The 58,125-nt window shown below is 33.8% G+C and overlaps 1 protein-coding gene and 1 pseudogene across 8 annotated transcripts; both read left to right on the forward strand.

Annotated features, from left to right (window-relative positions):
* The first annotated feature begins 532 nt into the window (after positions 1–532).
* LOC120082433 (binding protein) lies at positions 533–28,555 on the forward strand. Of its 8 annotated transcripts, none has more exons than XR_005483174.2 (33): positions 533–1,028; positions 2,163–2,366; positions 2,462–2,643; positions 5,101–5,227; positions 5,315–5,533; positions 7,195–7,411; positions 7,994–8,139; positions 8,248–8,393; positions 10,174–10,323; positions 12,891–12,939; positions 13,019–13,210; positions 14,200–14,382; positions 15,856–16,010; positions 16,089–16,215; positions 16,325–16,474; positions 16,561–16,620; positions 16,791–16,927; positions 17,040–17,157; positions 17,339–17,473; positions 17,589–17,785; positions 18,378–18,534; positions 18,658–18,801; positions 20,662–20,757; positions 20,841–21,476; positions 21,634–21,741; positions 23,286–23,378; positions 25,085–25,136; positions 25,273–25,359; positions 25,460–25,497; positions 26,674–26,736; positions 26,815–26,969; positions 27,476–27,969; positions 28,055–28,555. XR_005483174.2 is itself a non-coding variant. In XM_039037597.2 (33 exons), the coding sequence occupies exons 1-33, from the start codon at positions 936–938 to the stop codon at positions 28,094–28,096; spliced, it is 5,139 nt and encodes a 1,712-aa protein (XP_038893525.1). In that variant the 5' UTR covers positions 533–935; the 3' UTR covers positions 28,097–28,555. The 8 variants fall into 8 exon arrangements, 4 of the variants coding, with proteins under 4 accessions (XP_038893525.1, XP_038893527.1, XP_038893526.1 ...); XR_016531263.1 differs by having other exon boundaries at positions 20,662–20,751; XM_039037597.2 differs by having other exon boundaries at positions 23,299–23,378.
* LOC120084310 (small nucleolar RNA U3) lies at positions 22,227–22,447 on the forward strand (annotated as a pseudogene).
* Positions 28,556–58,125: the final 29,570 nt, after the last annotated feature.

Below are 58,125 nucleotides of genomic sequence, written 5' to 3' on the forward strand. Positions count from 1 at the left end.
AAATGAAATAAACTTTAACATATGGACAAAAATAGTATAATTTTGGTTCAAATACTACCATAGTCTCTATATTTTGATGTCTGTCCAAATTTAGTTCTTATATTTTAAATAGTTAAATTTTAGTCGAAATACTTTTAATAAATCTTAAATTTATTATTGTTGATTCTTTAAAAATAATTTTTTTTTTGTTGTCTATTAACATTTTTATTATAAAATTAAAAAAATATTCACATATAAATTATTTTTTAATTCATTTTGATATTAATTAATTTTAAGGTACTAAATTTAAGATTTATTAAAAGTATATAGATTAAAATAAAAGAAAATTATTTTAAATAAAAAATGTTAAAAATATTTTCAAATATAATAAAGTGTCATAATTTATTCATGATAAAAGTGATATTGGGTTATATTTATAAATATTTTAGTCCATTTTATTATATTTGAAAACAACAACAAAATAATATTTTAACATTTTTAGAGAAAAAAAAATAGATATTGGGAAAATTTAGGGTGAAAACTAGAATTAAGTGAAGTAAAAGGAGCATGAAGTGAGAGATTGATCTTGCAATTTGAAAGTTTTAAGTTGAACTCAAAAAAGAGTTGAGAGTGTGAGGCGTTTTAGTTTGAGGATATTTGTAGTTGTAGTTTGTCAAAAATTTCTCAAAAAGCTTATTTCGCATCCCGTCTTTGCCATGCCCCGATAGCCACTGAGAAGAGACAGAGCCGAGGAGAGCGGAGCGAAGAAAGAGAGACAGAGAGAGAGAGAGAGAGAAAAAATTGAGTTTCATAGTTCCACTGTTCTTCTTCTTCTTCTTCTTCAAACTAACCCTCTTCCCTTCTTCTTCAATCTCTATTCCCCCTTTTGACTTTCCATGACATACTCTCTGTTCCCCTGAGATTCAGAAACGATTCCGTTTCTTTCACCCTCCGCCATGGCTCAAAAGCTTCAGCACCAGCTCAAGGAGGTGGGATCCAAGCTTGAGACTCCACCTACCACTAAAGATGTTCTCATTAAGCTCTTAAAGGTACCCATTTGCTCTAATTCTGTTTCTCTTTCACCTCCTCTTCTTACTGGGTTTTATGTTCTTTTTAGCTTTTGAGCGAAATTCAAGCTCGTCTTTACTCTCTTTCGACGAGGACAAAGAGATGGGTTGGAACTCGTCTGTTCAATTTGGGGTTTTGGTTTTTGTTTTGTGGAATTTGGATGTGTTGGTTGCTTCGAGTAATTGAAGCTTTGAATCTCGTTTCTCCTCGTCTGGGATGGTTAGCTGAGTCGTTTGTTTTGTTTTTTCTTTTTAAGAGCGAGCATTTTCGGCTTCTGGGTTTTCATTTTTGTACTTTCCCGGAATTGTAATGGGGAATTCTTGAGAAGTCTGTTCTGTAGTCAAAATTCTTCACTGTTGTGTCTTCAATTGCGGGTGTTGGGTTAGATTATGCTAGATAGTGCTATTGATTGATTTTCTTGAAGATTTTCTTTTTCTTCGCCGTCTCTGTCTACAATTAGCGAAGAGTAATTCTCTCGACCAAACAGTTTCGCATTCAGCTCTGGAAGTTTTGATTCAGTAGGATCTAGGTTTTTTCGAGTGAAAATTTGTCATTTTATTGGGATTTGATGCATGCATGTTGCCGGTGAGTCGCTTGTCTTCGAAATTCTCATGAATTGCTCAACTACTGTATACTCTTTAAGTGAAACTACTCAACTCAATAGACGCTCGAAGGAAATTTAATTCTACTTCCCTTGGCTTTGACTACTCTCTCCTCTCTTATCTCTAACTAAATGATCGCACTACTTCGTATTTTGAGGTAATAACAACCCATTCTTTTGATGAACCCACCATACTAAATCTTGTTGTTGAGGAAGATGGAGCTGTTAGGTCATATTCTGGAAGAATTATGCACGATGTTCGTAATTATGCCTCATTCAAGTGTGGCCCCTTGTTCGCTCCAGATTTTCAACTTTCCATATATTAATAATGTGCTAAAGAATATAGTTTACTTCTACTCTTTACCGTTAGTTGCTAAGAACAGCAATTTATTGAGTCCTTACTTGGCAATCTAGGATTTGAAGAATAGAAAACTTAGTCATTACTAAAATTGACTCTTTCTAAGGTTGCTATATGATTCACGTGTTTCATAATTTGCTGTCTTTCAATTTGCAGCAAGCTGTAGGATACCTTTCTGAATTGGATCAGTCACCGTCAGCTTCAATTTTGGAGTCAATGCAACCTTTTATCAATGCAATTATCAAGCCAGAATTGCTTCAACACCAAGATAGAGATGTGAAACTTCTAGTTGCAACGTGTATTTGCGAAATAACACGTATAACAGCCCCTGAAGCTCCTTATAGCGATGATGTTTTAAAGGTAATACTTCCCAATGGAACTGGATCGTGTACTTTTTAAGTCTGATTTATTAGGTAGACTATGTGGTGGTCTGACTTGAGTCCAACTTCTTACAGGATATCTTTCACTTGATAGTGGGCACTTTTAGTGGATTAAATGATACTACTGGTCCTTCATTCGGTAGGAGAGTTGTAATTTTGGAGACACTTGCTAAATATAGGTCGTGCGTTGTAATGTTGGACCTTGATTGTGATGATCTGGTCAATGAAATGTTCAGCACATTTCTTGCCGTTGCCAGGTTTGTTTAATTCTCATAGCGCATAAAAGTTCATTTATTGATTCGTTCTATATAGTTATCCACCGAATGGCTAAACTCTGTCTAATTGCTTTAGGTTTATTGATAAACCAAAACTCTTCACATACTTTAGAAGATACAAGTATTTGTAGAGGAGCATAGATGGGTAGTTGGGCATTAGAGGAGAAATAGTGTAGAATGTGTGTGGTCAACAATAAGTTATAGCAGAGAGAAGGTAAATAGCCTAAGAAAGAGGATGACAGCGATACTTGATAGTTTATAGGAATCAGATAATGAACATCTCTCTTTGAATCCTATCAAAATGATATAAGAGAAGTTGACTTCTGAAATGGTAAAAATGGAAACATGCTTGGACGCAGTGGAAGAGAAGTTGGTGGGCTTTAATGATTATTGTGTGGAAATTGAGATGGTCTCTCAGAGATATTACCAGAGACTTCAAAATGAGCATACTGACAATTCCGATCCTTATTTAGAGTATCTACATGCTTTCATATTGTATATGATCCAACTTTTGACGATAATGATATGCAATCTGTGATGTGTACATTGAGCATTAAAAGTTCCTCCAAAGGTGTTTGATATCGTTCCTTCTTCATATTCAAACTTCAAGTTTAAAACCCACAAGGGCATTATTGGGTCGAGGTGGACAAATTGTTTGTGAGTTATCTTTATCAAATACTACTTAGTATTCAATGTTCCTGGTGTGGAAAAGGTTATGAGACTCTATGGGATGCGTAGAAGCATTGTGACTGATAGGTGCAAGCTCTTCCTTGGCTTGTTTTTTAGAGAATGATTCAAAATCCATTCCATACACTTGAACTGTAGCACTATGGGGAAATGAGGCTGTCAATTGTGCAGTTGTAACTCCCTTTACAAGCTTTTATTCAAGTTTTCAATCTACAAGAAAAGCTTGGGTTAGTACAAGGGCGTCAATGCAACTCCCTTGGCTTGTTTTTTAGGGAATTATTCAAAATCCATTCCATACACTTGAACTGTACCACTATGGGGAAATGAGGCTATCAATTGTGCAGTTGTAACTCCCTTTACAAGCTTTTATTCAAGTTTTCAATCTACAAAAAAAGCTTGGGTTAGTACAAGGGCGTCAATGTAACTCCCTCAATAAAGCGATTTCTTATAAAAACAAACAAGCTTTTATAGTGGTTTCAATGAGTTCCTTGGAGTAGTACAGCACCAGCTATCATAGTGGCTCTAAGTTCATTCCTCCTTAATTAGTTTATAGCCACGACTCTCTCCCACAATTCCTTGTAAAGCCAGCACGACATCACCAGTTTCACTTGATTACTTGAGAAAGATGCAATTAGAAAGTGTACATTGGGAAATGTGACATTATACATCCTCTACATGGTATGATGTACAATTTTACGGAATTGAGTTAACCTCAAACTTCAACCATACAGTTTCGGGGGCTAAAAGACGTAATCAATTTACTCCCATGTTCATTGGTCTGTTTGAGATAGAGGCATTGGTGGGCAGGTGGCCTGTGAGTCAAATCTTGTCCCAGTTAAGCAAGACTTTGGGGGCTAACCAACACCCTTCTGCTTTGGGACTGATGACTTACTTCTACCATGGGGACCGCCATTTTTTTAGGATCCACAAAACAGATAATGCTAATATATGTTGATGTATTATTAAGACAGTGGAAAGATCTCCGTCCATCTATTTCAACTTCAGAACATTTCACCTCTATTAACGGGAAATCTATTTCTTCCAACGCTTTCTAATCTTCTTCCAATCCTTCATATCTCATTGATCTACGGGTTTCTTTCTACCTCCTTTCTTAACGGGAAATTTCATAATTCCTGCCTTCAGGACAAGATATATTCTAAGGGGTAGGGTGTTCAGAGTCTTATACGTGTCACGTATCCCGGAAGATCCAAGATCCAAGAACGCCGGCATATTCGGCAAGCTTGAGGAGGGTAATTGTAGAAGAGCACGAGGATGTAGTGGTATTGGAAGAGTCTGAGTGTAGTTAATGAGTTAGTAGTAAGAGCGAGATAGAAGATTAATGTTGTAAGTTGATATTCATTCTATTACATGAGGATTGTATAGGAGGTTGGGAGCCTTTTGAAAGCTTCCTTTGCTAGCATGTCCTTTCTCCGACCCTGAGTTAATAAATTTAATGAGAGTTCTTCTTTGAATCCTATCATTTTGTTTTGGTGGTCAAAGAATTGCAAAAAATGGGAATAATTTTTATCTGTTGGTTGTCTGGTTGGTTCCAAATGGCATTTGCTGTATATTGGTGTCTGTTTATCAGTTTTCACAAGTAGATAATTAGCCTCAATGAAATGTCAATATTATTTGCGGTTATAGTTTGTTAGTTTTTTTAACGTATGTGCTACAATTTTTTTGTCCCCCCCCCCTCTGTTTTCTTCATTTGAAGACATCTTTTATACACCTAATTATAATTGACCAATGCAGAGAGGATCATCCTGAGAGTGTTCTCTCATCAATGCAAACTATAATGGTTGTTCTCTTGGAGGAGAGTGAGGACATTAGAGAGGAGCTCTTATTTACTCTATTATCCACTTTAGGTCGCAATAAAAGTGTAAGTAGCCTTCTTATCAGGACATGCAAATTTTTTGATATGTAGTTACACTATTACAGAAATGATGCTTTATGATCTGAATTCCAGAACGTTTCTTCGGCTGCAAGGAAGCTTGCTATGAATGTCATACAGAATTCTGCTGGAAAACTTGAAGCTGCTGTAAAACAGTTTCTTGTAACTTCAATGTCAGGAGAAAACAAACCGCCATATAATCAGATTGACTACCATGAAGTTATTTATGACATATATCGCTGTGCCCCTCAGATCCTATCAGGAATTGCTGCATACCTTATAGGAGAGTTACTGGTAAGCGACTCATATTTTTATTTCAGTGGTTGTGGGTGGGGGGGTGTTGGATGAACATGATGATTTTCTTTGAACCTTACGGTGGACTATCTACTGATGACTCTTAGTTCTGTGCTTCCCATCCCTGTACTGCTAGTGACAATTCAAACATGATCACCATTAATTTTGTAGCAAGTGTGCAGGTGATCTCATATGTCGAATGGTCTACTAATTATTGTAATTTCATGCCTTAAAAGGCTTTATTGAGTATGTTTGCTTGCTTGAACATAACTGAAAATGAAAGGTTCTAAAACACTTTTGGTTCCTGAAGTAACAATTTAGTCCTCAAACTTTGATCTGCAATGATTTAATCCCTGTCATTTCACTGTCATTTCAAATTTGTTTTCTTAGATTAAGCCTTACATCATTGTACAAGTAAAGATAAAGCTAGAATCGTTTAGAGTAAAAATGGGTGGGTTTCTGTGAAAGTTTTTATCATACATTTGGATAGTAGGACGTGGCCAGAAAATTTTATCTCACCTTTTCTTACTAGGGGTAGATCAAAGTTGGGAATAATCCATTGGATCGGTGAATTGATGAGACTTTTGTTTTCATATGGAATACTTGTGAATGTTGTTTTGTGTGCCTTGGAAACTCTTTTAGGGAGGTACACATTATGGAGGCTTGTATTGCAGTGAAAGTCTATTCTTCTTTAGATATGATTGGTTCTGCTCTTGAAATGAGTTTTTTTGTATCTATTCTTGAGGTTGTGGCAGGTTTAGTCTTTCTTGCTAAAGGGGTACCTCTTTTAGGTACAGTTGCTATCTTGTTAAAGGTGCCTCTTTAGGATCATGGTGCTCATTCTGGGGTCATAGTTGGGGACTTCAGCATCAAGCACTAATCCCCTGTAAAATCTGGGGGCTATTAATCATACAAGATGTCCGAGAGGCCCTGTTCAAGAGGCCCTAATAGATTAATCGAATACTTTCCTCTATTGATATTCATTTGGTAATGGTAGGCTTGCCTTGTCCAAAATGTGAGAGGGGACCACTCACTTGAAGATCACTGGACTCTTACTTACTAACGAGTGGATGACCAAATCTCTAACCCTAAAGCAAGGAGGGACACTGAACTGCAACAAGTTTTGGATAAAAAAGTTGTCGGGACAAAGTGGAAGGACTTTTATCATAAGAGGCAGAATTCTTACCCTTTCCCAAGCCATGCATAAGCATACAACCCCACCAATTTTCTTTCAGTTTTCCAGATCCCTTATCAATTAGCATTAGCTGAAGGGAGTGAAATTATCCCTTGTCAATGTGCTTACAGTACTATAATCACTTTTGCGGTTAGGAGATCTGCAAAAGCAAGAAAAATAGTAACACGCCTATGTGAAATGTGGAATAAGGACTTTCCATATTTGCAAATAACTTTTGTGTTTAGTTCTTCAACAAGGAAGTTAGTGTTAATAATAGTTTGTGTTTCTTGTCAAGAAGGGGAAAAAAGATAAAAAAGAAAAAAGAAGAAAGAAAGAGAGAGAGGAAGGTATTGTTAATGCCTTATGTTCCTGTACATACACACTAAAATATATGTACTTGTTTTAATAGGAAACTGAGAATGTTCAATATGTATTCTAGATTATTAATTACTTTCTATTTCTTATCCATATTCAAAAATATCTGCAGACTGATCAGCTGGATACTCGTCTAAAGGCTGTTGGATTGGTTGGAGATCTATTTTCTCTTCCTGGCTCTTCTATGTCTGAAGTTTTTCAGCCAGTTTTCTCTGAGTTTCTAAAAAGACTGACAGATAGAATCGTTGAGGTTCGTATGTCTGTCTTAGTGCATGTGAAGAGCTGTCTAGTATCGAATCCTCTTAGAGATGAAGCATCTGAAATCATTTGTAAGTTTTAAATTTTCTTCCTTTCTGCTCTATTTTTATCCATATTAGTATTATTTTTTTTTTTTTGGGGGGGGGGGTTGTTGAATAGAAAGTTGTAACCTAGACAAATGTCATAAGGGAGCTTTCTGTTGGTCACGATGGATAGAAAAAATGGATGATTACAAAATTTGCTAGTGTTTGAAGACCAAAAGGAAAATATAAACATTATACTGTTTTGTTCAACATGAGTATAGCTCAACTGACATAAAATATATACTCTCGACCAAGAGATCGGAGCCTCAGATCCCCCACCTCGCAAATTGGTTTAAAAAAGGTTATACTATTTTGCAAATATAATGTTGGTGAGTATTGATATAATTAATTTTAATACTTCTCCAAGTTTCTTATAAAAAAGATAAAAAAACGAAAACCTTTGATCTCATTCCTTTCCCATTAATCTTGATTTCCACTTGTCGAGCCTTCTTCAAATTTTCAGAGGAAGTGTTAAAGTATTTACCATAATCCATATGCTTAAGCTTGTGGGTTGATGGGTGATTTATCAGTTTATGTTGGCTGATTTCTTTTTGGTTTGCCCTTCTGTAGCTGCCCTTGCTGACAGGCTATTGGACTTTGATGAAAATGTCCGGAAACAAGTTGTTGCTGTAATTTGCGATGTGGCATGCCTTTCCTTGAATGCAATTCCACTCGATACTATAAAGCTTGTTGCTGAACGTCTTCGAGATAAATCTGTAAACATCCATCTTCTATGATTTATTATTGTGATTTGAACTTTATGCAGTGGCTATCATGATAATTCATGACGAATTCCTGTTTCTTCCTGTTCTCTAAATATGCAGCTACTTGTTAAAAAATATACAATGGAGAGGCTAGCTGAGATATACAAGGTCTATTCTGTGAAATCTTCTGCTGAATCAACCAATCCTGACGATTTCACCTGGATTCCTGGGAGGATTTTGAGATGCTTTTATGACAAGGATTTCAGGTCAGTGAAGTGTAATCATCTAACAACATAAGATGAAAATAGTTTAATCTGTTTTTTCATTTTCCTGGAATGTGTGGTAGTTTAATCTAGCACCATTATTCATATTCCAATTTGTTAAAATTGGGATGCCTTCATATTACCAATTTAGTTTGTTGCTGTTTTGTTTTCTTTTTATTTTCTTCCCTTGGGAGTTTGCATTGAAAAACATAAATATTATTTTGGACTGCTACTTTGAATTTCTTTCTTGGGAATCTCACGATGACATGTTTTTACAAGTGCCAATAGCTACACAAAGTGGAGCCATTCTTGTAATGCTAAGGAAACTAAAAGTTTGTGAACTACAGGTTTGAAATAAATTGAGAAACAGACGTTTCAAGCTGTACAATTATTGTTAACTTCTTATTGGGTTTTCTTTGGCTCCAAAATCAAATCTATTATGGGTGAATGTGGTCAAAGCTTTGCTTTCAGAATTGTGGATGGAGTGGGATCAAAGATTCTTACAGAATTTCATGTAACCATTAACCACTCAAATTTTCCGGCATCAAGTCCAGAAGTTGTAAGCAAAGGAGCTGGTTATACAAAGACGGAATTTTTCTGTCGGAGAACTTATTGTTCTGTCAGAAAACTTGTAGTTTTTATCCTTTTAATCCTCTCACGAATGCTACTGCTCAGCCTAGAGATGTAATGGCAAAGACTTTTTAGTGAGCTTTCATAAGAAGGGAACGTCCAAATATGCTCAAGGGATAAAGATTAGTATTTGGCATGCACCACTTGCACCAATTCCAAAGAGTTGATATTTGATGGATAAATCTCTAAAACAATTTCGCAACAAGAGCTTTGTTCCTCTGATTTATGTTGCTATTACCTAGACCCCCCAAGGAGCGTGGCTTCTGGGTGTTTCTCCAATTAACATTGTGTAGGGGATTTTATTCCCCTTCCTCAGGGTAGGAAACAGTAAGCATTCATTGATAATATGAATTGGCATACAAAAGAAGGTCCTATCAAATAATAATCCAAAAAGCACTTCCATTGATTAGCTAGGGTAGTAAGACTATAATTACAGAAAGAGGGAGACAACTTGCTCCAAGTAATAGCTAAAAGAGCTGTAGTTTCTATCGATATCGTGATTCTCTTCCATGAAGATGCGGGCATTAGGCTCCAACCAAAGTTTCCGAAAGAAGGCATAAACATGACAAAGCCAAAGGATCTTTTATTCTATTTAAAATGATGGCCTGTAAGCAACAGAGAGATAAATGATAGTGTATCACCCGGTCTTGGGAATTCCCATCCAATGACTCCTTGCAAAAATATGTAGCTACTGAAAAGGTGAATTCTGTGTTTCTTCATTGGAATAATACATTGGACAGCAACCTGGGAATAAGTACAGCCGAGGTGACCTCTTTTGGAGCTTATCAAAATTGTTCATGACTGACCTCCCATAGGAAGAATTCTTCCTTTTTGGGAACAACCAGACCAAACATGCTGATATAATGCCAAGTTAGTACTTGATCCATTGAAGGAAAGAGATTGGTTGATTTATTTTTTCTCTGTTGCATGCTTCAAGCTCTTGCTGTAAACTGTGTTCAAAGTTGTTTGAAGGAACTGCCAGCTATTTTATGGTAGATAGTTTTATTTTGTAATTTATAGCCATTGTGCCGTAAGCATTGCATTTCTACCATTCTTCTATGTATGGATCTCCATTCATTTCTTGGTTTTGTGTTGTGTGAGTGAGTGGATGAGTTTGATCTCCGGTTATTGATTTTTAGATTATAATTTGCAGATCTGATGTAATTGAATCTATTCTTTGTGGGTCACTTTTCCCATCTGAGTTTCCAGTGAAGGATAGAGTTACACATTTGCTCAGAGTCTTCTCAACATTTGACAAAGTTGAACTCAAGGCTCTGGAGAAGATTCTGGAGCAAAAACAAAGGTATGCATTTTTGAAACCAAGAATCTTAAGGCCCTGTTTGGTTTTGGGATGTTTCTCTTTTTTGACGGATATAAAAAACCTTTGTTTGTTTCATTGATGTTTACTTTTTAAAATCTAGATAATTAATATTCATGGACAAAAGTATCCCATGAACTATGAAATTTTACTATCCTTCTTGGAGATGGAACATTTTCCTTGGGAAATGAATAGGAGAGAGGGGAGAAAAATTACTCATCAATTACTTTCTAGTTAATGTGTAAATTAATTCTAATTTCTTTAATTTCTTTACTAATTATCTCATATAAATATTGTAATTAACTCAAATAATTTAAATTATTTTTCCGTAAGTAAAATGACCTATAAAAGAAACACATACATTTAACTTCAGATATTGATTATTTTGGATATCCAAACACATATCCAAACACAAACATTTATTTTTTAAAAAAAACATTTATTTTTTAAAAAATTACCTTTTCAGACCTCAATTTTGAACATCAGGCATGCATGGTCCTTATGTTTCAAAATGTACCATTTTAGTCCATGAGTTTTAAATAGGTTTAAAAGATTTTTTTGACTCTTTTTTTTTTTTTTTATTATTTTAAAGGAAAATTTAAACTGTTGGTCCCTAAGATTTGGTTTAAGTTGCATTTGGGTTCCTAGATTTTCAAACTCAAAAATTTTAATTTTGAGGTTTGCATTTGGAAGCATTTTTGGTCTCTCTGTCGGCTATTCTATTAATTACTAACTGAAAGCTAACGTGACCCGTGACCCTTTTGTACTCTTGGATATTTCATTCAATCCATTAAATCGGCGTTCTAAAAAAACCTAAAGAAACATTTAATTTTTTTTTTCCCTTTTCTCTCTTCTTTTTCCCTCCCCCTTTCTTACTTGTTTTTTTAAAAAGATCTGGCCAGAATGCTGGAACGAGGGAGGCCCACTGTTTGTTTGTTTTTAAACGGGAAAGAAGGGAAAAAAAGTTTCAATGAAATAAAATCCAGGAAGACCCAAAAAAAAAAAATTTTGGGATAAAGAACAAAGTGGTGTATAGACAAGATAGGCAGCAACAAAGGAGGAGCAAACATTTTTGAGTTGATGAAGTCAACATTATACATTCTTGACCAGCAGTGATTTGAAATCAAAGAAATTAATAAAAAAATAAATTGAAACCACATCTGAAAGCACCGTCATTGAAAATCAATAGTAAATCATACAAAGAAACGGAGAAATCACTAAGGCAGAAGCCAAATTGTTCAAAATTTGGAAAACCAAAAGTTCACAGATCAGTCATATCAACCGAAGTCCAACAAGATCTAGAAACCTCCCTCCTTCCAGCATTTTGCCTAGATCTGCTTGTCTATTTGTTCATCTTCGTTTCATCTTTGTTTTTTTTTTAAACGAGAAAGAGGGCAAACAGAGAAAGGGGAGAAAGAAGAATAGGAGAGAGAAAAAGGAGAGAAAAATTGGAGAGGAAAATGTTTCAGTTATTTATTTTATTTAAAAAGGAAAGGAATGGAAGGGGAAAGAGAAGAAGAAAAATTGGAGAGGAAAGAAGAAAAAAAGAACTACAGTGACTGCCATTGATGGTGAAGGAAGATGATGGGAGGAGAGGGGGCGGAGAAAGAAGAGGTGAGAGGGAGAAAGAAGAGAGAAATAATTTTTTTTTTTTTTTTTTTAAGTTATGAAATATAAAAAAACATTTTCTAAACTGAAACATTTTTCTATCCATTTTTTTAAAATAATTTTTTTGGTGTTTTGTTTGGTTAAATATTTCCATTATATTTCACTTGACCTATTTTTTCCTCCTTGGTAGAGCTTTGTAATTTTGAACATTAGTCTCTTTCATTATATCAATTAATTTTCTTGTTTCCTATTTCAAGAAATAAGTGGAAAAACTGATGGGAGGGACCGAGAATGTTACCAAATGCAAAACTCATGAGAAAATTGAGCTTGAAAACTAAAGGACACAAATACAACCTAGACCAAACCACGGGCAAAAAGTATACATTTCCCTATTTAAATATTGACACGACATTTTGAATTAAAAAAATTCTCTTTCCTCTCTCCTCCCTCCTCCCTCCACCCTCCACCCTCTGTCTCTCATCTACTTCTTCCTCTCTTCTTCTTTCCAGTCTCCTGCCCTTCCCTTCTCTCTTCCTCCTACCTTAGAGTATAAAAAAGCAAAAGCTCTAATGATAAAATTCTTTTGGTGTAGCCAAAATGAGTTGGTCATTGTCATGACCTCCGTCCTTAAAGGTTGGAGGTTCAATCTCCCACCCCGTAGTTGTTGTACTAAAAAAATAAAATTCTTTTGGTGTATTACAAAAGATTACTCCGATAGAGAGGAGGGAGGAAAAGCTATAATAGTGGAAGATAGGGGAGCATTACACTGATACTCACATTAACTATAGATTAAAAAGAAAAATGATGGTAGGGGCATTTATTATCCTAGACATTTTCATCCTAGGTTTTTAACTCCCTTATATTTAATATCCATACCCATCATATAATACCAGTGACCCAAATGGGTCATAAGTGAGTTTTTATCCACCTCCCGAATTTTGCAGGTTGCAGCTAGAGATGCAGAGGTACCTGTCTCTTAGGCAGTTGAACCAGGTTTGTGAATATTCCATGTATGAAAGTTTATTTGCTTATGATGAGAAGAGTTGGGGATTTTGATTAGTGTAAGATGCAGGATGGTGATGCTCCTGAAACTCAGAAGAAAATACTGTTCAGCTTCCGACTTATGTCTCGGTTATTTGCTGATCCTGCAAAATCTGAGGAAAATTTTCAGATTCTTGATCAATTGAAAGATGCCAATGTCTGGAGGATTTTGAGCAATCTTATTGATCCGAATACCAACTTCCATCAAGCTTGCAACTTGCAGGTGAGAAATGAATTACCATATAGGCATTTAAACATCTCTTACTTGCTAAGCCTGGGAGTATTTGGTCTGTGAATTGAGCGGATTAGAGGTCCGTTTGGATTGACTTAAGAAAAAAGTGTTATTAAAAAGACTCATTTTTATTTCAACATTTTTGATAAAAACTGATTAAAATACATTTAAAAAGTTATTTTGAGTGGTTGCCAAACCTCCAATTTCTTTCAAAATGACTTATTATTTAAATTAAACACTTGGAAATGTATTCCAAACACATCCTAGGTCTCCCACCTTTTATTTACTATTTGTAGTCTTCCCGTGACCAAGAATAAAGGCAAAACAATTTGGTTTTCTCAACTGCTAAAGAGTGCTGAAATTAAGTTGTCTCTGGAGCTTCAATTGCTAAAGTGTGCAGAAATTGCCCACTATTTCTGTTTTTGACACAGTTTTATCGTATCGCTTGCTCAGGCCTAAGTAAACTATTTCTTTTTTTTTTTTTTTTTGTCCCATTGTGCAATTTGTTTCTTTATTCCCCTCACTCCCCCTCTTTCTCTTTTCTAATGCAAGTCAACCCTTTTTTTCCCTAAGTAACTTCTGAGTGCTCGTGGCTGTAGCCTCTATGAAGGCCTGAATTATTTATTGGTTTTTAGTAAGCAAAAAATTTGAATAAAATTGGGTGAAAAAAGCCTACAGAAAAACTTTCCAATTAGCATAAGTCAAAAGATTTTCATAAGTAGATTACATAAGGCACTCCAAGTGGAAGTGACAAACATAATTGCCAACTAATTTCCACCCCTTTTATTGTGCTACTCTCTTTCTACAAATTAATCTGAAAAGATTGCATTTGCGGTTGGGTTTTACTTGTTTATTTTGAAACTGAAAACTCCATCTACTTTTTCAGTCATTTTAACGAATCTGCATTTGCTTTAGATTCAAAGAAAAAATTGTAATGAGTTTGTTTGTTTTTGTTTTTTCTTTTAATTATTTTTTTCCAGGATGAGTTGCTGAAAATACTGGGTGAGAAACACCGCTTGTATGATTTTCTGGACTCATTATCCGTGAAGTGTTCCTATTTACTTTTCAACAAGGAACATGTAAAAGAAATCCTTCAGGAAGTGGAGATTAAAAAATCTGCTGGTAGCATGCAAGACATTAAATCTTCTATGACTATGTTAGTGGTAAAAATCCATCATAGCTTAATCTTTCATCTTGTGTCTGAAGTATGATCTCAGTGATATTTTTGTCTACTCTCTTGTACCATGGCCTTTTAGTTGACCTTTCTGACAATTTGCACATTGTGGTTTGTGTTTAAGGTATCAGCACAATAATCTGTGTGCTTTTATTTTCTTTTGGGTGACTTTGTTTATAAGTAATGAATGTATGTAAGAATTGCTGCACATCTAAAACATAATGTGATGAACTTATACTTTCAAAGTGTTAAATGATTGTGCCTAGTTATCTGCTCAAACATGTATTCTGTTTTTCTAACGTGTCAAAGGTTATGCTTAAGCTTACCAAGCTGCCTATTCTGGGTTTATTCAAAAGGAAGTCATGAGTTTGATGTTGAACTTGATTTTATTCAGATTATTTCTATTGTTCGTGATGTTGAACTTGATTTTATTCAGATTATTTCTATTGTTCGTGACTTTTAGAAGGTTATTAAGAAGATTAGTTATTACAATTTTTTTTTGAAAGGAAACAGAAATCATTGATATAATGAAAAGAGACTAATGCTCAAAAATACAATGAAACAATGAAAGTAAGAGGTGAAAATGAAAGATCATAATTGCGCAAAGAAGATTAGTTATTACAATTGAACTGTCTTTTCTGGTATACGGTTGTGGTGGTATTACTTAGTGTGTTCCTAGGTTCCTCTCCATGGATTGCTATATCTTAAAACAATATACTCTGTCTAGAGAGGCACGAAGGTCAACTTCAGATATTAAAACACTTTCGATGGATCTTTATATCTTATAAGAAAGAAGATGTAGAGGAAGCGAAGTTTAATCTATATGGTGTGTTTTAAAATCTATGCTTCCACATGGTGTTTCCTTTCTGTAAAATTTTGTAATTGGAATTTCTTGGCTTGTGGTTATCTCCCTCCCTTTTGTACTCTCTTTTGGTAATCTTATCAGTAAAAAACAAAAGGATAGTTTCCTTGCCAAAGTGAGAAGTGTTGGGTAATGGACAGAGAGAATATAACTTCAAGTATTCCTTTTACCTTCCATTGAAATTTTTTGTTTAGTTCCTTGCAGAAAAAGTGTAATTTCACAGTCAAGCTTATTATTGCAATTCAATGTCCGTTGGGTATTTCTAAGGTGTACTTAATTGCCTACTTTGTGGATGTAAATTTGGAGAATTGACTGCGCATGGAGGTCCTCTGAAAATGTGTTGTCCTTTGGGTCAAATGGAACTAACTTACTTTTTAAGACAAATTAGATAAATGAGGAGGAGTTTGAGATAGAATTGCTTTCTTGAGGTTTTGGCCCTTAAAATTTTATTTGAATTTGGAATTACTTTTATTTTTATTTTTGATATATAATTCCATGATATGTTATTTGTTTCTCTCATACAAATTTGTTTCCTATAAAAAAAATTTGTCTCTCATAAAAAGGTCATGTTTAAATTCTCCCGGATATTTTTTTTGCCAGATTCTTGCACGTTTCAGTCCTGTGTTATTCAGTGGGTCCGAAGAGGAGCTAATCAATTTTCTTAAAGATGACAATGAGACTATAAAAGAAGGAATTCTGCACGTTTTAGCAAAAGCTGGTGGTACAATCCGTGAACAACTGGCCATCTCATCCAGGTATAGCTGAAGAGATTACCCTGTTAGAACTTGGTTATTAAATATTGTATCACTCATCTTCCTGTTATTTATCTCCAGCTCCATAGACCTTATACTAGAGCAGCCATGCTTGGAAGGCACTAGAAGACAGGCCAAGTATGCTGTACATGCATTGGCTGCTATAACAAAAGACGATGGGCTAAAATCACTCTCTGTTTTATACAAGGTTTGTTTCAACATTCTCATGTACCAACTAATAATCATTTTCAGAAGGAATGTTCTCATGACGTCATGATGGTCCTTGTATAATTCAAAACTTCTTAAAAAATTTGTAGAGGCTTGTGGATATGCTTGAGGAGAAGACTCATTTGCCTGCTGTACTTCAGTCTCTGGGATGTATAGCTCAGACAGCAATGCCTGTTTTTGAAACCAGGGAGAAGGAAATTGAAGAGTTTATTAGAAACCAGATTCTCAAATGTGATTCTGTAAGTTTCCATCACTGGGTTCTATCTGATATTTCTCGAGTATAACGATGATAAGTAGATTCATGATTGTAACGCTTTTGTTTCAGGAAGTGGGAGATAATGCAAAAATCTCTTGGGAGAATAGAAGTGAACCTTGCTTGTTAAAGGTTAGTCAATTTGGGTTGTTTTTTTATCCCTTACTTGTGCCCACCTGCACTTGCATACACATTTGCAAACATTTGTGATTGAAGATAACTGACAATTACGAGTTGACATAAACTTTGACATTTGTTTTTTTTTTCCTCTCACTGGGCCTTTCACTTTTTCTGAGAAACAGATATATGCCATTAAGACATTGGTTAAGAGCTATTTACCTGTCAAGGATGCTCACCTCCGTCTTGGAATCAATAATCTTCTAGAGATCCTTGGTAACATACTTGCCCATGGAGAAATATCAAAAGATATCAAATCAAGGTAGTCACATCAATACCGGTATGATTTTGATTGATATTATAGTCCAGGAGTGTCTTGTATGACAAACCTTGTATGAGGCTTGAAAGGTACTAAAGTCTTTCCTGTTTTACAGTTCAGTTGACAAAGCCCATTTAAAACTTGCATCTGCAAAGGCAATTCTTCGACTATCCAAGCAATGGGACGATAAGATACCCATTAATACTTTTCACTTAACTATAAAAACACCAGAGGCAAGTCTACAAAAAGTTTGTGCTTCCAAACTGTCATATTTTATCTTTTTAACTTCTTGATGTGGTCTGATCCCATATAAGGTAGTATGGGAACTTATTCTTGTCATTATCATGCCAAAGAAGTGGTTTATTTGTGAATGTAAAATTAATTGGTGCTTTTGAATGTTTTGGTTTCTTGTAGATCACGTTCCCTCAAGCTGGGAAAATATTCTTGAGCAAAGTTCATCAATACATAAAGGACAGAATGTTGGATGCAAAATATGCATGTGCACTCTTATTTAACATAAATGGTTCCAATCCATCTGAGTTCGATGAGGTAATTACACTAGATTGAACTGTTAATTCATTCATCAGAGAAACACACATCTCATTGCCTCGGATGGTTGGCATTTCAATTTTTTTTTTAATTTCATGTACTATTGAATTAACAGGAGAAACAAAATCTGGCTGATATTATTCAAATGCATCATCAAGCTAAAGCACGACAACTGTCAATGCAATCGGAAACCAATTCAACTACAGCTTATCCAGAATACATAGTACCATACTTGGTTCATGCTCTTGCTCATCATTCATGTCCAGATGTTGATGAATGCAAGGATGTCAAGGCGTATGAACTAGTCTATAGGCAAGCTTTCTCACAATATCACTTATATTTGTTCCAGGGGTATATATGTTAGAAAGGACAATATCTTAATGAGAAATATATATTAAAAATAGGGAGTAAAAGGTATCCTCTCAAGACAGTCAGAGGTGACAAATAACTCTGAGAAAGGTTGCACCATCTAGTGACCAAAAAATAAAAGAAGTCCTGCAATTCTTGAGAAGAGAGTCCTATCTTGGAAGATTCTATAATTCATTTCAAGTCAAATGACTCATATAAAACAGCAAAAACTATCACAGTCAGGATCTTATGCCCAATAATACCTTGAACCAGAAAAACCTCAAAAAGGTACTTTAATGGAGGCTTGAAGCTTAGGAAAGTCAGCCGTAAATTTTGCAGTAAAGGGGCTAGGGTTACTGTTATACATATGCCCATAGGTTTTTAAGTAAAGGTGTAGCCATCTGTTTTCTCCAAAAATAAAAAATAAAAGATGTAGGCATCATATTGGATATATTTTCATTTAGTATCAAGACTTATTAGTTCCTTAAATCATCTTTAGCCATTCAATAACATTTTAAAAAATCATATTTTTTTGGACTCATTTTGTATGTTTCAGGCGATTGCACCTAGTTCTTTCTCTACTAGTTCATAAAGATGAAGATGTCAAGTCAGAGGCTAATAGCAACAAGGAAAAGGAAAATATATCTACCATATTCTCCATCTTTCATAGTATTAAAAATAGTGAAGATATAGTTGATGCAACAAAGTCGAAGGTTAGGATACAAAATATCTTGCTGGGTTCTATTCTCTCCATTCTAAATTATTTTCTTTCAACATTCTTAATCAAAGAAGGCACTGACTACCACATCCAATAATTTTAATCATTGGGTTCTCAGATTTCATATGCAATTTGTGATCTTGGAATGTCAATCATCAAGAGATTAGCCCTGAAAGAGGATGATTTACAAGGATTGACTGCACCAGTTTCTTTACCTGCCAATCTGTACAAAACAAAGGAAAAGAAAGGAGATGATTCTGTTGTAAGTTAAAGCTTCTGCCCGAAATATGTATTTCCTGATTTGGTTTAATTTATATTTTACTTAACAAGTTTGCAAATACTTGTTCTTCATCATCAATTTGGAAGAAAAAGGTTTGGTCCATTTTGTTTGATGTATGAACAAAACTAGGGACGTTAATTTCTCTTGAAAGTTATGTTGTAGCTCTTAAATCACCAATTGACCAAAAAGCTTACTCTAATGGGTGAAGATAAATTTAATATTATACCATCTAACACTCTCCTCACTTGTGGACTTAAAATATGTAGAAGACCCAACATGTGGAAATCATATTAATTGGGAAAGAAATAACATTGTAGGGGCATGAACACATCACCTCTTGGACGACCTCTTTTGATACCATCTTAAATCACCAATTGGCCCAAAAGATTTAATATTATATCATCTAACAGTAGCTAAAAAGGAAATTTTTGGAAGTGTGGGTGTGGTAAATAGGCATGGGTCTATGGGTTTCACAATTCCATTCTTGTGCAATCACCTGGAATCACAATTTACTATATTATATTGATATCAATATTATATGTATTTTTGAAAATTGACAATGTAAAATAATGAACAGTTAAAATTAGTCTTGGAGGTAGTTTTTATCTAGTGAGATGGAAAGTTGTTACCAAAGGATTTCGTGAGGGTGGCTTGGGACAGGGAATTTGTCAAATAAGAGTTTCTCTTGGACCAGTGGTGCTTGTAAAGATCTCCTCCGTAGAAAAAGGTCAAATCCTTTGGCAAGCGGCTTTTTTTATCCCTCTCTAATTTATAGAATATGTTGGTTAAAAGGATTTAGAGAGTTTTAAGATACTGAGAGAAATCAGTTTAGAAGTGACGGATTTCAATGCCTCAAATGGGCTTGCTTGTTAAAAGAGTTTCAGAAGTATTTTGAGAAGAAAATATAGAGCACTTATTGTTCCGGTGCCCTTATGCCTCGAGGGGTTGAGATCGGATTTTAAAGACTTTTGGCCTGACTTTGTGTCTTCTGGAGTCGTTCTTGAAATGGTTTTTGAAGCTGTAGATGGTTGTAGCTCAGAGTGAAGCAAAGATTTTGTGGAAATGTGCGACTCAGGCAAGCCTTTGGTTTAGAAATTTTGGAAGGAAATAAATCGGAGGGTTTCGAAGATAGTGTACTTTGAGTTCTTCTTTAACACACTACAAATTAAGTCTTCTTTATGGTGTCTAAGACACAAGAAATTCAGCCTAGCTCTAATTCTCCGGGATTAGGACGTGGCGCTTCACTAGGGGTTTTTCCATCTCACCAGGCCTCTAGGCTGTTTTTCTCCTTTTTGTTGGCTTAATATAACTTTTTCTTATAAGTAAAATCATAACAGTCATAGCAATCCCTATAGTTGACTTTTGTTTTGTTTGTTTCCTCTGTTGTTTGAGCCGTTAGTTTTAAGAAGCACCTCAGCTGGTTTTCCCTTTTGTTATTTGTTTATGAGTTCATTTACTAACTATTTTATAAATTAATATCTATACACATGCTGAATTATGACATACCGTTGGGAAAAATGTTAAAAGATATTTCTTCAACATTATCCTTTAGTATTGTAATGATATTGAATGTTGGGGATCAGCTAATTGTAGAATTGATGGGTAATGCTGATAGACTCTGATACAATGAATCCAAATAGGGTCCTTAAGTGTTACCTCCTTGCTCCCAAATACAAGCGGAGGCTTTATACTTGGTTCCTGCATTGTGGTTTGGTGATTATTTATTTATTTACTTATTTTATTTTATTTATTATTATCAAAGAATCAATGACTTTCATTGAGGAAAAAAGAAAGAATACGACGGCATATGTATTTACTGATGTGATCACATGTATTTGACAGGCTGGTCAAACTGAAGGTGAAGCAAAAACGTGGTTGGTAGATGAAAGTGTTTTGGCTCACTTTGAGTCACTCAAGTTAGAATCAACTGAGGTTGTTGTATGTTTTATGACTGAGTGATTTTATTTATCACTGCATCATTCTTTAACTTCCTAAATCCTAACATGATATTTGATCATCAGATTTCTACAGAAGCTGGTGTGGATGAAGATGAAAAAGATGGAAATGATGTGCCTCTTGGAAAAATGATTAAAGTTATGAAGTCGCATGGATTGAGGGAAAAAAAGAATAAAAAGGTCAAGAAGAAACTGGTTGAAAAGAAAAATGCAGAAAACAATGTTGATATCTTGACAATGGTGAGGGAAATAAATCTGAGTAATACTAGCCAACCTGAATCAACCAATGGTCATGAAGATTTTACTGTTAAGAGAAAAAATGTGGATGCAATGCTTTCAAAGTGCAAAAAAAGAAAAAATAGTGATGCAACATCTGTTCGAGTCCCAAAACATCAAAGGTCATCATCTGACCATAGTCGTTCTAGACCCAAAAGTACTTCAAAGGCTCGTTCACCTGGTTCGGGAAATACCTCACTCCAAGAAGGAGTTTCCCCACTAGAATCGAGTGAAATTGACATTGGGAATAACCATGATTCAGATGATGATGTATACAAGGCGAAGAAGATTGGTGGCGGGTCAGATTTGTTGGTCTCATGTTTGAAAAAGCCCATGGGTTCTTCCAAATCTAAAGCCAAAGGCTCAGGCATGGGTCACTATGATGAGGAAAATGACCTTGAAGGTTCCAGTGACCTTGATGTTAAGGTGGCATCCTTAACTATGTCTTCTGCATCCTCCCCCCTTTATATACGTATAATATATATTGCATTTATTTTATTATTTTCTTTCTATCTTTTTAAATATCATGAGCATTCGGAGTTGGGACAGCTTACACCCACCATTCCTCCTGTTTAACTTGCAGCATTCTGGTGTGCTGAAAAAGGTTGATAAGAACAACACGAGCAACTCAAAATCCTCAAGTGGGGCTGTCAAGAAGAGGAAACGAAGAAGCATTGCAGGGCTAGCAAAGGTATGCCATTAGTGATATGCATATTAATCTAAGTATGTAACACGTAGAACTAATCTTAAGGTTCTTCTGTTGACATAAAAAATGCACCTTCAATATATTATGGCATTAATATCTGAATCTTAATTATGTGTGCCAACGATTAGTCTTCTATGTACCAACAGAAGTGCAAAGCTTTCTTTTGACGAATCACAGACTGATGTATGCCTCCAAATTTTTTTAAACAAGAAACAAACCTTTTATTAATAAATGAAAATAATATAAAAGTTCAAGGATACGAACTCGCATAGGGAGTGAAAAGAAGGGAGGAAAAATAGTACCAACCACTGATTCCTGAAAAAAACCAGCAAAAAAAAGAAAAAGAAAAAGAAAAGAAAAAAAAAAAAAGCAATAATCCCAGCCTTCAAAGCTCCCCAAAGATCAGCATAAAACAATGAAAAGCCTGCCTCTAGACACCATCAATGCAAAAGTAGAGCAACATGAGAATCGTGACCTTACTTGAACATGACAAATCCTATAGGTTGTAGATCTCTGTCCTTGAGTTCTAAGGAGACAAGAACCAAAGTCGTCTCCAAAGTCTGGTGGATGAACCACTGCCTTGCGGCTAGAGTGTGATTAACGGTTCAATGGACCTTGGTCTGACGGCTGTAGAGGATCGTTCTCGGCAGGTTCGTCCTGCTGGGATGGTCACATGGCGGTCTGATAGACTTCAAAATAGAGCAACATGAGAATCCACAAAGAAAATGCTCTAGGGGAACTTTTAGGTTTATTTGTTTTCTATGCTCTTTTTTGGTGTAAAAACAAGGAACCACTAATCTATTATAGCTGAAATTCTCTCTTACATAATTTGAGCATTCTTTTAGAATCCCACTGGACGAGTCTCTCTTTTTGTGTAACTTCATCCTATCAATGAATTTCGTTTCCTATCCTAAGAAGGAAAAAAAAAAAAAGAAAAGGCAAACCCTTACAGAGAGTGATTCCAAATTCTTTGAAGTAACGCAAGAGATCTTTATCTGAGGCAGTAGGACAAATAAATTCACCATCTTTAGGATGAATGTTAGATAACTCAAGCTCAACGTCTACCAAACTGGAATGCTCACTATTAAAAAGAAGACATAAACCAAAAAACTCGTTATTAACTCTCAAGCTTGAATTGTCATCATATAAATGGGTGTCAGAAGCAAAATTACTAACGCTAACGACATCCTCAAAAGACTCCCCAGCACCCTTCTCCAAAGGTTTTTGAAGGGAGCTATCATTATGGAGTGAACTATGCCAAGAGAAAAGGAGGGTTGATTTTTAATTTTTTGAGAAAGAAAGTTCCCTGATTAAAGAACTTGCATACACTTGACATCTTATTCCTATCAAGTTGGAAGACAATGAAAAATGTTTCTATGTCCATCACTCTGATAGTACTTATCGAACATATTGTTATTCCAAACTTAGAGATTATGTTTTGTTATTAGATATTTTTCAAATTTATTGGCTTAACCAAGTCTATATTTTTTTTTTCTTGCTTAAATTACATGGCGCCCAACCTGATTCAGTTCATAAATGTAGTGCATGTTCAAGTATGGTGAAAATGATATTGAAGACTTAATAGGATGCAGAATTAAAGTTTGGTGGCCCATGGATAAACAGTGAGTATCTACCTTATTTGTCTCATATAGATAGTCTTTTCCTGTTATCTGTGTGCATGTGTTTTTTTTTAATATAATAATAATAATAATGATCATTACTGCTATTCTTTTATTTTTCTGAAAAGATATTTTTTAGGAGGAAAAACGAAGTTTGAAAAAATCTGTCGTTATCATTGCCTAGTTTTTAGTTGCGCTTCATTTCTGAATGTAGATGAAACAGCAGTTCATCCATTTCTAAATTGAAAGCCCTTTTGAGCATTTAAGTCACCTTTTTGTTTTTAGAATATCATTGGCTGGGCTAGGATGATCTTTCATTTTAAGCAGGTTTTGTTTGTTATGAAATGCACATGGCCCAACATGGATCATTAGTGCTGGGCTGGGACTGTTGGGTCAAGCCTCCACTTTGATTGATTTGGGTAGATCAGTTTTGTTCTTCAAAGCATTAGGCTCAAGCTCAACCACCGATTGATTGCACGTTTATCTACACTCAACGCAAATCCCCTTTCAGGCTTTCTACCAAGAATTTCTGAATTCCTTCATCGTTTTTCTCTGCAGTTTTATCTTAAGAAATTCCTTTTCCTTTCCTTTTCCTTTTTGGTTCTAATGTCGTGTCTTAAAATGCTAAAATCAACTGAAAAAATTAATGGGAAAACATGTTCATCCTTCGAACGCTTACCGGTATCCTTTTTGTGAAAGATTTAGTAATGATATATAATTTGGTATAGAACTATCTCGATGTACAAAATATACAAAGAGGATTGAAGGAATCACAAAAAGGATCTTCAGTTGGTTAAAACAACAGCGTATGAGTTATTGCAAAAGGTTCTGGTTTGAACTTAAAAGAAGGGAAGAAAACGAGAATAAAAAAAACATCTCAGATTTGGTCTAAACTTCTCTCTTCAGCTTAGAAGGCTGGAGATATTTCTACTTTGCTCAATCCAAATTACCAATAAGATAACTCAATAACCATCAAAGCCCACGAAAAATGTTCTCAATTGCTTTCTAACGTTTTTCAAAACCTTCTCCAACCCCATTTTCTGAGACCTGTTTTCCTGAAATGTGGGGTTGGAGGTTGCAAATTGTTCCTCTGTACTGCTGGCACTCTCAGTTTGAGTTGGCTGATATGTTCGGGGGTTAGAGCTAGTGCCGCTATTACTTCGTGGGTTCCGTGCAAGTGCGATTCTGACATCATTCTCCAGTTCTGCGGCAGACTGTTATTTCTTTTTTTCTTTCTTTTTTTTTTTTTGGTTGAAGTTTTGGAAGGTTGAGGGCTGGAGGCAATTATTTTAGAGTGCTGTAGTGGTGTTATATAAAGTTTTTTGACCCACCCCCAACACATAGTCCACACACAGGCACCAATAGTTTTGCTTTAGTTGAATGGGGCTTTATGTATCTCTCGGACCTGAGGTGGTTCGCACCTGTCATTTCTCTTGTTTAATAAATTTTGAATTGAAAGGAAATGACGAAACAAATTTATTTTCAAGTCTGTTTACTTTTATATATATATATATTTTAAATTTAAATTTTTTTATTTTTTATTTATGTTCTTATTCAATTATTCTTGTTTGCTTTGAAAATTATTATAATCGCTGAAGTCCCTTACACTAGTTTTTTTTATGACTGATTCTGGTTTTATTGGATTTATTTTATAAAATTATATTACTATAGGCGCGTTTCTGATGTATATCACTATTTAATATTTTCAGATTCTATAAAGGCACAGTGAAATCTTATGACCCAATAAAAAGGAAACATGTGGTAAGCTGCACCATCTAGCCCTTTCATTTTCTGATTTCTTTTGGTTCTTGGTGCTTGACAAAGCCAATTATTTGTTCTGTGCTCAACGCCTGGCAAAGTACCTTATAATTTCCATTCGATGACTTTAATGTACAAGATACTATATGATGATGGAGATGTTGAAGTTCTCAGACTTGAGAAGGAGCGGTGGGAGGTCATTGACAGTGATCGCAAGACATCAAAGGTATGGATATTTTAGCCCATTTCTTTCATATTGCCTAAAAGTGTTTGACCATCTTTTTATCAGAAAATTAGATTCTTATGATCTTTTCGGTTTATCACAGAAACTAAAACTGTCCAAGAGTCTTCCTTCCCTCGAAGTGTAAGTCCTACCTCTCAGAAGTCTCTTTCATTTTTCCATCACCACATTTAGATGCGTGTAATAATCTATGATTAATTGGTTTCCAAGAACATATTTCAAATTAGCTATTATTGCAGAAACTGCAGTATCCTTTTTCCCCATAAAAAGCATTATATTAACAAGAAAAGGAACAATGCCCTTTTGTGGGCGATGATCACAAAAATCCTTGGAGTTGGAACTCCATCAAGAAGATCGATCAAATTCCACGGTTTCTTGCAATTAAAATTTCTTAGCAAATATCATGGATAGCAAGACTAGCTGAAATCTGCCAATCGATTTACACCAAGTTCTATCGTAGAGCTGGATTGAAGGAATAAATGGGCCAAATGTTTCCAGTGTTTCCAGAGAGCATACATTGGCGATGACTAGGGAAAAATGAGTTTTTTTTTTTAATTTTTTCTTTATTTTTATTATTTATTTATTTAAAAAAAAAATTTAAATCCTCATCTCAAGTATTGATTCTTTGGAGGCCCTCAAGGAGCGGACCTTGAGGCAAGCCCGTCTTATGACCAAAAACTCTTGATGTCTTCTGGGTGCGGGCACTGAGGTGGGCAGGGCAGCTTCCGTGTATCCAGAGCGAAGTTCTGACTCTCGGCTATTCAAAATAAAGTATTGATTCTTTGGAGATATGGTGACACGAGAAAACTTAACTCTCTGGGATATTAGATTTTCGATGAGGTTTTGTATTTTTTGAAAGCTGGTTTAAAGTCAACGGTTGAGAAAAGTGCATCAAATCAACATCTTCTGAAATCTAGAGTCCAAGATCTCTGAGAGTTTCACACGCTTCACCTTATCAACCAGCATTGCCTACTCAGGAACTTTCTTGTCAACTAAGGGCCTTGTAATTCAAATTCTGAACCTGAAAAAAGCTCCTCCATTCGCTAATTCACGAGGTGATAAATTCAGGGGATCAGAGCTAAACGAGTTGCCTTTACCAAGGAATCTCCAAAATTTGATATTGTCATCATTTCCAACTTTTCTCAGTTTTGCATCTAATGCTTTTCTTTGAGCGTAACCCATGGGGATGAACCCTACTGTGAATGACTGTTTACTTTGTGTATGCACATCTAGATGCTATTCTGCCTCTATTGCAGTATATAATGTCCTTTTCTCCATGTGTTTGAAATTCTTTTGCAGTACGCTTGGACTGAAGAATAAAGATTTTGATGGTTCACATTCGATTAAGAAACCATTTAAAATGTAAGTGACCCACGGTAGTGATATTGCTTCTTTTCTATTTGTTATAAAGCACTTGGATGAAGTTTTGCTTTGTTCCAGAACGAAAGGAAAAAGGACACCAAAGAAAAATTTAAAACATAGTCAAAATGGTGCATCAAAATTAAAATTTTCGGATGCTGGCGAGAAAGGGAGTTCAGACATTTCAAACCCTGGAACTTCCAAAAGGTCTAATGTATATGACGAAGTGGACTCAGGTAAAACATGTTTTCTTTTCCAGGTTGAAACTCTTCCATATAACCCTTGTACCATGAAGTTCTTACCATGGAAGTAGTAAGTTGTTTATGCATCATCATTTATCTAGGGGACATCTTTCTCCCAGTTTTCGAGAATATATGGAGTCATATTTATGTATCTGCCCTGGACTGTTTTATTTCCTAGTCTGTGAAATTGTATGGAGTTTGAGGTCAACCACACAATTGATGTTAGTTTTAACATCTCCATGTTTGTTCTGTTATAAACAATTGTATCATTTTTCTCCAACATCCAGCAAAAACTTGTCGCATCATCTTTAGATACATTAACACACAACAATGAGTTCATTTTTCTTGGCATGTTTATAGAAAATGGTTGCGCTATGATTTAGGCATACATTTTTTGATCAAACATATTTTATAGTTTTGTAGTAAAAGCCTTGTTGTCCCTGATTATGCAAATATTACTTGTTTTTTGGTTTTCCTGAGAGCTCATTGTCACCTCCTAGGTGATTCTGAAGGGGAGCATACGCAGACTCTTGACAAGGAGTTCACAGACCGAGAGGACTCAAGAGGACGAGGTGCAGGAGATCACCATATCGAGGAATCTGATGAAGAAGAGAAGCCTGATGTTCATGATGAAGAAGAGAAGCCTGATGCTGATGATGAAGAAGAGAAGCCTGACGCTGATGATGATGATGAAGAAGAAGAGAAGCCTGATGCTGATGATGATGAAGAGAAGCCTGATGTTGACGATGAAGAAGAAAAGCCTGATGTTGATGAACTTGATGAAGATCCTGAGAGTTTTGAGCAGCATGTTGATAATGCAAGAGAAAAAGCTGATGAAGAAGACAGGGAAGCTGACGAGTCGAGTTCAAGAGAAAACATTGACGACTCCGACTCCGACTCTGGAAAGAACCAAGGGACCGGATTCGAACAACAAAGTAGTCCCGGAGAGGAGCAGAAAGGCGAGGTTGATGAACTTTCTGATGATGAGCCTCTCGTAAGTCATAACTAACCAGTAACCAGCCTTACAATTACCGAATGCAATACATTAAGCTTATATCACAAATTTTCATCAATTGCAGAGCAAGTGGAAGCATCGAGCAGGAAAACGAGGCTTGAGGTGAACACATACAGAGTTGCTCGGTCACCTAGTATAGTTGTCAAATAATTTCAAACGGCCAATGGCTATGATGGATTCCAAGCGAGCTGCTGACAGGATCATAGGTGCCAAGTGGGTGCCAGTTTCGGTAAGCAAAAAAATGTGACAAATAGATTATACTGACCCAGTTGCTTCACAGCAGCTACATGTAGAATGTAACATAGCAGTCACAGTTTATTATGTTTAGGGGATCAAAATATTAAGGATTACTAGTTTTTGCAGTAGGGAATAGATTAGTAGGTCTCTTGCATATATTCGTATGATGTTTGTTCTTTTCTTTTCTTTTCTTTACTGCCTTTATATGACCTTTCTGATTTATATGTTAAAAATTGCCACATGTATAGTTTGAATATACATGTTACTACAGATAACGTATTCATGGTTGAATTGTAATGTCCAGTATATGAATGATTCATTTGCCTCCTCTCCTTCCTCCTTTGCTTTGTTGTTCTTGGTTGGTCATTGTCAAAGGGGCAAAATGATGAAACAATTGCTTTTTAACAGTGTTGTCAAACTGATGTTGTAAACATGGATTTTTGTATTTTTTTTTTCTTTTGTTGAATTACCCGTAGATTCATGTCTGTTCTAGCTTCTAAGTTTCGTCATTCAATTTTTCCTGTTTAATTCGCTCTTAAATTTTAAAGTGTTTAATAAGTTTAATTTTGTATTCAAGTGGTTCCTAAATTTAATTTTTAAATGTGTATAGAATAAATTATTGATTTATTTGATTTTTTTTAATAAAAAATAAGATTTAATTAAAATTAAAAGTTGAAGGTTGAATTAAAATTAAAATTGAAAGTTGAAAGTTTATTAGTCATAAAAAATGTATCTTATCTTAATACTCCAGATAGTATAATTTATTTTTAAAAATATATCAGACAAAAAAATTAAGTGTTGTAAATTTGAGGAGTATAACGGCGTAAACGAGAACATGGATATAGAGAAAATATAATCTAATAATAAAGTAAATATTAAAATAAATAAAACATAATATATAAATAAATAAAATAAAATAAATCAACAAAATACGAAATAAGAAATTTCTCTAAAATGGAATTTGGCCAATGTGTGTCTTTCAAAATTCAGCAAATGTTAGTATTTCTAGGTAATTTGGTAAGTAGGAGATGAATTATATAGACACTAATAATGTGTAATGTTGAGATACATGGACAACATTTTAAGAAATAAGGGCAACACATGATCAATGGACACTAAGTATGAGTATCTAATGGACATCTATTATTATATATTTATAATACCTCCTTAGATGTCCATTGTATATATGAAAGTATGTCTCGATAAAACCTTACTAGAAACAAAATCAAATGGGAAAAAAATGAAGGGAAAAAGTACATAGTTCATAATTTATACTCCTAAAAAGTATATTTACTCATCGATCACACTTCATTAAAAGCTTATTATGAATCATCCATGTGTTACTCCCTCTCTCAGGTTAGTCTCTTTACCTAAGAGAGGCGTGAGGACAATAAACATCAACCCTTTTATGACATCCATTGTCAACCTCTACATTTGTTTAAACCCAGATCATAATCATTTAAATATCGAATATGACACGATTTTTTTCATATTTCTGTGCAAAAGTAGGACATTACTAAATGCATTAATGTAAAATCATTAAACATAATGTAGTATAATAACCGGAGGTAATACCAACATTTCCATCTATCTCTAACGCAAAAACTCATTAAGTCCAATTATAAGCAAACATGCACCAGATCATCCTTCACATGAACTGACACATATGTGATGCTTACAATAATATTGTCAAAAGAAAACATGTACATATGACAACATATAGGTGCTAGAATTGAAAGGTAACTCAATGATGGCAGGCGAGACTCTAGCAAGCTAGGCTTTGGAAACTCTTTTACTACTGGAAAATGGAAAACATTTAAAAGAGTGAGCTGAAAGTCCAATGAGTGATAGATAATACATCCTTTTTTAAAAAAAACTTCATTGGTAAACATTTTCATTAAATAGGTAAACAGTTAGATTCAGGACTCATTTAAGAAATGAAATCAAAACATTTAGATAATTAAAAGCTCATATAGAAAATCGATTAAAAATTATTTGAATATCGTTGTAAATCATTCAACAACTCTTATACCCATAATCCTTATTTGAGGTAGAGCATTGCTCAATACACTCAACGTCGAAAACTTAGTTGAGATATACTTCTTTTGGTACATACAACTCAATAATCTCTCATACGTGCACGTAGAATGTCCCCAAAGGGCTACTCACCCCAACACACGACCCAAAGCCTATAGGTGTGCTACAGCGAGTCCCAAAGGCTTGGTCGGATACCTTCACTCTTTTGTCCTTTAGTATCCTAATTTTTCATTTCAGTAATCCAGAGTAATGCTCAGATAGTCAAAACATCTTTTTAGACATCATTTTGAAGGAAATCGTAAACATGAAGATTTCCATGAGAAGCGGAAGGATCGTTCCAAATTCTATTCGAAATTGAACATAAACAATTACAGTACAAGAACAATTACAGTATGCTAAATGATAGAATCAAGGGATAGAGTATGCATACCTTTGAAGAACCATTCTTCAAACTCCCTCATTCAATCTCCAAGCATCCTCGAAACCAATCGAGTTGAGTGAGGACACCACCACAATAGTTACCTTGGTATTCTTGGTGTGAGAATTCAGGAGTTGTGGGCTCTGTATGAACTTGGCTTGAGGAAGAGTCTGGAAGACAACAATCGTGTAGACGATCAAGCAAGTGGGAGATAGCAAGCTGTCTATCATATAGACGATGTGCTCAATCATTTAGTAAATGGCAACTTATCGTATAGACAAAGTATACGATCGTTTAGTCTCTGTGAACGACACTTGATAGCTTGTCGTGAGAAACTTTCTGAATGTGGCAACCTCTAATTTTAGGAAAACATATTTCCTTTTAACTCATGTTCACCTTAACCATCAATAACCTCCCACTTAATTGGTTATTAGAGAAACAGATTTAATTATCAAATAATTAATATATTATAAATAAATATGATAATCAACGTACCAAATTATATTTATAACTTATAGTTTTAATATTTCATCTCATGAAACATATAAACCATAGTTCTTTTTCTATTTTATGGTACATAATGTAAATTATATTTACATTAATCCTCCACTTGATGTATCACATACATCACACCAATTATATCATATATAATTGAATTTTCTCTTGTTAATTTGAACACTTCAAACTAATCCCAAGAACTGATTCTTAACTTGAATCCATTAAGCTACCAAGGAGACCTTATGGACCTATAGCTTGAAGCTCCAACGGTACGTGAATACTAACTAAACTCTTTAGTCACGGGATCCACCATCCGTTAACTGCTGGCACTCCACTAAATACCGACAACTGCACTTTCCTCACTACAAACATATTTCTATGTCCATATCAACCAATCAACAGTGTGATAATCTTTCACAGATCGCTCGTAAGTATAGCTGGGCCAATTTACCATTTTGCCCCTCTAGTTACATCTAACTTCTTAAGTACCACTAATTCCTCTAATGAACATAAGTCATAGTCCTACTATGAGTGAGTCCTTTTCCAAAGGGAGGCTGTGGCCACTATGTTCAAGACCTGGAATCAGCCCTTAAGAGAGCAATCTATCTACTTACCCCTGCTTCGGGGAAGAAGTGAATTCCATCTTGTGTAATTGAGTTCCCAACTCCTCAATTAGACAAATCCCCAAAAAGGTAGGCTTGTTGAGTTGACAATCTGGCCACTCTCTCCCATATTAATCAAAGGACCGTCTTCAAAGGCAGGAGTTCCAAAAACACTCAGGATTAAGGTCATGTCACCTATATTTGTTTAAGTGAGATGTAAGTCTCAAGTATTAATGGCGTTATATAAATAGACTAATCATAAGTCTTAAGTATCAACGGCGTTATATAAAGTCAATCATCTTGTGGTCCAGTCTTATATAAACTCTTTGTATAGGACACCCCTACTCGCATGTCTCCATATGAATAGTCAAGATCAGATCATCTATAGTAGTTCACAACACTTGTAAACCTCTACAAAGCGGGCCGTATTCGTAGTGTCACCAGGATAAGGTATCCCTCCTTAATCCTTATACTACAGACCTTTTTAGGTTATTACTAAGGCATGATCCACTTGTATATCTCATATACATGCTTAAGTTTACATACAATAACTATAGATCTTTGTTTATTGGATATGAGTAAATGCAAATAAAATAACTCTTATTTTATTAATAACAATGTGTACAAAGTTTACAAACTACGAGACTCTGGGAGAATTAGAACATCAATCCCAACACATTTTTATCATACCATAATAATAGAGTTTTCAACCACTATACCAATCCATTATAACGTGGTTAGAAAAAAAACATAAGAATTATATACAAAAAAATCAACTACCATGTAGTATTAATGTCACACTCCCTCCTAGTTTACTCTCTTAAATTGAAAGGGGACATGACGACAGTAGTTACCGACCTACTTGTCAGCACTTACTGCCTAACTTAAGTGAAACCTACTTAAAAATCCTTAAAATGTAAAAATGACTTAGCAGTAAATCAACTATAACTTTAACAAGCAAAACAAGCTAAATACCATTCTGAAAAAAAACAAACATATGTCCAACAAACAGTACAAGAACGAAACATGGGTCCCAAAATAAAATCCACAAAGTCCTAGACTCTCTCAAAATATGTGTACATCAAACAAGCTTAACCTAAGTTTATTCCTTCCTAACCGAGCTTTGAGTGGCAAGCAACAGTGGGTTCAAGCGCAAGGAAATTGATTGCTACCTGAGAAAAGGAAAACATTTACAAACAGTGAGTTTGGTTACCCAGTGAATGACTCATAGAAATACAGTTTGTCTCAAGCCTTTCATATAAATTATTGTAAACAAATAAACATGTTGGAAATAATCTCAAGCAACTTATCTCATACATTAATTATAGCGTCATAATAAAACATACTGTTAAATCTTAGTTGAGAATGAGCATTCGTAGCTCAAGCTCTCAATGTCCATTCATAGCTGTGAGACCCATGAAGGAAATTGGACACGAGAATTTCCATGAGCAGCGGAAGGATCTTTCTAAATTTCAATCGTATATGAACATTACAATTACAATCACAAACGGTGACATATGGTTATGCATAAAACAGAAACTGCAACATGCTTTACTACATGATCAAGGGAAGGAATTAACGAACCTTTGAAGACTCATCTTCAAGTTCCTTGATCACAAACGCTTGATCACAGCAACACAAAAACACACGAACGTTCGTCCAACATGACCGCTACACTGCACGATCACAGCGAACTCGAACTAAGCGATTGCCAAGCCCTCGAACACCACTAACACCGCAAATGGCCCTACAGAACCTCAATTGTGTTGAGTTGAGTAAGACACCACTAAGAAGGTTATGTCTGTATTCTCGGTGTCAGAATCCAGATGGTGGGCTCTGTGTGGACTTGTTAGAGGCAGAAAACCGGAGGAAGAACAATCGTGTAAATGATTGAGCAAATGGGAGATGAAACAACCTATCATATAGGTCGATGCCCAATCGTTTAGTAAAAGCTATGTGATCGTTTAGCTCATCGTCTAGCTGAGTGTCTATTGTGTAAGAACACTCCACGATCGTTTAGCTAACTCCAAGCTGTCGCTTAGTAAATCTGATTTATAGACAACTCTCTGTGAGTAATTTTCGAGATTGGAAGTCTCAAATTAACAATTTTGCATATCATAAAACAACACTAAAAATAGGAAAACATTTTTCCTTTTATCTCATGGTTACCATGAAACCACCAATAACCTCCCACTCAATTGGTTATTAGAGAAAAAGAGATAATTATCCAATAATTAATATTATTATAAATATAAATGATAACCAACTTATGCTATATTTATAATCTATAGTTTTGATATTTCATCTCATGAAACATATAAACCATAGCTCTTTTTCTATTCCATAGCTCTTAATGTAAATCTCATTTACATTAATCCTCCATTAGATGTATCTCATATACCACACTGATCATATCATATATAATCGAATTACCTCTTGTCAATTTGAGCATTTCAAATCAACACCAAGAACTGATCCTCAGCTTGAATCCATTGAGCTACCAAGAGGACCTTATAGACCTGTAGCTCGAAGCTCCAACGGTACGTGAATAACTGACTAAACTCTTTAGTCACGGGATCCACCATCCGTTAACTGCCAGGTACTCCACTAAAGACCGATCGCTGAACTCTCATCACTACAGATATATTATGTGTTCATCTTAACCAATCAACAGTGCGACAACCTTTCATAGATCGCCCGTAAGTACAACTCGACCAATAACTGTTATGTCCCTGTAGTTACATCTAACTCCTTAAGTACCACTGATCCCTCTAATGAACATAAGTCATAGTTCTACTATGACTGAGTCCTCTTTTCCAAAGAGTGGCCACTATATTCAAGCCCTGGAATTAACCCTTAAGGGAACAATCTATCTATTTACCCCTGCTTTGGAGAAGGAGTGAATTCCATCTTGTGTATTGAGTTCCCAGCTCCCAAATAAGACAAGTCCTCGAAAAGGTAGGCATGTTGAGTTGGAAATCTGACCACTCTCACCCATACTAATCAAAGAACTGCCCCAAAGGCAGAAGTTCCTAAAACATTCAGGATTGAGGTCGTGTCACCTATGGTCATCTAGGTGAGATGTAAGTCTCTAGTATTAACGACTTTATATACAGAGTCTAGTCATCTCATGGTTCGGTTTTATACAAACTCTTTGTATAGGACACCCCTGCTTGCATGTCTCCACAGAATGGTCAAGATCTATTATCTGTAGTAGTTTACAACACATGAAAACCCCTACAAAGCGGGTCGTATCCGTAGTGTCACAAGGATCAAGAATCCTTCCTTAATCCTTATACTACAGATTTATTTAGGTTATCACTTAAGGCATGATCCACTTGTATATCTCATATACATGCTTAAGTTTACATAAGATAACCATGGAGCTTTGTTTATTGGATATGAGTAAACGTCAGAATGAAATAACAGTTATTTTATTCATAAACAATGTGTATAATTATAAACAACGAGACTTCGGGAGAATTAGGACACCAATCCCAACAACCTATACTTTGGTCCCTTTATAAAGACTGTGGCCAGGAGACCGATACTTTGGTCTCTCATATAGAACCACCTACGTGCATGTGGAGTTTACTAAGTACCATTAACACCTTAGGTACTTCCTCGGGCACCTTCTATACCTTAGGTATCTGGTTTATTAGAATCGTATCATTCATAGAAGATTTGAGTATCATAAGCTTTAGGCATAACACTTACCTAGCTTCCGTCATAAGAGCATTATTACGATTCAACATGCATACTTCGCGAATTATAAACATGTAGTTTGTAATACTCTTTCATTCAAACTTAACATGTGCTAGGATTAGTAAAACTCATTTAAATGACTTAAAACATCATGCTTAAGAAATGCCATGAATCCTTTAAAACATAAATATAAACTATAGTTGCTTGGAAAACCCATGAACGCTAGCATGAAATTCATTTGGAACGTATGTTCCTTTTAGATACATATTTTTTAAAACATTTAGTCACTCACGGATCTTTAGACTTGATTTTTCCTAAGCTTGGTAGGCCTTTCCAATGGACGCTCCTACACATAAAAGAATAAGAGTTTAGTTACTACTTTGGTCTCCCTTTTGAGACTATTCTTTTAAACCAAGCTCATACTTAGCATGAAGTTTCCTGTTCCTCCAAAATTTTCAAATTCAATTTCTAACGTCAATATCTTGAAAACTAGGACTCATTTTAAGAAAGTTCCTTTTTCAAACATGCTTAGAATTTTGTTAACTATGCTACCTAAAAGTTTTAACATAAAACTACTTGTGGTTTAACCTTAGCCTTCAAATCTCTCCCGAAAATCCTAAATCGCAACTCCCTGCTTGAACAAAGATTCTAGGTTTAACTTCCAAAATATGTAACTCGAACCCCAGACCTTATCTTACACAAGTTCCTTCTACAAACTTTCTTGAAATGGTGTTAACAACCTTAAAATTTAGCTTGAAACTCCAAGTGGTTGGTCTAGATCTACGATTCTTTGTCGAGTGCTCGAAAATGCTTGAAAATGAACCTTCGAATCTTCCTTCCTTATCCGGCCCTCTATCCAGCAAGAACTCCCTTCCAAAGGTTCGATTTCAAAAACTAGACTCATAGAGCTTTCCAATGGTACCAAGTTCCTATGGTTTGCTTGAGAAAATCGTCCCAAATGAGCTCTTGAAGTTCTCTTCGCTTTTTATACTATCGTCCAACCCTTTTGCATGAAATCTCCTTAAGCTACCTCACTTACTAGTGTAGATTAAGGGCCTAGATTAAGCCATCTATCTGGATAACTAAAAGAAAAGTTTAAAACTGAGTGTTTTAAGCAACTTGAACCTCGTTAGAAAAACTCGATGGAAAATTCAATGGCTCTTTGTTGAATACTCGATGGGAAACTCGGTGCTGGATGGCTTGCTCGATGCACGTTCCTTACTTGATCACTCGTACTTGACGCACGCGCTTCCTTGCTTATATTCGATGCTTGACCCTTCCTTTTTTGCTTACACTCGATGCTCGACCCTTCCTCGATCGCTTATTTTCGATGTCGGCAGCATTTACTTGATTCCTGCCTTATGTTTACTTGATGCTCAATCACCCCTCTTCACGACCAATTAGCCAGAAATTCTCTTTGCAAGGCTAGATTAATAAGTATCTGAGAGCTAAGCTCCCATATTTAAACATTTTCCTTCTTCAACTTATCCTTTACTTAAAAACCAACAATTTTAATCTAACTTAAATATTTAACCCCAAAACTTTGCTTAACTCAAACAATAAACATAATTAAAAAGGAAAAGTAAGGTGCGCGTTTTACAATTAAATGGCAAACTGTTTCAGAGTGAATTCAATTGAAAATTGATTTTTTTTTTTTAAATAAGTGTCACTCACAAATTCTAGCTCGATCCTAGCTTGTCCCCTCAGGTCGATACCCATAGGTATATGATACCCAGTGAAGGCCAACTATGGGTATGTGATGCTTTAGTTTATTATATCTCTTTAAAAACTCAAAAATTGAACATTATGTGTATAAATGTATGTTACCACTAGAGTGTTAGTCCAGGTGGGAGTTTGTTGGGTTTTATGTCCTAAAACTCGTGGTTTGTAAACAATAAACTTATTCTATTAATCAATATAGATGTTATTGAATGTTTGAATTGCTCATTTCGTTTCAGAAATAACCTAAATTCAATGAACTAAGTTTCGTGACTATTACACGAGTACTTGAACTTTATGTGGAAACATAAGAGTGGATCAAGTTTGAGTAAATAGTCAAAATGGTCTATAGTATAAGAACAAGATTGAGAACCTTATTCTAGGGATACTATAGGATGCGATCCACTTTGTAGATGTTACAATTGTTATAAAGTGCTACAAACGAAGTGATCCTAATTCGTTTATATGGAGACATGCGAGCCGGGGCATCCTATGCAAAAAGTTTATATAAGATCAGACCAAGAAATAAGTCACTCTTACTTTATAATGCTATTTATTATTTAAGACTGACTATTTCAAAGCGATGACCTAGGTAACTTGACCTTAATCTTGAGTTAACTATGAACTACTGTTTATTCGGGATTATCCTTAAATTTACATGGGTGAGGGTTGGCTTAACAACGCCGACTCAATAAGCCTCCCATTTCAGGGGTAGGACCGAGTATATAGCTGAGGACATAGGGTACAAGATGGAATTCTAATTATTGGCATTAACATGCAATTAGCGGATGTAAACAGAATCATTAAACACTCTAATCCATTCCATTTTAGCAACTAAAAAATGTTCATAGAAAAAAAAAAGAGGGTTTCTGATATACCTTTGTAGAACTCCTTCAATCCATGAATTCAGCTTGATTCTTCACTCCGAAAGAATGTAGACCACTACTTGATCTTCCCTGCTATTCTCTAGGACCTTAGATTGGATTATAGGATCTAAAGTGAGTTTGAATTCAAGGGAATTTTGAGAAAGGATGATCTAGTTTAGGTGGTTTTTGTGTTCAAGTCATGAAGAACATCTTCTTCAACTTTTTTCTTGCAAATCAGCCATGCAAACCACCCCTACCAGCTCAGATCTGTTGAAGTTTTATTCACCTCAATCATGCAATGCATAGCCAATTGACAACACCTTCTTGTGAGATTTGAGTGGGAATTGAGTATTGAACTTTGGAAAAACCCACTAAAAACCCACTCAAAATGGAAATTGGTTTATAAAAAAAAAAAAAATCATTTTAAAAAGCAAATTTCAAAATTTTAATTTTAATTTCTAAAACTTAAATTAAAAAAAATTGATTTTATTATTTTGAATTTTCATAAAATTCAAAATTTCAATTTAAATAATATTAATTTTAAATAAAATTATTTAATTAATTAAAGAAATTTAATATCCATTATTAAAATACCACTTCCCTAACACAGATTCCTATTCATGTAATTTAATATTTAAATCAATTCTAAATATTCTCCAATTCTCCAATTCAATTTAATTCATCAATTAAACGTGTAATTATATCGTATATAATTATCGATTCCTTTAATTTAAATTTGAACACTTTAAATTTACTCGTCACTCTATTCTAAGGTTTAATCCCTTTGTGAGCTAGTATGGGGACCTAATGGACCTACAGATCATGGGCTCTGACGATCCAAGATTAACTGGCTAAACTCTTTAACCTAAGTATTCAACATTCGTTAACTACCGATTCACTCCACTAAAGTTTGGTAGTTGCACTCTTCTCACTGTAGATATAATTGTGTCCACTCGATTAACCATAATCAGTAAGCCAACCCTTCACAGGTTGTTCGTAATAACGGCTGGTTAAAATATTGTTTTACCCCTGAGATTACATCTTGTTCCTTAAGTCCTACTGATTCTCTAATGAACAATTAGTTTGTAATCCAATCACTAAATTGAGTCTCTCTCGGGCCAATGAGAGGGTGAGGTCCCTTGTTCAAGACCCGGAGTCAACACTTAAGGAAACAACCTCTCCACTATCCCTAAAAGCGGGTAGTAGTGATTTTCATCTTGCACCCTATGTCCCTAGCTATCTACCCGGTCTTATCCCTGAAGTGGGAGACTTATTAAGCTGGCTCTGTTGAGCCAACCCTCATCCATGCAAATTTGGATAATCTCGAATAAACAGGAGTTCATAGTTAGCTCAGGATTAAGGTCAAGTTATGTAGGTCATCGCTTTGAAATAGTCAATCTTAAATACTAAACAATGTTATAAAGTAAGAGTGACTTATTTTTTGGTTCGATCTTAAACAAACTCTTTGAATAGGACGTCCCCACTCACATGTCTCCACATGAACGAATCGGGATCACTTTGTTTATAGCACTTTACAATAATTGTAACATCTACAAAGTGGACTACATCCGATAGTGTCCCCAGAATAAGGTACCCAGTCTTATCTGTATACTATAGACCATTTTGGCTATTTACTCAAACTTGATCCACTCTTATGTCTCCACATAAAGCTCAAGTACTCATATAATAGCCATGGATCCTAGTTTATTGGATTTAAGTTATTTCTAAAACAAAATGAGCAATTCAAACATTCAATAATAACTTTATTGAATCAAAATTCATAAATATCTATATTGATTAACATAGTAAGTTTCTTGTTTACAAACCATGAGTTTTAGGATGTAAAACCCAACAACTCCCACTTGGACTAAAACTTCAGTAGTAACACATATTTATATACATAATGTTGAGCTTTTGAGTTCCTAGAGAGAAATACAATAAACTAGGGCGTCGCATACCCATAGTTTGCCTTCACTAGGTATCATATACGGTATACCTATGGGTTTTTCTCCTACTTGCCCTAGATTATACAACCCGTAGTCCTAAACTCACTAGGTGACCCTCAAACACTTTAGCCTAGAGGACCCCTGTAAACATATCAGTATACAGTAGACTTCTAATTATCAACAAATAAGGAACACATCTTAAACCCCCAACTTCTTGATTCTCGATGCCATCACCAAGTTTTGGTGGCTTGAGTTTCTACTAAACCCATGTTATGGCTAGGCTATCACACAACCCTCCAAATACGTCGAGGAACTCCCAACTCTTTGAGTAAGATTCATCTAACCAGTCTATAATTGCTATGGAAACTTGAACAATACTAGCTCTATCACTCATGTATACTTCTTCAAGTAAAGTAACATTTGTCGATACAAATACTTGATTTTCTTCTGAGTTGAAGAAGTATACTACTATTGGGTTACATACGGATAAGCATACTATTTTGAACGATGTTCGAATTTCTTAGGGTCCGATACCAACACATATGCCGGTCTTTCCCAAATTTTGAAATATGTAAACATCCTTTTCTTGTCATAAATAGCTTTTATGACCTCTCCACATCTCATATGGAGTTTCAGAAAACCTTTTAATTATATAACAGTCACTACTGTATACTCCTAAAAAAAATTTAGGCAACTGAGCACAACTCATCTTTCAACCGATCCATGTCTAACAGGCTTCTATTTTTCTTCCCGAGAGAGCTGTGACTAGATCTCATATTCTATCAAATAGTTTTGGAGATTTTATGTACTCCACCTCGATCTGATCGAAGTGTCTTAATTGTTTTACCTAACAAGTTTTCATACACCTTGAACTTTTCAAGTGTTTTAGACTTATGGTTGAGTTAGGTAAATATAATTGTACTTTGAATAATCATCAATAAAATCGATGAAACATTCATACCCTCCGTGTGCTTGACATTCATTGGACTATAGAAGTTTGAATGTGTGAGTTCCAAGGGTTCTTTGGCTCTTAAAATTTTTTCTTATAAAAGATCTTCTGGTTATCTTATCTTCAAAACAAGATTCACATAATGTTAAAAGGGTTGTCTTCTAACTGATTTAGATGACCACTTTTAACCATTCTTAATCTTATTAAGATTTATATGTCCTGATCTTTAATTGCCAAAGATAAGTACTTGAAGAAACCTTTGCCTTTTATTTTTTTTCAACTGTTTTAAATATCTAAATATTTGAAATGGCCTATGCTTTGGTCGGTTTTAACATAGAAATTGTTTTATAGTAGCATATAAAAATATTTCTTTTGCTAATGAGCACTTCATTTATGTCAAAAGGATACTTTTATACAATTGTTCTTACAAAGATAGATATAAAACATTTCATTTCATAAACAAGAAGTACAGTATCTAATATAATGGATCTATCTTTTGATAACAACTTCAAGAACTCCCACTGATTTTTCTGAGATAGCCTCCCTAGTTCACAACCTTGAGAGTTATCTTTTCTTCTGCAAGCATTCTTAAAAAACTAATTTCCTGATTTTGTTTGTTTTTTTTTTTTTTGCAAGGTACTTCAGACAATTTCTTTTCCAGTACCCATCTTTGTTGCAGTAGAAACACTTTCCTTTGTGTGCAACTTTAGCCTTGCTTTTGCTGTTAGTAGGAGCCTTCCTCTTCCCATTCCTCTTTTTCATCTAAACACTTTTGTTCTTGAAAGAAGAAGAAGAGTCAGACTTTATCTTAGAGGACGATACTCTTTTATCTGCAGTGACAACATTTACCTCTGCTTCCTGTCCCTTAGTTTTCAAGAGGGACTGATAAGTCCGTAGCTCATTGAGAAGAGTGATCAAGTTATTTTCTATCTTGTTCATCATCAAATTTGTGTGAAACTGTAAGAAACTCTTCAGAAGAGACTCTAGAATAAAACTGACCTGACTTTTCTCGTCTATAACAACTCTGTTTACTTCTACTATATTGAAATGGACCATCATGTCCAAGACATGTTCTCTAACAGACGCCCCGCTTTTCATACGATAATTATAAACGTATTTGATGGCATTATGTCTAAGAGAGAAGGATGATTGTCCAAACATCCGCCGTAGAGATTCCATAATCTCTTTTGCGGTATGCATGCAATCATGTTTCTTCGCCAAAACATCAGATATGTTTGCAAGAATACAGGCTCGAGCTTTTTCATTTGCTCTTGTCCAATCATATGCTTCCCAAATAGTTTGCTTTGCGTTCGAGCCAGGGTTAAGAGGACATTCCTCATCTATTATTAGTATTGTGTTCAAGTTTGATTTCTTTGTAGCATAATTGTCCCCATTAAGTTTCTCATAAGCCAGTAACTATATTAATGAGCTAATCATCTCTGAAAGTATAAACAAAATCTATTAGTGAATTACTTATAAATCCAATACCCAAATTTCATTATTTTATTTGCAACAATACTTTAGTGAGTCAGAATAGATGCTAACGAGGGGCAGTCAAATACTCCTTCACTGAAGCAAGACCATCTTGACTAAATACTAATTTTAGAATAACTCATATTTCTATAGTTATTTATTTACCGTTTTTGGTCAAGAACTTACTAACCAAAAAGGGGATGAATCAGACCTCCAAGACCCGAATCGATTGAAGTGGTTCACTTCCCTCTAGTTGGGACGCGTGTGTTCAATCTGGGCTAGGATGAGCAGCGTTGCAATGCTTCACCAAGCATTGTAATGCCACAGGTTGTTGAAGAACAGCGTTGCAACGTTCTGTGGGCAGCATTGCAACACTACCTAGCAGTAGCTTCACAGCAAGTTTTCATCAGTTGACCTTTCTTGCTTCTTTCTTCAATTATGGCCTAATTACAACTCTATTGACTGTAACAAATTTAAAGACTCTTAATCACACATTAAGGCCTATAAACAAAGAGCAAATTACAAAAATTAACACTTAATTGAAGAGAATTTTAATATCAAAACTGAAATTATCCATATCAACAACCATTTTCATACAACCTATGAAAATCACTTATCAAGCTAAAATTAACACGAATTGAGTGCTTAAATCATGCTCTGATACCAATTGTTGGCATTAGTATGTAATTAGCAGAAGCAAACAGAATCATTTAGTACTCTAATCCATTCAATTTTAGCAACTAAGAAAGCATGTTCATAAAATAAAAAAGTGAGTTTCTAATATACCTTTATAGAACTCCAATCCACGAATGCAGCTTGATTCTTCACTCCAAACGAATGTAGAACATTAGACCCTACTATTCTCTAGGACATTAAATTGGATTGTGGGATCTAAAATGAATTTGAATTCAAGGGAATTTTGAGAGACGATGATTTGGTTTTGGTGGTTTTTGTGTTCAAGTCATGAAAAAGATCTTCTTTAACTTTTTTCTTGCAAATCACCCATGCAAACCACCCCAACCAGCTCAGATCTGTTGAGGTTTTATTCACCTCAATCATGCAATCAGATTGCATAGCCAATTAACACCAGCTCCTTGTGAGATTTAATTGGGAATTGATTGTTGAACTTTGGAAAAACCCACTCAAAATGGAAATTAATTTAAAAAACATTTTTTTAATTTTAAAAATCAATTGTCAAATTTTTAATTAAATTTCTAAAACTTAAATTAAAAACAAAATTGATTTTCTTATTTTGAATTTTCATAAAATTAAGATTTTCAATTCAAATAATTAATTTTAAATAAAATTAATTTAATTAATTACAATAATTAATATCCAAAATTAAATTATTAGAAAATCAATCCCCTAACATGAATCACTATTCATGTAATTAAATCAAATTTAAATATTATCCAATTCTCTAATTGTGTTTAATTCATCAATTAAACGTGTAATTATATCATATATAATTATTAATTCCCTTAATTTGAATTTGAACACTTCAAATTTACTCATCACTCCAGCATTCGTTAAATCGTTATCTGTATATAATTATTAATCCCTTAACCGGCTAAACTCTTTAACCTAATTAACCAGAATTCGTTAACTACCAAGTCACTCTAGTAAAGTCCAGTAGTTTCACTCCCCTTACTGTAGATATAATTGTGTCAACTCGATATAGCCATAATCAGTAAGGCAACCATTCACAGGTTGTTCGTAATAACGGTTGGGTTAAAAAGTTGTTTTACCCTCGAGATTACATCTTATTCCTTAAGTCCTACTGATCTTCTAATGAGCAATTGATTTGTGATCCAATCACTAAATTGAGTCCCTCTCAGGCTAATGAGAGAGTGTGGCCCCTTGTTCAAGACCCGGAGTCAACACTTAAGGGAACAACCTCTTTACTATCCCTAAAAGCGGGTAGCAGTGAATTTCATCTTACACCCTATGTCCCAAACTATCTACTCGGTCTTATCTCTGAAGTGAGAGGCTTATTCAGCTGGCACTGTTGAGCCAACCCTGACCTATGCAAATCTAAGAATAATCCTGAATAAATAGGAGTTCATAGTTAGCATAGAATTAAGATCAAGTTACCTAGGTCACCGCTTTGAAATAGTTAGTCTTAAATAGTAAACAACGTTATAAAGTAAGAGTGACGTATTTCTTGGTCCGATTTTATACAAACTCTTTGCATAGGACGCCCCTGCTCGCATTTCTCCATACGAATCAAGGTCACGTCGTGTGTTGCTTTACAACAATTGTAACATCTACAAAGTGGGCCGCATCTGATAGTGTCCCTAAAATAAGGTACCCAATCTTATCTGTATACTATAGACCATTTTGGCTATTTACTCGAACTTGATCCACTTTTATGTCTCCACATAAGGTTCAAGTATGAAAGAGTAATATAACATACAATGGAGGAATTCAGAATCAATAAGCACTTAAACTACAATTAATTTGAGTTTTAAACATGTTTTTCATATGACGTCCATAAATGGGTTTAAAATAAACATTACCTTTGAAGATCTTTTCCACGAATTCAATAGAATTTCACCAAGATTGAGCTTGATTCTTCAAGAAGACCACCACCAAGGTCTTCTCTACTATGGTCAAGAAGGAATGTGTGGTGGAAACACTAAAATCAAGCTGAATTGAGGATGAACTAGTGAGGGTCGAGTAGGGTTTTCAGTTCGTTAGCACTTTAGTAAGTAAACTCAGAATCCTCTTCTTTCTGCATGGAGCTTCTATATATAGATAGAAATCATGCAAACCAATAGGGCTGTATGGATGGCACCACCTACTTGGTGATAATTGCATAAATCAATTGGAATTTGGTGAGATTCCATTAAATTGTAGTTAGTAGATTTTTCCTAAAATTGGAAAAATCCACTAACTTAAAACTAATTTTAAAAAGAAAAAATGATTTTAAATTAGTTTTATAAAATTAATTCAAAATAATTAATTTAAATAAAACTAATTTTAATTTTAATTAAAAGAACATTAATTTAATATCTCAATATTAAATTAATAAAACACCAATTTCACCAATATGATTCAATTTCATATTTAAATCGTAATTTAAATATTAATTGATTTTCCAATTTCGTTTAATTTCAACTAAATTAAACGTTTTTTTATTGTATCAAATACAAAATTGAAAACCCTAAAAATTGAATTTGAACATTTCAAATTCGTAACCATAATTCCAAAATTCATCCAATTAATACTCAATTTGTTATTCCAATTTATGAGCTAATAGAGGGACCTAATGAACCTACAGATCATGAGCTCCAACGATTTGTAATTAATCTGTTAAACTCTTTAAACTGAATTAATTACTGTTCGTTAACCATTATAGCACATCACTATAACTCAATAGTTGTACTCTCCACACCATAGATATATTTCTATCCATGTAAACCATAATCAGTAAGTCAATCCTTCACAGATTGTTCGTAATTATAGCTGGGTCAAAATTACCATGTTACCTCTATAAATACATCTTGTTCCTTAAGTTCCCACTAACCCTCTAATGAATAATTGATTCATAATACTAATTATGAATCACGTCCCTCTCTATCATGAGAAGGCAGGGCCCCGATTGTTCAAGACCTGGAATCAGTACTTAAGAGAATAACCTTCTGCTAACCCTAAAACGGGTAGGAGCGAATTCCATCTCGTAGAGCTATGTCCTCAGCTATCTATCTAGTCTTATCCCCAAAATGGAAAACTTATTAAGTAGTACTGTTGGACTATTCTCACCCATGCAGATCAAAGGACAATCCTGAATAAACGGGAGTTTATAACTAGCTCAAGATTAAGATCGAGTTATCCTAGGTTACTTTAGTATGAAATAGACAGTTTTAAGAGTAAACGGTCGTTATAAAGAAAAGTGACTATTTCGTGGTCCAGTCTTTACGCAAACTCATTGCATAGGATACCCTCACCCACTTGTCTCTACATGAATGATCTGTGGATCACAACGTTTGTATCACCTATACAAAATATGCCGCATCTAATAGTGTTAGCAGGATGAGATACCCAATTTCATCCATATAATTATAGTCTATTTAGGCTATATACTATTAATTTGATCTTGTTTATGTCACCACATAAAGCTTAGTATTCATACTATAGCCATGGATATGTTTATTTGATTTTTATAATAGAACGCAAAATCAACAACTTTATTGAATAAAATACTCAATAATATTTATTGATAAATAGAATGTTTAACACAAAATTTACGAACTGCGAGTTCTAGGACATTTCCAACAAAGTACTCATGTAATAGCCATGGATTAAGGTTTATTGAATTTAGGTTATTTCTAAAACGAAATGAGCAATTCAAACATTCAATAACAACTTTATTGAACCAAACTTCATTAACATCTATATTGATTAATAGAATAAGTTTATTGTTTATAAACTATGAGTTTTAGAACATAAAACCCAACAGATATGCCTCCCTATCTTCATTTGACTTGAGATTCAGATACAAATTTAAGGTTATACTTTTTCTGTTTAAATCATTCCAACATCCAAGAGTTAATCCCAAGATCTTAATTCATAATTTTCAAAGCTAGAATATTTTTTAAATATATTTATTTATCTCTAAAAAAACTTATGGAAATCAAATTACTCAAGTCGAACCTCAAAACATGCTTAAAAACATCTTAATTAACCTAAAATTACAAAGTCAACCCGAAAATCAACCATTTTACCCTTTAATGACGAACAATAGGTGATGACCAGACTTCATCTTCAACCCTCAGCCTTAATTTCAACCATGTTTTCCAGCAGCACTTTCAAACTTAAATTCATCAATTTCTAACCAAATAACTTTAAATTTCTTGCATAAATAGTTTAATCAACATCTGAGTTAGCTAACTTGAGAGTTTGAAGCTTCGAAAACTCGTGAATAACTCAGAATCTGTTGCAAAACTCTACTGCCCTGTTTTGACAGAATTTTCGAGTAGCTTCGATTTTCCTATGAATTCGTCAACTTCCAACCAAAATTTGCAAAAACATCTTAACTTACTAGCCTCAAAGTTTCAGTTTCAGATTCATTTTCTAAAGCCCGAAATTCTCAAAACACCACAGCTTGCTCAGGTTTGCCCAAAAATTTGATCATCTTTTGTTTTCCTATCATTCCAGTCGTTTCCAATAGGAATTAGCTCAACTATAGTTCATAAGAATTGTGAAAGCATGTATTGAATAGCTTACCTCCAAATTTCAGACCCTAAATCGTTTTCTATAGCTCGAGATCTTCAAAACACTGAAGTTTGCTCAATCTGTACAAACAGAAGACTCACCTCAAAATTTTCCTTTTTTTCACCATCTTCTTCAACACTGACACTTCTCCACTCAACCCTTTATGTTTTGGCTTAAAAAAATTGGGAGTTCATGGTCGGCCGCTAGGTTCACTGTCGTTCGTGAACCCACGCTTACTCAAATAAAATTTGTATGCACCAAACTAACCCCTTAAACTAACTAGTAATACAAGTAGCAAGTCCGAGGTCGAACCACAGAGAGACGATTTGGATTCCTCAAAAGTTGGAACTTATAGGAAGTAACCAAGAGGGTTTATGAAAAATTGTGAAAACGAAAAGTGCGCAATGCAAACGAATGTGTGAATAATCAATCGAACAAAATACTTAGCTTGGATCTTTAAAGTTTAATTCTTTTCTCATCAATTCTATCATAGACTATTCAAAATATGCGTGAGAATATTCGAATTAAAATTTAGCCTACTCGGTTAAAATCCTAATCGGTAGTCCACAAATCAAGTTAATTAACAAAAAATCGAGAATCCTCAACCAATCAAGCAATATCATTAAGATTCAAGGCCTAAGCTAATTAACCGATTTCCATCATCTAATCAATTAATTGAGCGAGATTTATCTAAGTTAGAAAGTAAATGCTTGCCAAATGGAATCCCAATTTAACACAACAAACTAACTTAACTCATGCTTCTAGACTACCTAACGATTACAAATTAAGGCTAATCAAAGCAATCAATTAAACATGCATAGCTAATTTGTCAGATTATCTCATACACAAAAATTGAAGAATATGCTCAAGATAAATTCTCATAAATTCATAATAAACTCACAGAATTACAATACAAGTCTCAAGAATCGAATTGGAACGAAATTAAACTAACTAACCCAAGATAACGGTAAACCCTTTAGCCTCAAAACATGTTCGAAATCAATACAATTGGCAATGGGGAAGAAATTTTTACAAAATTTTGGTGCAAAAGGGAGCTAAAACAAGGTTGGAATAAAGTGGCGGTGCTCAAGATCGGGTGTACTTGGTATGATGTAATCGGCTGACCCAAATTGTTCTTTTACAGCGCATAATGGTCGAGCGTCACAATGCTGCCTTGATGATGTGTTGCGCACGCGTTGAGGTTGCATGTATGTAAAACCACGCAACATTGCAACGCTGCCTATTATGTCCTAGAACGTAAGAGGGCAGCGTTGACGAGCGGTACGACAGTGGCGTTGGGGCATTCCGGAGCGTTGCAACACTTGGGGCAGCGTTGCAACATTGTCTTGCCTTCGGGCATTCTGTCCAATAGTATTGAGCTAGCGTTGGACTTAGGTATAATAAGAGCGTTGCAACGCTCGACAGGGCAGCAACCTTCTTTCCTTTCTCATTTGATCATTTTAGCTCCTAACTTCATCATTTTAATGTCTTTTTTTCCCGAACGCTTAATCTGACTACTTGTATACTCGAGTCCTACAAAATAACTAAATTAATCAAATTAAGTAGCTAAATAACCCTGAGTTAAGCAGAAGAAGATAGATAGTCCATTTCCAGTGCTATCAGTTCGATTCAGAAAATAGCCATCACCGACATCAACTCTCCCCCTCTCATCATCGACTTTCTTTCTTCTTCCTTAGCTCATTTTCTTTTCTTTTCTTTTTTCTTTTTTTTTTTTAAAAAAATATTTAATAATAAAATTATTTATTATATATTTTTAAATTTTAATTCCTCTTTAAATTTCTATTCCTTTTCCAAAGTTCCATTTTCTTCTATTTCTTCTTTTTCTTTTAAATTAATTCCCTTTCCCTTTTTATTTCTAAACTAAATTTCAACTTTAATTATCCTTCAATTAATAATCTTTGACCTTAAACCATATTAATTATTTTAATTCTTTCATTTAGGAGCGATTCAAGATCAAGGGTTTACAAGTTACTACCTCTTTATTGGAATTTTGTCATTGAAATTTAGTGAGTGGCATTAGGTAAACAACTAAGGGTATCTAGCTTTCATCTATTCTTCACTCTCTTAAGTAGCCTCTTCTACTGCATGGTTTCTCCATAGAAAATTTTATTAATGGAATCGTCTTGTTTCGTAACACTTGTTCCTTCAGGTCTAACACCTGCAGCGGTTCTTCCTCGTATGATTCTCTTCCAATTGTACTGGCTGAGATTCAAGGACATGTGTCGGATCTGGTATGTACTTCTTTAGTAGTGATAGTTGAAACACATCATGAATTCTTGATAACTCCATAAGCAGCACCAACCTGTAACTTGATGGTCCAATACGTTCTAGAATTTCATACGACCCAATATATCTCAAGCTTAGTTTCCCTTTCCTTCCAGATCGAAGAACACCTTCCAATGAGGTAATCTGAGGAAAACTTTATCTTCAACCTCAAACTTCAAGTCTCTCCGTCGTTTATTTGCTTCTCTTCTGTCGATCTTGAGCTATCTTAAGCTGTTCCTTGATGATCTTTATATTTTAAGTTGTAGCTTGCATGAACTCGGGTCCCAACAACTTTCTCTCTCCTACCTCATTCCAACATACAAGAGTATCACATTTAGACTGTATAAAGCCTCATAAGAAGTCATTGCAATGCTGGAACGATAACTGTTATTATATGAAAACTCCATTAAAGGTATATGTGAATCCCAACTTCCTTTAAACTGAAGCACCCAAGCTCATAGCATATCTTCTAAAGAGATCATTCTTTCTGACTGACCATCTGTCTAAGGATGAAAAAGTTGTACCAAAATACAATTTAGTGCCTAATTCTTGCTGTAAACTGGACCAAAACCTAGAAGTAATTTTTTAGTCTCTGTCTGACACTATGGACAAGGGTGCTCCATACTGACTTATAATCCTGTTAATATACATCTTGACCATCTTATCAAGTGTAAATGTAATCTTAATTGGCGAGCTGTCTTGGTAAATCTATCAACAATCACCCATATGCCATCAAAACCACTAGAAGTTCGAGGCAAACTAAATAGGAAATCCATCGTCACATGTTCCCATTTCCATTATGGAACAGGAAGGGGATTCAAGAGTTCTTCTGATTTCTATCGTTCTGGTTTAACCTACAAGCAAATCAAACACCTGGCTATATATTCAGCTATCTCTTGCGTCATACATGTCCATCAATAACGTTTCTTCAAAGTTCTGTACATCTTGGTACTTCCTGGATGCGTAGCATACACTGAGCTATGAGCCTCTTCTAGGATTGTATTTTTTAAGGTCAAATCATTAGGAACACATAATCTGTTGTGCGTAGAGCTCCATCATCTCTCAACACATAATCTATTCTTTGTTTCAGATTTACCACTTCTACTAACCTTCTGAGTACAGAATCTTCTGGTTGACTCTTAATAATATCTTTAATCAGAAAAGGTCTCACCTGGAAATGAGCAAATAGGCTTTTAGTTCATTTCACAGATACAACAACGTTAGAACTCTTCAGTTCCCTCAACAAATATATGTCAATAACATTAAGTGAAGCTTTAGGATACTTAGACTTTTTGCATAATGCATCAGCTATAACATTCGCTTTACCTGGGCGATAATTTATCGTACAATTATAATCCTTGATCAATTATAACCATCTTATTTACTTCAAATTCAACTCTTTTTGATCAAATATATATTTCAAACTTTTGTGGTCCGTATAGATTGACACTTCTCACCAAATAGATAATGTTTCTAAATCTGGCCAACACCACAGCTGCCAACTCTAGATCATGTGTTGGGTAATTACATTCACTCTTCTTTAGTTGCTTAGAATCATAAGCAATGGCCTTTCCTTCCTACCTAAGAACACAACCTAGTTCCTGATGTGAAGCGTCACAATATACCTCAAAATCCCTGGAATCGGAAGAATCAATACTGGGGCCGTCACATGTATCCTCTTCAACTCTTGGAAACTCTGTTCACACTTGTCAGTCCATTCAAACTTCACACCCTTCTTAGTTAAATTTATCAATGGTAAAGCCATTTTCGAAAATCCTTCGACAAATCATCGATAATATCCAGCCAAACCTAGAAAACTACAGACTTCTGATACCATTGTAAGCCTTCCATTTAACTATGGCTTCAGTTTTTTTAAAGATCTATACTTACACCTTCTACAGATATCACATGCCCTAGGAAAACAATTGGATCCAGTTAGAACTCACACTTACTGAATTTGGCTAATAGCTTCTTTTCGCGTAAAGTCTGCAACACAGTTCTTAGATGCTCAGCATGTTTCTCCCTATTCTCAAAGTATACTAGGGTGTAATCAATAAACACAATCACAATTTTGCTTTCATGGTGGAGTTAACAATACAATTTTTCTTAATACTCCTCCAACCTAGCTCATTTGTTTAAAGTGAACCCCGATCCCAAAGTTGATTTCCTTGAATCTATATCGATCTGAAAATTACAGTCAGTGTATCCTATAAGGTTCAGATCCTTGGCGCCATATACGAGCATATAGTCCCTTATTCTCCTAAGATACTTGAGGATATTTTTAACAACAGTCCAATGATCATATCTTGTATTGGATTGAAACATACTGATGATTCCTACTGTATAGCATATGTCAGGTCGTGCACACAACATGACATACATCAGACTACCAACTGCTGATGCATAGGGAATACATTTCATTTCCTCAACTTCTTTAGGTGTCTTAGGACATTCCTTCGATAGATGAATTCCATGTTTGAAAGGTAGTAAACCCTTCTTGGAATTTTACATTGTATATCTAGACAATATCTTGTCCATATAGGATGCTTGAGACAGGGTTAGCGTTTTATTCTTGTGATTTTGAACTATTTGGATTCCAAGAACATACTAAGCTTTTCCCAAATATTTCGTTGGGAATTGTGTTGCTAGCCGCTACTTAACGTTAGTCGGGTATCCTACATCTGCCCAATGAGTAGAATGTCATCAACATACAACACTAAAAATACTACAGTTTCGTTGACAATTTTCTTATAGAGACAAGATTCATCAACATTCTGTTCAAAGCCATAAGATTTAATCGGAGTATCAAATATTATATTTCAGGATCTAGATGTGTTTCAACCCATAAATATTAGCTGGCAAACTTCTTTCTCTTGACCCTGTTCAATAAACCCCTCTAGTTGAGCCACGTAGATACTCTCTTTAAGATTGCCAATCAAAAAGGCTGTTTTGACAAAAGGAGAGAAGTATATATGTGGGTATATATTAAATAGTGTACCTTACCATTTTGGTCGAGCCTTAAAAGTCTGTACCTTACCATTTTGATCTCGTTTCCTCTTGTAGATTCACCAAAAAAAAAAAAAAAAAGAAAAAAAAAGAAGGAAAAAGAAAATGGTTGAACTTTGGAACCTAGTAAATAGTCATAATACAATCAAGAGCCCAAAGAAAAATAATATGTAACATAATACACAAAACTAACAAATAATATATCAAATAATTGTAGAACTTGTACTAAGAAAAAACTAATAGTAGAACGAAGAAAATAATATTAAAAAAAAGCTAATAGTATATCAAAGAAAATAATATAAAAAAACTAATGATTGAATGAAGAAGATATAAAAGTAAAAATAATGACAATAAAAATTCAGTAGAAATTAAATAGTGTACCAAAAAATAATAGGATCAAACGAAGATAAAACGAAGAAAATGTCACCCAAACAAAAAGGAAAAAGAAAGAAAAGAGATGAATTTTTTTGAACCATGTAAATAGTCCAAATACAATCAAGCTAAAACAAAAATAAATTCTACATTTTGATATCCCAAAGAAATAAAATATGACCAAATTAGTAAAAGAACTTAAAGTACAAAAGTGAAAATAACACAAATCACATAAAAGAGACAACATTGAACAACCCACTGTGCAGTAGAAAAATCCAAATAATAGTAGAAGTAAATTAAATTAAATTAAATTAAAACAGTCATACAAGACAATAGGGAGGGTGAAAAAAATTTAAGTTCAAAAGATATGAAACATAACAATATAACAATCTAGTAATATAACATAATAATATAACAATATATGAAACATAATAATATAAAAAAAAATTATTATACAAAATTAGATGGACACACATACCAAATAATAATAATAATAATAATAAAATAAAAATTTACATTTGGTACAAAAGATATGAAACATAACAATCTAGTTCTAAAAACACCCATGACTACATAAAAAATGTACTCATGAAAATGCAGGCCATCATAATGAAAATGCAACAATGTCAAAGAAAAATAAATTCCACAAATGAGTTTGAAAGAAGGAAAAATAAAATAAAATAAAATAAAATAAAACATAGGAAAGAATTGAAACTAAAGAATGTCCACATAAAAGAGAAAAAAAAAATTAAAAGAAAACAACTTGTAATATGTCAATGAGAATTTAAGAAAATGAAACCAACAAAATTGAAAGGATAGAAGTAAAACAGGAACAATTCATAATTCGTCAAAGAGAGTTAAAGTATTACTTTAATAGAAAAAAATATACAAAAGTAAAACTAATGAATATCAACTCAAAGAGAAATCCAAGATAAACTAAAAAGAATGTCACATAAAAAAAAGAAATATGTATAGTTATAACAATGTGCAACATAATGCACTAAGCTAACAAATTTATAACCAACTAATAGTAGAACTTGCACTAAAAAATAATAGTAGAATTAAGAAAATAATATACAAAAATGAAAATAATGAATGCCAATATAAGAGAGAAAGAGTGATCATTATTTGAACAATCACAATTCAATAGAAAAACAATATACCAAACAATAGAACCAAACAAAGATAAAACTAAGAAAATGTCACAAAAAAAAAAAAAAAGGAAAATGGTTGAACATTTTGAACACATAATGCAAATACAAAAAGAAATTAATGTATAGCATGATGCACAACTAACAAATCACACCCACTAATAGTAGAACTTGTACTAAAAAAAATAATAGTAGAATAAAGAAAATAATATACATGCATGTCAATATAAGAGATCGATAGAGTGGGATGCGATCATACCAGCACTAATGTACCAAATCTCATAAAAAACTCCTAAGTTAGATTACCATTTGAGAAGTCCTCATGTTGCATCCATTTTGAAGAAAAAAAAATATAAAAGAAAGAATGATAATTAATCACAATTCAATATAGAAATTATGTACCAAATAATATAACAAAAAAGATAAAAATAAGAAAATGTCAAAAGAAAAGAAAAAAAGAATAGGTCATATGTAAAAGAGATTAAAAGTACAAAAGTGAATTAGAAAAGTCACATTAACGTCCAAAAAATAGAAGTAAATAAAAATGTTACAAGACAATAGGGAGGGTGAAAAGAAACTCAGTCATTCCTTCTCAAAAGCATGGAAAGGAAAAATAAATTCTAAAAAACAGTCGAATGAGAAAAAGAAAAAGTATCAAAATTAGTAAACACATAAAAATAAGACTACTAGACCCATAAAGCAATCTATTTATCAAGAAAGTTGTTAAAATTGCTTGGTAACGCATAATCAAAATTCTACTTACTACAAAAAATAAATCCTTTAAAGAATTGAGAAAATATAAGATATAAAATAAAATGAAGCACAAATACATTTATCTACCATTACAAATAAAAACACATAAAAAATTAACGTGTAACCATACACTAACAAATCAATATACCAAATAATAGGACTAAAAAAATAGTGTACTTAGACTCATATAATAGAAGAGAGAAACCAATTTGAACAATCCATAGTTCAACAAATGTACCAAATAAGATAAAACAACTAAAAGAATGTCACATAAAAGAGTAAAAGTCAAAACTAATCATTCATCGCAAAGAAATAAAATATAATAATCTATGTCAAGAAAATGATCAAATGAGGAAAAAAAAAATTAAAAGTAAAGCATAAATTTTTAAAAGAGAAAGATACTAAATGAGTGATATCTTTAAAAAAAAATACACATACACATATGAAAATAAAGGAGATAGAAAATAAAGAGAATAAAATAAAAAGAAATACCAAAGAAAGTTATCTACAATTCTAAAAAATATAATATACCAAAGAAACAACAAAAGAGAGAAATTGTGAGAAATCTGAACAATCCATCAGGTCACAATAAAAGAGGGTGAAAACTTTATTTGAAGGTCATCATAGTGAAAAAATGTAACAATGTCAAAGAAAAATAAATTCCACAAATGAGTAAAAGAAAAAAAATACAAAAAATAATAATAACAATAATAATAATAAAATAGAGAATACAAAGAATGAAACTAAAGAATGTCCATATAAAAGAGACAACAGTAGAGTAACAGAAGATAATGAAAATATGAGAACAATCTACATTTAAGAATGTCCCATTAAAAAAAACAACAATACAGAGAAACAAAAAATGAAATAACAAATTGAGAGGAATAAGTATTAAAAAAAAAAAAGAACAAGCCAAAAGAAAAAATAAAATTCTACAATTGGTCCAACATAAACAAAGTATAATAATCTATTTCAAATAGATGAGATTGATAAAAATATAAAGTAATAAACACACACAAAATACAATCCATAATTTGTCAAAAGAATTCATAAAAACTGCTCTGAAATTTTCCCTAACGAAAGTGAAACTAAAGGACTCACACAAAAGGAAGCATAATGAAGATTCTACATCGATGTACGAAAAGTGAAACAAAAGAATGTTGCATAAAATAGACAACATAAGAGAGAGACAAAAAAAAAAACGAGTTCTGAACAATCCATAGATGCATAAAGATGTCATACTAATTAAATAGAAAGTCAAACCACGAACATATAAAATAACTAAAAATTAGATAAAATAAGATAAAACCTGAAGTATTAAATAAGGTGATAAAGAAAAATTGATTTCCAGCCCATCAACTTTTCTTAAATCACCTAAAATTAACTAAATATGATAGAAAATATATAGGATGGTTGGCATTTTATATAGAAATGTAAGAGAAATAAATGAGAAAGCTTTTTTTGGAAAAGAAAAAAACTTTGAGAAAATATTTTGGAAGGTGTTATTAAAACTTTTTGAGAGGTTTTTAAAAAAAATGAAGAGAAAATATGTTGGGAAGAGATTTTGAAAGTTTTAGGAAGAGAAAAAGTTTGACAAAATGGAATAGGTTGCAATTTTAAAAACAAAAGATGAAGTGAAAAAGAGTTTGAGAAAAAGTTTAAAAAGGAGTTTGAGAAGATAAGGAAACGATTTTGAAAAAGAGTTTTTAAAACAAAATTTTTAGTGACAAGAGTTCAAAGTTTGAGAAACTATTTTGAAAACAGTTTTGAAAAAGAGTTTTTAAAAATAAAATTTAAAGTGAAAAGAGTTTGAGAAAACATTTTGAAAAGCGTTTGAGAAAAGAGTTTTTAAAAGTATTTTGAGAAAAGTTTTTAAAGAGAATTTTTAAAACAAAAACCAAAATTTTTAAGTGTGGAGAATTTGAGAAAATATCTTGAAAACCAGTTTTGAAAGAGAAATTAACCAAAATTTTATTGAAAAGGAGTTTTGAAAGAGAGTTTTTAAAACAAAAATTTGAAGTGAAAAGAATTTGAGAAAACATTTTGAAAAGTGTTTCTAAAAGAAAATTTGAAGTGGAGAGTTTGAGAAAAGTTTTGAAAGAGAATTTTTAAAACAAAAATTTGAATGAGGAGAGTTTCAGAAAATATTTTGAAAACAATTTTGAAAGAGGGTTTTTAAAAACAAAATTTTAAGGGAGAGAAGAGTTTTGAAAAAGATTTTTCAAAACCAAAATTTGAGTAAAGAGTGTTTGAGAAAATATATTGAAAAGAGGTTTGAATTAGAGTTGAAACAAAAATTTGAAGTGAAAAGAGTTTTGAGAAATATTTTGAAAACAATTTTCAAATTTTTTGTTTTTAAAAATTCTTTCCAAAATGTTTTCACAAACTCTTTTTATTCCAATTTTGTTAAAAGAAAAAATTCAAAAGGTTTTCTCAGACTCTGTTTATTTAAAATTTTGTATTAAAAGCTTTTTTCAAAATGTTTTCTGAAACTCTTATTATTTTTATTTTTTTTTAAAAGCTCTTTCCAAAAGTTTTCTCAAAACTCTTTTTATTTAAAATTTTGTTTTTAAAAACTCTTTTTAAAAGGTTTTCTCAAACTCTTTTTTTTTTTAAAAAAAAAAAAAAAAAAAAAAAAAAAAAAAAAAAACTCTTTTTTAAACTGTTTTCTCAAATTCTTTTTCTTTCAAATTTTGTTTTTAAAAACTCTATTTCAAAATATTGCTCTTTTTATTTCAAATTTTGTTTTAAAAAAATTCTATTTCAAAGTGTTTTCTCAAAATGTTTTTATTTCAAATTTTGTTTTTAAAATCTCTTTTTCAATGGGTCCTCTTAAACTCTTTTTATTTCAAATTTTGTTTTTAAAAACTCTTTTTCGAGGCGTTTTCTCAAACTCTTTT

Source organism: Benincasa hispida, chromosome 8, assembly GCF_027475165.1.
Source record: "Benincasa hispida cultivar pf3 chromosome 8, pf3_genome.v1.1, whole genome shotgun sequence".
Classification (NCBI taxonomy): Eukaryota; Viridiplantae; Streptophyta; class Magnoliopsida; order Cucurbitales; family Cucurbitaceae; genus Benincasa; species Benincasa hispida.

What these genes read in the sequence shown, in the direction of transcription:
- LOC120082433 (XM_039037597.2), top strand. Translation starts at nt 936, where the DNA reads ATGGCTCAAAAGCTTCAGCACCAGCTCAAGGAGGTGGGATCCAAGCTT. An exon ending in ATTCTGGAGCAAAAACAAAG is followed by an intron (nt 10,324 to 12,890) that starts GTATGCATTTTT and finishes CGAATTTTGCAG; the next exon opens with GTTGCAGCTAGAGATGCAGA. An exon ending in TTTCTGATGATGAGCCTCTC is followed by an intron (nt 27,970 to 28,054) that starts GTAAGTCATAAC and finishes CATCAATTGCAG; the next exon opens with AGCAAGTGGAAGCATCGAGC.